The sequence below is a fragment of the Aplidium turbinatum genome, chromosome 2 (genome assembly GCF_918807975.1).
Source record: "Aplidium turbinatum chromosome 2, kaAplTurb1.1, whole genome shotgun sequence".
NCBI classification, from domain to species: domain Eukaryota; kingdom Metazoa; phylum Chordata; class Ascidiacea; order Aplousobranchia; family Polyclinidae; genus Aplidium; species Aplidium turbinatum.
Window position 1 is genome coordinate 20,000,001 of NC_137473.1, and position 62,868 is coordinate 20,062,868.

General features: G+C 36.9%; 1 protein-coding gene and 1 pseudogene across 1 annotated transcript; both read right to left on the reverse strand.

The window, feature by feature from the left end:
* Positions 1-17,128: 17,128 nt before the first annotated feature.
* On the reverse strand, positions 17,129-22,658 carry LOC145786416 (uncharacterized). Its single transcript, XM_082598072.1, has 2 exons — positions 22,249-22,658; positions 17,129-18,392 (listed from the first exon to the last, which is right to left on the reverse strand). The coding sequence occupies exons 1-2, from the start codon at positions 22,602-22,604 to the stop codon at positions 17,603-17,605; spliced, it is 1,146 nt and encodes a 381-aa protein (XP_082454198.1). The 5' UTR covers positions 22,605-22,658; the 3' UTR covers positions 17,129-17,602.
* A 1,027-nt stretch (positions 22,659-23,685) lies between these two features.
* On the reverse strand, positions 23,686-34,998 carry LOC145786410 (uncharacterized; annotated as a pseudogene).
* Positions 34,999-62,868: the final 27,870 nt, after the last annotated feature.

A 62,868-nucleotide genomic window follows, 5' to 3' on the forward strand; every position in this document is an offset into this window, starting at 1 on the left:
ATTTCATACCATATTGATAATAATTATTATTACTATTTATTTGCATCAGACCAATAAGTCCATATTAAAAAACAAAAAATACAAGAATAATCATAATAACCCAGCTAACTGATAATGCTGTTGTGGAGAATTGTTAATGAGTAAGCTGCAAATGGCACATTTGAATTTAGTTCAACATACCTTATGAAAACATATTGCAAGTTCTTGTTCACTCCTATCTTGAAGAGACTCCAAACATTGTGACAACATTTTAATGATTTTTTAAAACAATATAATAAAAAACCTTTCTGTACCCTATTGCTGCATTCTAAAATATATATATAACATGCTTTGTTTGTATTATGCATATAAATTGTTTTCTATATCGTGAGTGGCCCATGAGTAACATGCTAAATGTGACATATCTGAAATATAGAAGTGCTGTATTTTCTTTTCTATGAAGCTAGCTGTTTGCATTCCAAAGTAAGTTACGGTACCAATACCTTAGCCCACCCGATGGTGTTTAATCCAAACATAGTTATTTTGCTTATGTATGGGCTTATGAAAATTAGCACAAGTATATTTTTAGTGGAATTGGCTCAAAATCAACCATGGTTACAGTAGTGAATAAAAACTCATAATATATAGGCTACAAATGTGTCATGTCAAATGCAATTCTTCATTTTGGTGCAAAATATCTTAAGTGGAACAAGAAAGGAGATTACATACATAACGTAACTTTATATTTGTATCAGTAGTAAACAAACAAATTTTTTGCATGAAATCGGCTTGAAAAGCATACGATGAAAGTATGCTATGATGTTTATTGTACAAATCAAAAACGCATAACAAAATACAACAGGAATCCTACTTCAATGTTTGCTTTTAGAATTGTTTATGCTTTTCACAGTGCTACAGTGCACTCTTCGGTGTAAGTAAGGGTGAAACAATCCAAGTGTAAGTAAGGGTGAAACATCCATACAAGGGGCACCAGCCGCACCCTAGTATATATTCATTTTTTTGGAAAATTAAACAAACATAATGAATACTGCTGCAACGCCAACATTGTTAGGCCTATGTGTTTCCGGTGGCTCCAGGTCCCCTGCTGCCATGGGCAAGCATATTAACCCTTGAAAGGGGGGTGTCACGACTGCCACGTCGCTCATTGTTGCCTGGTTTCGGAGGATGTTTGAAGTTCCTTGATTGGGGTAGGATCTCTACACAAACATATAAAAAATAATGTAGTGCAGTCGAGCATCTGTAGGAGCAGACAAACCTCTACGATCAGCTAACTCAAACAACTGGGCATATTCCTCTGGTACACAGTCTTGAATTTTATGTACATTTATAATCTCACACATGCAAAAGTACTCTACCACCACTTGAAGCGCTGTCTCAAATGCCAAGACACGGTAAGCACTTTAACAACAAAATCTCAGTACACTGTCGAGAAAACCTGGAGCCAATCAGAAGCTATGTTGTACATTTATATCTTGCACAAGCAGAGCACTTTATAGATACACTATATAGTGTAATGTGCAGATACACTATATAGTGTAAATATAGCCACAGCCTAATTATAAAGTGTAAAGACAGCATAACCTATTTAACCCACCTGTGTAAAATTCCTGTATCCAGTCTGTTAATAGGAACGAGACAAACAACATCCTTATAACTGCCATGTGCAGACTGGGACTGAGATCATGACATTCTGCTCTTTTGGTTGCCTTGCTGAGATGTTTAGACATACTCTTAGCCATGTGCCAAATATCATACTGCGATATCTGTGATATCTGCGGATATTCCTCTTTCATGATTTTGGTTATCTGAGGATGTCTGTCAGTTGCCAAGGTAGTGATGTCTATATTTGATTCTACAAATACACAAGAAGGAACTCATACAATGGTAAATTTTTACATACAAGTGCATAGGCTATACCCTTTTGTTGTCCAAAGCAATAAATAAATTACATTTTAAATTATATAAATTAAAAAAAAAAAAATTGTAAAGTTCAAACATTCCCCAATGGAGATTTTTGAAGTGACCACTCAATGGATATCAAACGTACCAACTTTTTTTGGTTGTTGTTGTTGTGTGGCTGTGGCCTAAATACTGTTTATAACTGTAGAGGGTGGAGGCTGCTAGGAAAACATTTCCCAGTGGGGTTTGATTCAAATTTCCAGTCAATAACATAACCAAAAGATTATATGTCACAAACCAGGTTCTCCAAATATGGAGCAAGTTACGGTATCTGATTCTGCTGTATCTTCCTTCAGCCTAAAAAGCTTTCATAACAGAAGATCTCACTCCACTAAGATCGAAGCTCTTCTGGTATGTTAAAAATCATTGTTGCGATAAATATTCAAAGTTCCATACTATTAATGGCAACATAAAAGCATACCATGAAGAAAATGACAAATGGGTCACTATTTCATGTCCTGATGACTTATTTAAGCATGGTATGGACAATAATATTGAGGTTTTAAAACTGAAGGACGATGCAGGCTGGTTTTAATTTACTAAACCACTGGTGTTTAAATAGTTGTATCCTTCTGGTTAAACAATGGCCAACCATCTTTGTACATTTTGTAATAACTTAATTTCTCCTGATGATCAAGATAGTATCACTTGTGTTATATGCAATAATCATATGCATTTAAAATGTGTATCAGAATTTGTGCACTATAATGAACAACATAGCAACTTGTATTGCCCAACATGCGTCAAAGCAAATCCTCTATTTGGTAATACTGCGAATATGGAAGCAGAATTTAATTCTCTAAATAACCCTGATAGCAGTATGACACAATTAAATGATTCATGGCTTGACAGTGTTGAAGATCTTGACGCTACATGCAAATTCATTGGTGAAGATGAATTGTGTCACCATTTTGGTAATAATAATCAACTGGATATTATACATTTTAATATTCGTAGCCTTAGAAAAAACAAGGAAGAAATTGAGAGAGTACTCGCTCCATTAAAAAGACCTCCAGAAATAATTGCCATCTCTGAAACCAAACTGAAACCTTTTGATCCAATTGGTAATATAACACTACCAGGGTACCAGTTTGTCCACGAGGATTCCATTACAAATGCTGGGGGAGTCTGCCTTTACATTAGGGATAACATCCTGTACCAAGTCAGACATGACCTAAAACTCAACATTGAAGGCTGTGAAAACTTATGGATTGAGAATATTTGTGGCGATCAAGGCAAAGGAAAATTAATCATTGGTGTCATCTACAAACATCCCAGTACATCCATCAAAATGTTTATTGATTCATTTAGTGATACCCTACACAAGTTACAAAATTTTAAAGGACTTTGTGTGATAGCTGGTGACATTAATATAAATATTTTAAATTCTACAACAGAAAATATTTTATCCTACAAAAATCTTTTGCAAAGTTTTGATTTAAATAGCCTAATAGACATACCAACACGGATTACATCTCATTCCAGCTCGCTGCTTGACCATATCTATACAAAATCCACTCTCAATATAAAATCTCAGGCCTTTGTTATTCAAAGCGAAATTACTGACCACTTTCCTGTAGCTGCTAAATTTACTATAGACAACTATTCCAAGTCTGCTGAAGACACTCACATCCGGATACGTAGTATGAAGAATTTTAATGAAAACCAGTTTGTAAATGATGTTGCCAAATCTATTAATAACAGCATGACATTCAATATGACACCACAAGAGAAAGTAATAACCTTGGAACAGATTATTAATGATGAAACCAACAAGCATATGCCATATACTAAACTTAGCAAAAAAGAGAGTCGGTTATATCTGAGGCCATGGTTGTCAAGAGGTATTCTATCCTCCATCAAAACGAGGAATAAAATGTTCAAGCAACTATGTAAAACTAACTTTAAGAGTAATGATTTATACACCAAGTACAAAAAATATAGAAATCTGCTTACTCATGTGAAAGAGAAATCGAAGTCTAATTATTATAAAACCTCAATAAACAAAGAAAGAAACAACTCTAGCAACACATGGAAAATAATAAATGAAATTACTGGCCGTACAAACAAAAAACATAATATACAATACGCAACCAACTTTTCATTAAGTAATGGTCATGAAGTTACAACCGACCCGGTGCAAATAAGTAATACATTTAACACATATTTTACTCAAGTGGGACCTTCACTTGCAGCCAAAGTTCCAAAAACCACTTCTAATCCATTGTCCCTGATGAGAGGCAGACTTCTCAATTCCCTGCACCTAGCAAATACTGATGAAATGGAAATTTTAAGCATTGTCAACAGCTTAGATAACAAAAAAGCAACTGGTCCAGATGGCATCACTATTAAAACAATAAAAAGATTGAAGTATGTCATAAGCCCAATCTTAGCTTCTATAATAAATGAATCTATGACAATTGGTAAATTCCCTGATAGCTATAAAATTGCAAGGGTGATACCCCTTCATAAAGGGGGAGTAAAAAACAAAGTTAATCAATTCAGGCCTATTTCCATCTTAACATGTTTCTCCAAAATCTTTGAAAAAATCATTCATAAAAGGTTAGTAAATTTTTTTGAAAAATTCAATGTTTTGTCCCAACAACAGTTTGGTTTCAGAGGTGGACATTCAACCACATTAGCTGCTACGGATATTTATGAACAATTACTACAAAATTGCGATGATGGTTTTACTACATGTAGTATCTTTATTGACCTTGCCAAAGCATTTGACACTGTTGACCATGAAATCCTTTTAAAGAAACTGGATTACTATGGCATTAGAAGAAATGCCTATAATTTATTAAAGTCTTACTTAAATCACCGTTACCAGTTTGTGCAGATTGGTACTACAAATTCTAAATATGAAGAAATCAAATGTGGTGTACCCCAAGGCTCAGTTCTTGGTCCACTGTTGTTCATTATCTACATTAATGACCTTAATCACGCTTCTGAATTTGAGACTCGTTTGTTTGCTGATGATACACTACTATGTATTAAGGATAAAAGCCCTACTAGATTGCAAGAAAAAGTGAATTCTAACCTCCTAATGATTCAAAACTGGATGCATACAAACAAGTTAACAATTAATGTAAGCAAAACCAAATACATGTTGTTTGGGTCAAAGTTTGTTCGAGAAAATTTAAATCTAGAAATAAATTTTCAAAATACCAGTTTGCAACGCACAAACACCTACAAATACTTAGGAATAACATTTGATGAGTCGTTATCATGGAAACAGCACATCAATATAATCTCAACAAAACTTTCTCAAAGCTGTGGTGCTCTATATCGATTAAGAAAGTGCGTAAATTCCCAGACATTAAAAGCAGTTTACTATGCTCTAGTTCACTCCCACCTAATGTATGGTATCATCTGTTGGGGTCGTGCTTCTAAAACGGAACTGTATCCTTTAAATCTGGTACACAATCGCATAATTCGCTGTTTAAACTTCACCAAGATTAAGGACAGATTTCCCACCAAATCTCTGTTCAATAAAAGCAACTTGCTACAAGTCGAAGACATGTTTTTAATAGAAGTATGTAAGTTTGTTTATAAAAGCAATAAAGGACATCTACCAGCAATTTTTTCTGAGTACTTTCGTCCTTGTAAGGAAACTCATAACTATAATACCAGAGGTGCTAAGAAAGATATACTTTTTAAACCAAGAATGCATACAAAGCTTGGTCAACGCTCAATTAAATTTCTTGGAACAAACACTTGGAACAAATTACCGGAACAGCTAAGAAAAATTCAAACAATTAGTATGTTTTCTAAAAAATTAAAACTGCACTTAATGTCTGGGTATAAATTAAGTAACTGATATAGTGCCATCAAACTGTTTTTACTTATTCTCACCGTATCTCGCTAATTACTGTATATTCGCTTTTTCCTTACCAGTATCCTATGCTGTGTTGTATGTATAGCCTATGCCATTTTGTATTTCTGCATCGCTTCTTGTATTCCTGTTTTATATTATACTGTTAAATTTCGTGTGTGTATTGTTTTTTATTTTGTAATGTATACAATATATATTTGCGTTCAACTCCGACACCGTTCCATGTCAAATAAGCTATGACACCACACGGGTGTGGCAGACTTGATGACCAGTTCGGTCCTTCTGCCACTCCCATCATCGTCAGCAAACATTAAAACAACCTAGTTCACATTGTAATCTTGTATTGTTTTTTGCACATGTGCTGTTGATGCAAATAAAAGAACTTCTCTTCTCTCTAGTTTTAAGTTAAATCTCAGGACTTAACCTTTGTGACATTGTTGCTTTAAATTACTGAACCTACATACTTACCGGTACTCAAATTTGTCTTGCTAATAATTATGCTCTTTGTTTATAAATTATTTTTGGGAGTGGCTATTTTGAGTATCACAGATTGAAACCTATCACCGTTTTGTTGTATCACTAAATAAAACAATTTATTGATGCATATACCGCAATATTAGATCCTTTCACGCACGTCTTAAACCATTAAGGTTTTGCCACCTTTTCCTTTTGTTAGTTTTGTTACTGTATTTCTTTTTCTCAATATCATTTCTTTTGCATTCTGACAAAGAAAAATAAATTGAATTGAATTGAATTAGTCGATCAATCAATGTTTTTGGAAATGATGCTGGCTAAGTAGCATCTGCCAATTACGGTACTAATTTCAAGCCTACTTCAGCTTAAAGCTTCCACAAATATTTAGTAATTAAACCCTTCAATTATTAAGCTGCTGTAGCCTATATACTTGGTACATTGAAACTTATGAACTTTAAAGACCACTACTTCAAACTATAAACTAATCAAATCCTTAGTAATTTGAAAACTCACATCTTCTTTTAACTCCTTGTAGTCATGCTAACCTAAGCCTCAGAAATTTGTAGATCAAACTAACTGTAACTAACATCCTACATTAGTGAAAAACAGTCTGCAACCACAATATCATGCGCAGTTTCACCGTTGATAGTAGACAATATGTCTGTATTTGCATACCTCTCGACAGGGTACTGAAATTTTGTCGTTTTTTACGTTCTTACGTCACAGACAACGTAGCTTCTGATTGGCTCCAGGTTTTCTTGACAATTACTGAAACTTTGCTATTAAAGTGCTTACCTGTAAAGACCACAAAACAACAGCTCAAGCAAACGTTAAACAATTTATTCGCCTGCAAACTACGCCACTAACCCTATCGCACAGCATTGTGAACAGCGGCTAGTCGTTCACGACTCCAACGTCACGCTCTGTTGGTTTGTTATGCAAAAGGTCTATTACGCACTGCGTTTCACAACAGTGTGCTACTTTTTTTCAGCTATTTTAAAAAAATTCTCCAAAGTTTTCTGGTTTAAACTTTTCGACATGCTTTTCAACACTTCCCTCTCAAGCCGAAGTTATTTGTCCACGTCCATTCCTTGGAAGGTCAGTCGCCGACGGATGACATCAAAAGCATTTAAACTTCTTTATTGGGAAGTGTGATTATTCCTTTTGTCTGCTCTTTTGTTTTAATGAAGCCCAGCTGTGCGAAAATTGGTTGTTTGTAGTGCGCTGTCTAGCACATAAGATTATGGCCTGGGATCACAGACACGTCTTTGTCATCGCATGCATCTGTCTCACCTTTGCTTCATTTCGCTTTTAAACATTGCAGACAATTATGCGTAGCAAAAAAGAGACATTCTCTTTTCGCTTACTGGTACAATTGTACAATTAAATGAATGAAGTATGTAAACGAGAAGCAAGTCCTGATGCTTTTATCCGACTTATTCTTTTAAGCGGTATACGTTTAACCGATGTTTTTACTTAACATTAGATTGGATTTGGTTTGAGATTTCAGGTTTTGATTCAAATAAACGATTGATATGTTTAAGCGGTATACTATTAACCGATTTCGTCTGTATAATTATTACTTAAAATTTAAGATTTCACTTTTGTGCGCGTTGTTTGTGTTTTTATGAATGCCTATACAAGTATACAGTTGAACTTGCGATATTTTTGGAGATAAGTATTCCACTATTCCTACTGTTCGCAAATATTGAATTTTTCACAGCTTGTTACCTATGTTTCAGGTTATAGGTTGTTTATCCTGCAATATTTTTCATAAGTTAACTTATTTTCCTTGGTCAACTATGGCTAATGCATCACTAATTCAAAGCAATTATTCACTTCACCTTTAATCATGAATCAAAGTGAAGCAATTCCAGTAAAGCTTGAAGTACCGTACTTGAAGATTATGAACCATAATGGAATCAACAATCAAGAACAAGTGGTGAAATTGAAAATTCATGACAGAAGTGACACTGAAGGAAAACCATATAAATGTGACTTGTGTCAGATGTCATTTGCACTAGGGTGTGGTTGGTGCCTACCAAAAATTAAATATTTTACTAAATCAGCTCTTCTTTTGGTATACGGTACTCTGTGGATGGGTGATACAAACTCACCTGCAAAATTTCAGCTGATTTCGACAACATTTAGGTGTAGCACACGGGATTTAAAGATTGCGCAATCATACGGCCCAAAAATAGATTTCAGGTTTTTAAACTGTCCCCAGAGGAACGTTCCTCGTTCACGCTGGTTAGGAAGAACCTTTCGATCGTTTTCAACAACTTGGAGAATCAAAGAGAAATAAAACAAAGTAACTTCAGCGGGTTTACCATGATGTATTGCATACACAAATATAATTATAATTAAAAATAAACTCTAACGTTTTCGACACATCATGTTAAACTTGCTGAAGTTACTTTGTTTTATTTCTTTATGGTTCAACAAAGCAAACTCTCTACCAAAGCTTTAGCTTGGAGAATGTTCTGATACTTTTCTTCAGTTTTGGAGTGATGTAAGAAATCAGAAGCAAGCTTCACCCCTCTTTCAGCAGTACCATTTGAAACATTCACTATTGATAATAGCTTTATACTTTGTTGATAAGAAGCATCAGACTCCCAACTTTCAACGGGTAGTTCAAGGAATGCTGTATCAATTTTAAAGAAATCAAAAAACATCCATGAATCAGCGCCGACAAATTGATCTAAAGAAGATGACGATGATACCTCCTTCAGAAACTGGGGTTTTCCATGACCTTTTTCAGCAGCGAAACCAATTCGGTTGATGAATTTTATACCTTTGTCAAAGCTCTTAAAGTTTTGTTGCAATTTTTTCCTTTGAAGACAAGTTAACCTTTGAACTAAACAGGGAAAATGGTATCAAATCTTCTGTAAGGTACCAGTGATGCTTTGCAAATGACGCAATTGCGATAGTGGAAATTTCTTCATCAACGTCTTTATATTACATTTTTTTCGGCTCGGGTTCCAAATAGCGACTGTCAGAACAGCGACTGTCAATAGAGCGACCACACGACAGCGATTCATTTAACCCTTTAAGGTACATAACCTTTTTAAACAGATTTTTCTTAAACCAAGGGAGTTTCCTTAACCTATAACTGTTGTAAAACACATATTAATAAAAAAAATTGGAAAAAAATATTATCTTTGGCATTTTTAACGACGGGTCATTTTTGACCCAATCTACCTTAGCGGTAATTTTTGACAATTTTGAGAAAATTTGTATCCAGTGGTCTCTTCAAGCACTGTTGTGCGCATTTTGCATACAATTTTTAGACGGATGCGCAAGGATTGTTGAAGGTTGATTTGGACAGATGTATCTGCTAGATTTCATTTTCATTTGTGCAAAAATGGCCTATAAGTGCGTTATAAGGAAATTTTTCCCCATCATCCAGGAAACTCGGAGACATTTTTAGTCACCAAGGCGCAAAAGGAACATGGTGTTTCACACCTTTTTGAACGGTTTCATATGGGGAAACTTTTAGACAGAATACTACAAGTAGCATATTTGTTTTTGGGGTAGCCTACCTGGTAAGATTAGTAAATAGGCATCTAAACATCCTCAAGTGAACACTAATTGAGCAGTTTTTTTTTTCATTGAAAATTTTGTAAACAACCAAACACACAACTTCCTCTCAAAACGTCCAGACTTGTCGCTCCAACATATTCAGAGCCAGCAATCCATTGCAGCACAACAACATCGACACTGTTACACTAAAACTATCAAAAAACACAAAACTAGGCAAATGTCCCCATGTGTTATTTTCCATGTGTCCATGTCATGTTACTCATGTGTGAATGTGATACATTTGAAAGCAATTTCTTGCTTTAGTATAGCAAAGGTAAACGCCACAAGTGCTGCACATATTGTAGGTTTTACAATCTTTGTTATTTGTGGCACACAATCTACATCTTCGTCTATCACCACTCTTCATCATTGTGTGGTTGGCACCTGCAGAATTGGATACCTGTCGGGCTTGTTTTGATTTTGTCATAATAGGTGTAGTTGAATGAACACGTTTCCTGCTGCTGAAATTTCCAATCATACTTTGGGCAACTTGTCTTCTAAACATTAGGGAAGTAATGCTGGTTACACCATCATTGTTCTCAGACATTTTGCTGTGTATCACATGAGAATTGTTGATACCGATATCTATCACATCAAACACAAGCCGAAGATAATATTTTGACCTGCAACGGTGGTCGAATTGGTAGGTCACCTTCTTTTGGTCCATGATGTCCACACCACCCATAAACTCATTGTACTGCTTCACGACATCAGGACAATCAATAATTTGTTTTTCACTAGACCCTTTCTTTCTTCGTTTTATTTTATGTACTGGGTCGGCAGATAAAAAGTTTGTTAGCATGTGCACAGCTTTGTTGTCCATCCGCTTCAAGAAGTGTATGCCGTTGGCTTCAAACTGCGCAATGTGTCCTCTTTTCATGTCTTTGTCAGAAGGAACTTGTTTCGGCAAAAATTTACGGTTTATACGTACCGTTCCAGCACTTAGTATATTCTTCTCCAGCAGCTTGACTTGAAGTGAAGGCGAGTTGAAAAAATTGTCTATGTAAACTTGACATCCTAGATGATGGATCTTTTCGGTTAGTTGTAGAACTACACCTTCACCCAGTCCATGTTCAACACATCCATCTTTTTGCCAGTAAAAAGTCTAAACTCGAACAAGTATCCCGACTTGGAGTCACACCTACACCACATTTTGAAGCCCCATTTGATTGGCTTACTCTTTACGTACTGCCGAAGAACATTACGTCCTTTAAATTTAACCATGTGTTCATCGATAGCTTGGCATTCCGTGGCATTCATTGCATTTTGAAAAGAAATATTGAAATGGTCAAAAACTGGCCGAACTTTGAATACTCTATCATGTGATGGGTCATCTCGGGGTTTCATAAAGCTATTATCATTGAAATGTAGATAATGGCGAATTTCTTCGAAACGTCTCAGCGGCATTACATTTGCAACAAATGGCACGCTGAGGTCTGGATCAGTGGACCAATAGTCCCTCATGCTTGGAAGAACGTGGTACCCCATAATTATGTGGATACCAAAAAATGCTTCCATCTCTTCAATGGATGTAGTAAAAGTATGACCATTTTGCTGGCTATAAAGAATGGTTTGTGGAACAACTATATCAGCCAAGAAAGTCTTAAAATTTGAAGTATTGTTGAATATTTCATACGGTGTCGGATTTTCTGATACGCTCAGAAGCAACCTTCCAAAATTGTAACCAGTGGCAGCCTGAGTAGAGTTGCTTGTTGTTGATTTTCCATGTGGCTTTCTTTTCCAATTTAGTTTTGGACTGATATTTGAAGTTGTAGCTGAGGTTGTGGCGTCAAGTTCCAATTGAGCAGCCGGTAGAGGTGATTGAGAAGGTGGGTCTATGACTATTTCTACAGGGTTTTGTACATTTTGACTCGCAATGTGCTGAACATCCTCTTCAAGAAAGTTTATATCCTCTTCATCCAGAGGCAAGTTATCTTCCGTGTCACTAAAATCACAGCTTAGAATAGCTTCAATGTTACCATCATTCACAATAAAATGCTTGCTACGATTGTTTGCCATAATGTACCTAAATCCAAAATATAACAACAAAAAGTCACTCTGCAATTATTATTGTTACAAGTTTATCTACATAACTTTCAGTGCTGAGTAGCCTAGCCCATGCAAAAACTAAAAGCTGGTCAACATGTATAGGTCCAGGCCTACTTACCAGCTTACTGTAGCCCACTTTTACAAATGTTAAGATAGGCCCACAGGACAAGAGAGGGCATAAACAATGTTGAAATTCTTTCAGTTTTATAGATGTCCAAGTAGACCTAAACTTACCATATAGGCTAAACTTACCAACATAAAAGTATTCTGCCTTTCTGTCTCTGCCTAAAATTTCAAATGTGAAAGATTTCGCCTACAGCTTCACAAAACAAGAAGCAAGAGGTTGGTCACAAAGTGTTTAGCCTATTTAATACATTCACAAAATGACATTTATTACAGACTATAAGTTATAAACACTATCAAACCATTTATTTTTACATCAATTCAGCCACTACTCTTTGCTGTAGACTCACTCAACCATCTTGGAATATTTACCTCTAGCGCACACTGGGTCAAAAATGACCCAAGAAAAAAGATAGGCTATAATTCACTTTTACAATAAATTTTAACATCACCATTTGCTGAAATATAGTAGAACATAGCCTCTACTCTACATAAGGACCGAAAAAAAAAAATAATAATAATTTCTGAATCTGACACATGGACGCACAGAATAGCACTTTCAACCAGCTCTAGCCCACGCCAGGCAATGCCGATTTAAGCGCGAAAGAACTTTAGTGTTGCCGAAATAATATATACAAATTTGAAGCTGAAGGGTTTTGGCACGAGGTGGAACAGGAAAAATTTTCAAAAAACTATTTCTATTGGGTGTAAAATTGCCCGAAAGTTGTGGGTCATTTTTGACCCACTGTACCTCAAAGGGTTAAAACAGCGACTGTCAATAGAGCGACTACACGACAGCGATTCATCAAAAACAGCGACTGCCACAACAGCGACCTCACTTCTTTTATTAAATCCAAGGCTTACGCGCACATGCACTCTTTCACCCCCTCCACACATACCTTCCATCCCCCACACCTCTCTACACACGTATGCACGCACAAATAGGCAAACACTGCGTAGTGAAAGATTGAAACCAAAAGGGACTTTAAAACAACATTTTATTTGGACTATCCATAGAAGTCACATGATTTAAAAAGAAATAGGCTAGTCAAGCCAAACAACAGAAAGTCGTCAAGCCTTGCAATAAAATTCAGGGTCTAAAAAAAGATTGAAACCAAAAGGGACTTTAAAACAACCAAAAGTCTTGCAATAAAAATCAAGCCACGTTTATTTCTAAATTGTGAGCAAGGGCTCGAAGGAACTGCCGCAGATCATACTGGCCTCGATTTTGCTGTACAACAGTGATTCGTGTGTTCATTGTCACGTATCTTTTCATTCGCTGAGTCAGGTCTCTGCCTTGTAGTAGCTGGGTTCGGTTTGCCCGTTGAAGGGCTTCCTCCCGTCTTAAAGCTTCGATGAATCGAAAGATGGATGGATGATGAGTTTCCGTTGATCCCTGAAACGCATTGTGCCAACTCTCTAGCTGGTTGTTGGTTCGTGGCAGTCCCGCATCTTGTCTGGCTTTCACACTCCACATATGTAGATCAACTAGACTACACAGATCAACTAGACTAGGCAATCATTGTCAAGCTGGTGCCATACAGAACCACCCAATTTGGCCTCCAAGTCAAAACCTGCTGACTGGCATGATATAAATCCAAAAACTTCTCGCTATAGCTAAATTGAAAACTAGTTGTGTTCAAATTTGGCGCCTACAATAAATAAAATTCAAAAATATGCCACATAGGTGCCAGATGGGGCATTTTTATGGCACTTAAAGTGTTAAGTCGCTATCATAACAGTCGCTGTTTTAATGCAGTCGGCATTTATACAATCGCTGTTTGGAATGTCGCTCACTTCATTACGTCGCTATTATGAAGTCGCCATTATGACAGTCGCTGTTTTGACAGTCGCTATCCGGCCTGGATGCCATTTTTTTCAATTCAGTTCTAATCTTGTTTTCAAAAAGAACAATCTTAATAGTATACAAAACTCGTGCCCCATCCACCATGCCTGATAAAGTGCACCAGGCTTCAGCATCGTGTAATTATCAAGTTCCACTAAGTTTGAGCCAGCGTTTATCAATGAAGATGCAACATCTCTCTGTAGTCATCCCTGCACCAAAATCTCGTATTCGCAGCCATCATAGAGGTAGCTGTTTCAATTGGTTGTGCTTTACAGTCGTATAAAAACTCTGCATTATTAACATCTTTCCAATTGAAAACATTCAATTCTGCAAAATCCTGATTTGTAATACTGTCCCAGTTTGTTCTAAAGCGATTAAATAAAGTTTAATTTGGTCCTCTGGATGCTTCTGATTGCTGCTTTAGCCTTTTCTGAACCCATGGGGACTTCGTCAGCTCCTGATGTTCTCTTGTTCAAGCGCTTCAAAACAAGATGGCAGTTTATTGACCAGACTGCATTTGAAGACTTGTCAACTGATGATTATACAGCCAATGCTGTGGTTGACATCAATAATGAGATGGTGAAGGTCTTGGAGACGGCTGTGAAAGTCACTCAGCCAAGAGATGACTACATTGAACTACTGGAGCTGGTAATTATTTTTCTTTGAGCTGTCCCTCCTCAAGGCATCCACTTTGTAGCTCCCGGAGCCATGCACCAATGGATGGCAAAAGTGATCTACACTTTCAAAGTCTGGATTATTCTTTCACAGTTTAAATTGACAGCATGCCAGCGTCGAGGATTGCAGAAACTCTGCATATTTTCCCATATCTACATTGAAGCATGGGCAACAGCGAGCATTGCTGTAAGGTGACCGACATATGAAAACGATTTCTTACACACGTCACATTTATATGGCCTTTCGCCAGTGTGAAATCGCATATGACCTTTCACGTGACTGACCTGTGCAAACGATTTCTTACACACATCACATTCATATGGCTTTACACCAGTGTGAATTCGCATATGACGCTGCAGGTTACCGAGGAGTGCGAACGATTTCTCACACACGTCACATTTATATGGCCTTTCACCAGTGTGAATTCGCATATGACGTTTCAGGCTACCGACGAGTGCAAACGATTTCTCACACATGTTACATTTATATGTCTTTTCACCAGTGTGAATCTTCTCATGCCAATTTAATCCACTACGTTGTGGAAACGATTTTTTACATAAATCACCCTTGTATGGTTTTTCACCAGTGTGACATTTCTCATGAATTTTCAATTGCACCACTTGTTCTTGGTTACTGATTCCATATGGTTCACAATCTTCAAGTACTTCAAGCTTTATCGGAATTGCTTCACTTTGATTCATGCTAAAAGGTGAAATAAATAAATGATTTGAATTAGTAATGCATTAGTTGACCAAACAAAATCAGTTAACTTACAAAGTATAAACAATATTGCAGGTAAAACAGCCTATAATCTGAAACATAGGAAACAAAAAGTGAAAAATTCAACATTGCTGAACAGTATGAATAGTCGAATAATGATCTCCAAAATATCACAAGTGAAATTCTATATTCATGAAAGCACAAACAATGAGCAAAAAATGACATGTATGACAACTGTGACATGCATCAGATGTTTTGTAATGGCACGCTGTTTTGTAATCGCATGTTTTGTAATCGCACGAGGCACGCTGCGAAACCTTGTGTTAAGTGATGAGAAGAAATTTGATGTCCGGGGTGGTTACTTGGAGACAAGGGCCGGCATCAGTGATGGTGTGGGCCGCAGTCAACGAATCAGGAAGTAATCGCATTGTCAGTGTTTCTAATGTGTCAGTGTTTCTAAAGAGCTTACAACACACGAAAGGAATACTTCTGTTTCAACATTTATAAAGCTTATACATCGTTGCTAAGCTATCAGTAGCTTGCATTAGTGAATTACCACAAACAAGGTAATGTGTGTTCTGAATACTGCCATCTAGCAGCGTAGCCAAGGGGGGTTTTTGGGGGTTTCAACCTCCCCTTTGGCACGTGTGTGATCTCACGATATTGAGAATGATGCTTTTAGTCTCTTTATGTCTCTAAAACAAAGTTTGTCTAATTTTAAACGAAACTGCATTAATAGAGCGAGTTTTGCCAATACCAAACATTCAAATATCAGAAGAAAACATAGAGACTTAGCTTTATTTCCGAAAAATGCCAAAGAAAACACGATCTTATCCTTTTGCTATGCCACCGGACAGCACTATTTTACAGGAATATTCATACCCACATTTTTGTTGAAAATGCTCTCAGAATGCACCAAATTCAAAGTAATTTTTCAAAATTTTCTGGGGGAGGCCCCCCACCGCTGGGTGTGATCTTAGGCGAACACGCCGACGAGCTTAGCCCACCAGCCGTCAAAAAAACTCCTTTCAAAATTCCTGACTACGCCACTGCAATGCCATCTTGTTTTTGCCAAATTTTTGTCAACCCATTAAAGTGTGTACAACTTATAACAAGTACCGGTATAGCCTACTAACACCGTAGGCTACCTTCCATAAAGGGCACTTCCATAAAAGGAAAAAGAAATTAACTCATGTGCATTATGTCATGTATCAAATTGCATTAATTCAATGTTTGTCAGGTCTACTGCCACAGCTCACAACACATGCCTGAGAATGAAGAAGAAAGTGAAACAACAAAGGGCTATGCAGAAAATATATGCTGCTGACAAGCACAAACACTTAGGAATTTCAGCACACCAATAAAACCATTTTTACTAGTTTAGTGTTTTTCAAGAGCACTATAATGAAACTAAGCTGCAAATTGTAAAAAAGTTGCAACTTTTCCAGAAAAATATGAAAAAAAACAAAAAAACGCGTGTTTTTTTTGGCCCAATTTTTTTTTTGCATTTACAACTCTAATCGTGCGGCATTCGTGACAATGCCTTCAGAACCACAGAAACTACAGTTGATTGAACAACGTTTCCATATGCTGTGCAGCAAATGCTTGCATATGAGGCTGTGTGTGTGCAAGGGTTGGTGGTTGGGTTTAGATGTTAAGCCTCCTTGGAACAAATCATTGTGTAATTACTAGCTTATATTAGGCTATTTATCAGATTTTCCTAGATAGTTGCAGTAATAACTTAAGCATATTTGTCTGATTTGAGATAAGATTTTCCATTACAATGCGCTGGAATTTCCTGCAACTGTTTATTGGTTGTTCTTTGCAAACAATTTGATTCAATATATTTGAACACAAACTAATATTAGCATCTGGTTCTTTTATTATGATGCAAATATGTATCAGATTTATTGAAATCTGAATAACAAATTAAATAATCCACCAAATAATAATCTTGGTTATTGATTTTATCAGTTGAACCATAGGCATACGAAGCCAAGCAACGAAGCCGATTATTACGAAGCCGATTATTATATTTACAAAAAACACAAAACTACGCAACAGTTAAATATCGAACGTTTTCGACATCACAAGATGTCCTCTTCAGGAATAATATACATACAACTTAACTACATCTGAATAAAATACAATGGTTAACTAAACCTATAAACAGGAAAAAACAAAAACTGCACAGTACTTCTGACTTCTATGACTTCTAAAAACTGCACAATACTTCTATTTTATCAGCTTCACCAACTTCCAGCTTCACAGGAATTGATTTCTGTTGATTCATAATAAATGTTTTGATAGCATATAGCTTGAATTTCAATCAAAGATTAATTATTGTGAAGTAAAAACGTGTGAATTCGCATATGATCTTTCAGGTTACCGACCCGTGCAAACGATTTTTCACACACATCACATTTATATGGCTTTTCACCAGTGTGAATTCGCATATGACGTTTCAGGTTACTGACAAGTGCAAACGATTTCTTACACACGTCACATTTATATGGCTTTTCACCAGTGTGAATTCGCATATGATCTTTCAGGTTACTGACCAGTGTAAACGATTTTTCACACACGTCACATTTATACGGCTTTTCACCAGTGTGAATTCGCATATGATCTTTCAGGTGACCGACAAATGAAAACGATTTCTTACACACGTCACATTTGTATGGCTTTTCGCCAGTGTGAATTTGCATATGATCTTTCAGGCTATCGACCCGTGCAAACGATTTCTTACACACGTCACATTTATATGGCTTTTCACCAGTGTGAATTCGCATATGACATTTCAAGTGACTGACCTGTGCAAACGATTTCTTACACACATCACATTCATATGGCTTTACACCAGTGTGAATTCGCATATGGCGCTGCAGGTTACCGAGGAGTGCAAACGATTTCTCACACACATCACATTTATATGGCTTTTCACCAGTGTGAATTCGCATATGACCTTTCAGGTAACTGACACGTGCAAACGATTTCTCACATACGTCACATTTGTATGGCTTTTCGCCACTGTGAATTCGTATATGATCTTTCAGGCTACCGACCTGTGCAAATGATTTCTCACATATGTCACATTGGTATGGCTTTACACCAGTGTGAATTCGCCTATGACGTTTCAGGTGATCGACCCGTGCAAACGATTTCTCACACAAGTTACATTTATATGGCTTTTCATCAGTGTCACTTCTCTCATGAATTTTCAATTTCACGACTTGTTTTTGATTGTTGATTCCATATGGTTCACAATCTTCAAGTACTTCAAGCTTTAGTGGAATTGTCTCACTTTGATTCATGTTAAAGGTGAAGTAAATAATTGATTTGAATTAGTGATGCATTAGCCATAGTTGATCAAATAAAATCAATTAACTTACAAAGTAACAAAAATATTGCAGGATAAATAGCCTATAACCTAAAACATAGGTAACAAACTGTGAAAAATTCAATATTGGCAAACAGTATAAATAGTCGAATACTTATCTCCAAAAATACAGCAAATTAAATTGTATATTCATAAAAGCACAAAAAATGCGCACAAAAGTGAAATCTTGAAAAGTAATAACTATATTATGCAAACTTTTAACAAAACCACAGTCTTTTAATTCCATGTTACACAAACTAATATGAAACATAATTGAATTAGCTTATGGCGCTTCAAATAATTAACTTAAGAAAAGGTTTTACACACATTGCAGACAAAAGTTTTTTCACAAGAAAACCTCAACTTAAATGATGTGGAGATGATTTACAACATATACTGTACATCACACAGAACAAAGCACAAAGAACACACACAAAAATATAATCCTAACAAACATTATTTCACAAATTTTCAAAAGCGAAAGCACGATTTTTCATTTCCATAATGCACCAACTAATATACCGTAATATGATAAAGCTTTGGTAGAGAGTTTGCTTTGTTGAACCATAGAGAAATAAAACATAGTAACTTTAGCGGATTTAACATACTTTATTTCACACAAAATATAACATAATTAAAAAAAAATAAACTCAAACTCTAACGTTTTCGACACGTGCGTGTGTCCTCATCAGGAATTAAATCTGCAATACATATAATGAAAAATCATAAGATAAATTTGACTATGCACTGTAACTGTAACGACACTCTGGACTCAAAGCACAAACTGAACAAATGATATGAGAATGATTGTGAGTAAATTATGTGGTGGGAAACAGATCACGTCAGGTGTAGACTACAGGCATTGAACAAAACAATTAGAACACACACAAAAGGAACGATGAGCCACAGGCGAATAACTGCCAGTTGAGAGATGGATTGTTATGTTTGATTCTTAAGGCGTCCATGATCTTAGTCTGAAAATCAGATCTGCCTCGAGAGATGATTTTAAATTGGTCGACCGAGAGATTGTCAGTGCACGTTTCACAAGAGGCGATGTGATCTTTAATTGCACTTTTTTACTTAAACCCAAACCTACTTTAGCACTTAAACCCAAACCTAACAACTAAAAGTGCAATTAAAGTATTGAAAAGTGCAATTAAAGTATTATTACTAATACTATTAACAAAAAGTGCTCAATGCCAAGCAAAAAGCCATGCAGAGCGAATTACATCAAATATAGTTATTACTCTGCAAAATTATTTACTTTATTTGAATAAGGATCTTCTGATGATCTCCATATCAGGGTGAAACAGGCTGTAAAGGTTTTAGAGAGTAATAACTATATTAGAGAGAAATAACTTTTCTTGCAAGGTTTAATAAATTACGGGGCAAGTGGTATTAAATTTAATCACGTGAAAAAGCAGTTGTATACAGCGATCAAAACACCAGCCCACTCAATCGTGATGTACAAAATGTAAAAAGAGTGAACTGAAATGACAACACACACAACAGTTCATGCCATGTGCATTCGAAACATGGCGCAAACGAACAACCTCAATACAGCAACATATTTAGGGCTACTTTGAACATCACTAAATCACAGTGGTGTAGCCCAAAGAAAATGTGCAGGCTACTTTGAACACTGTGAAACCTAAACTAAACAGGCTATGCTATCTAAAACTTTCGTAATTACGATCGATATCCTCAACTCAAATCCAGTTTTCAATTATCTTCGACATGCTAATGAAATTGCAACCTTTTTCTAAAAAAACTGGTTTAAAAGCTCTTTTACTTTCAAAGATCGGCATAAAAGTTTCAAGCCTACTTAAAACTGTGGAAAAAATTGAAGTTTTCAGAAAATACTCTCAAAGCAGTTTTTACTATCAACAATACAATTATTTTGCCATTTTCGGAAAGGACAATTCATAACGATCATTTGATGAAGTTTTCTGAGAAATGCAATTTAAATTGTGCCTTTTACAGGCCTTAATACAATGGGTTGTCGGATTTTTAAATTAGTGTTCAAAGTTAGACTACCGTTCAAAGTAGCCCTGGTTGACGGTATTTGTTAAATATTTCATAGCTGTGTAGTGTGTATTGGCGGCACTTCCACACGACTTTCTATGCCTTTTCAATGTTTTTTTGCAAACTATCATTCATCAACACGTTTTTGCGACTGCTTTGCAAACAACATATTGACTAGTAAACGCATGGCCCATCAAAGGCTTGGGATGCAGCTCGCCAAGCATATATGGTTTTGTCGGCTAAATCGACCCACAGGAATTACAGTTGGACGCCAAATGAACAAGGTTTCAGTATGCTGTGCAGCTAATGCTTGCATATGAGGCTGTGTGTGTGCAAGGGTTGGTTGTTGGGTTTGGATGATAAGCCTCCATGGAAACAAAACATTGTGTAATTAGTAGCTTATGATCGACTATTTATCAGATTTTTCTTGAGAGTTTTAGTAATAACTTAAACATTTTGTCTAATTTGAGACAAGATACTCCAGTACATGGCTCTGGCATTTCCTGCAAGTGTTTATTGGTTGTTCGCTGCAGACAATTTGTTTCAATATCCTTGGAACACAAACTGATATTAGCATCTGGTTCTTCTTGATCTGGTAATTATATATCAGATATATTGATATCACCATTTAAATAATTGGGTCTGCAACTATTCAGTGAGTCCGATTCGGTGAGTCCGATTCGGTGAGTCTGATTCGGTGAGTTCCTAACCTCTAACCCCTAACCCTAACTCCAAACCCCTAACCCTAAAAGGGCAATGATAATTAGGCTACGGTACCCGATAATTTAAAAAAAAAATTAAAAAATCCCCCGTTAAGGGATCGGACTCACCGAATTGGACTCACCGAATCGGACTCACCGAATCGGACTCACCGAAACGGGCCATTCCGTAAATAATTAACCAAATAATTATCTTGGTTATTGATTTTATAAGCTTCACAAGAATTCACATTGAAGTCAAACTATATCAAAGGATTTGATATAGTTTGAATTTCAATCAAAGATTAATTATTATGAGGTTAAAACGTGTTCTCAACTCAACATTCATATAGCCTTTCACCAGAATGAATTATCATATGCAATTAAGTAACAAACAAGTATCAATAGGTGATCACATCAAATTGAAAATTGCTTACTACACTATCATAGTATCGTATATGCTGTATAATTTGAATTTCAATCAAAGATTAATTATTGTGAGATTAAAACATGTTTTCAACTTCAGAAAATACCGCAACTATGAACAACCCCTGCCTGAACAACAAAAGACAAATGATTAAGAGTTATTAAACGGTATTAAAAACAAAAAAAGGAACATTCAAATGAAAAAAACTAACAAATGAACAGTCGAAATTTCATAATAAAAAAATTGATGCAGAGTTGCATACAAAGTAATCAAGATCAAACAAAAACATCTCTTAATATTTATTCACCAAAAACAGTGGAAAACACAACAAATTAATCGCAATTTATCAGTTTACATTTAAGTGAATTATTGTATGGCGTTTCAAATGGGCAACACGCGAAAACGCTTTTTCTAATACATTACATTTATAGCTATTCACCAGAATTTCTTCACATATGGCGTTTCAGGCTACCGTCGAGAGCAAACGATTTCTCACACACGACCCATTTATATGGCTTTGTACCAGAATGAATAAGCACATGCTTTTTCAGGTGACTGACCTGTAAAAACGATTTCTCACACACGTCACAATGATATGGCTTTTCACCAGTGTGAATCATCTTATGCCGATTTAAAATACTGCATTGTGGAAATGATTCTTCACATAAATCACACTTGTATGGCTTTTCACCAGTGTGACTTCTCTCATAATACTTCAATTTCACCACTTGTTCTTGGTTATTGATGTCATATTGTTCACAATCTTCAAGTACTTCAAGCTTCAATGGAATCCCTTGATTTCGATTCATGTTAAAAGGTGAAGTGAATAAGTGATTTGAATTAATAATGCATTAGTTGACCAAACAAAATCAGTTGTTAAAATACGGAATATATATATTACAGTGTAAACGTATAAACTGAAACACATTAGCTGCAAAAATTTATAAACTGTGAAAAGTTGAATAATGGTAAAGAGTAGGAACAGTCATATTCAAAAACAACACAGCTTAATATTCTATCTTAATGAAACCATAAAGAACGCACACAAAAATATAATCCCAATATATATTATTTCACAAATTATCAAAAGAGAAAGCACGATCTTTCATTTCCAAGACGCACCAACTAGTACAATATAAAAGAAATGCAGTATAATCTTCCAGTGGCTTATCACAACAACACAGGTTATGTGCGACTACAAAGGCTTTCTTTTGTAAATTAAGTTGTTTAATCATTCACACTGATGCGTTCTCTTCATGTTGGGGCGAATTAACAGCATCTCAAATGAGAAATAACAAAAACACATCTTTCACAAACTTCACACTTGCATGACGTTTAATTAGAATGATTCATCAATGGTTTCCTCGAACAACAAAAATGTGAAAATAGTATTTTATAATCAGAGGTGGCCATCCGCTACTTCAACCCGTTAAGTGGGTAATTATGTTTTTGCAACTTGTGTTGCAAACCTTGGATATTTCATTTGGCGACTCTAGCATTTTTGTCACATAATTTTTTCATTATTTGTTACATTTACCAAAAACAAAGGAAAGTATATATCATAATAATAAACAAATAACAACAAATAAATCACTTCGTATGACTTTTCTCCAGAGTTAATTATCTGATCACGATTTAAATTGCTAACATACGGACACATTTTTTTCCATATGATGTTTCAGCCTTCCGATCTGTGCAAACTATTCCTCACACAAGTCATATTTATATGGCCTTTCACCAGTGTAAATTCGCATGACGTTTCAGCCTTCCGATCTGTGCAAACCATTCCTCACACAAGTCATATTTATATGGCCTTTCACCAGTGTAAATTCGCATACGACGTTTCAGGCTACCGATGAGCAAACGATTTCTCACACAAAAGTTACATTTCTATGGCTGTTCACCAGTGTGAATTCGCATATGACCTTTCAAGTTACTGAACCGTGCAAACGATTTCTCAAATAAGTCACATTTATACAACTTTTCACCAGTGTGAATTCGCAAATGATCTTTCAGGAGATCGATCTGTGAAAATGATTTCATACACATGTCACATTCATACAGCTTTGACCAGTGTGAATTCGCATATGACGTTTCAGGTTACTAACCTGTGAAAACGAGTTCTTACAAACATCACATTTATATGGCTTTTCACTAGTGTGAATTCGCATATGACGTTTCAGGTGACTGACCTGTGAAAACGATTTCTCACACACGTCACATTAATATGGTTTATCACCAGTGTGATTTCGCATATGACGTTTCAAGTTACAGACCAGTGCAAACGATTTTTCGCATACGTTACATTTATATGGCTTTTCACCAGTGTGAATTCGAATATGACCTTTCAGGTCACCGACCCGTGCAAACAAGTTTTTACACACGTCACATTTATATGGCTTTTCACCATTGTGAATAATCTTATGCCGATTTAAACTACTACGTTGTGGAAATGACTTTTCACATAAATCACACTTGTGTGGTTTTTCACCAGTGTGACTTCTCTCATGAATTTTCAATTTCACCACTTGTTCTTGATTATTGATTCCATATGGTTAACAATCTTCAAGTACTTCAAGCTTTACTGGAATTACTTCACTTTGATTCATGTTAAAAGGTGAAGTGAATAATTGATTTAAATTAGTAATGCATTAGTTGACCAAACAAAATCAGCTGTTACAAATATGGAATATATTACAGGGTAAACATATAACCTGAAACACATTAGTTGCAAAAATTAATGCAATAAACTGAGAAAAGTTTAATAATTGTTAAGAGTAGGAACACTCATATTCAACAATAACACAGCTTAACATCCTATATTCATGAAAGCACAAGGAATGCACACAAAAATATAATCCCAACATATCTTATTTCACAAATTTTCAAAGGCAAAAGCACGATCTTTCATTTCCATGACGCACCAACTAGTGCAATATAAAGGAAATACAGTATAATCTTCCAGTGGCTTATCACACCAACACAAGTTATGTGAAGCTACAAAGGCTTTCATTTGTAAATTAAGTTGTTTCATCATTTACATTGATGCGTTCTCTTCACGTAAGTGAAATAACAGTATCTCAAAAGAGAAATTACAAAAACATATCAATCTTTCACACACTTCACACTTGGGGTCTGCTACTATTCGGTGAGTCCGATTCGTAGAGTCCGATTCGGAGAGTTCCCTATTCGGAGACAGCCTTTTTCGGAGAGTTCCCTACTCGGAGATTTTTTGAAATTTTTTTTTGAAAATTATCAGGAACCGTAGCCTAATTATCATTGCCGCTTTTACATCGAGAATTTCAACTATAAAAGAAACGATATTGTGGAATAAAATACAAAATTCTCTACTGTAAATAAACAGAAGGCGTCGTTGGATTTAGAATTTTGTAATAGTTGAGGATTCGTTAGTTGAAGAAACGTTTGTCTGTTCTAACTTTTCTCAAATATAACATAACAACGTTTCTCAGCGAAACTTCATGTTGTAGCTAGTCAGGAAGTACAAATTTTTGTTTGTATCAGCAACTTGAAAGGAAATATTTTCATCAGAAAAAATGACCAAAATAAATAAAAAATGACCGAATTTTTTCAAGTCATTTCGGACAAATGACCGAAAAGTCTCAGTGAAAAAAAAACAGTACCGTACTGTTTAGTTAATTAACTGCTATCGCAAATAAAGATTTTTATTAGAAATAAGGGTATCTGCTTGACTCGAAGACTCATAGTCTCTTTGCAGATCCATGTTGCTGGGAATTCTTACTATTATTGCTGTATTGTTGTTTACTGTTTGTACCTACAACGAGATAATCCAATCAACAATGAGGTAACGTGATTAAACTTCTGTGTTAAAGAAACGTATTTTTTGTGCAAAACTAGAGTATGAATTGTCAAATCTAGAGTTAAAACACGTGTGGCAATAAGTGGCAGATTTATTCGCTGTTGTTTAAAAACGTAATTCACTAGTTTTATCACGGCCCGCGCATTAAGCCCACGCACGACGGGCATTAATCAAAAGTGCGTGAATGTGCGAGTAATAGCGATAATTACCGTGACGCGAAACCACAAGTCGCAGGTTTGCAATTTTTGCATGATTATAAAGCAGTACTAGACGAACATAACTGAACAAAAACAAGACGAATTTTCCGCGTATTAAATGATCTGGAACAGTGGTTCTTAAACTGCGGGGCACGCTCCCCTTGGGGGGCGTGTGAGACTCACAAGGGGGGCGCAAGAAATTGAAAAACTCTGCATGAATTATGACTAAACATGTCTTCACAACTACGCTGGATAGTGGATTGTTGAAGATGAAATTTTGTGTTACAGTGTTCGTAGAGCATGTTGTTGTCACATCTCGCATTCTTTGTAATGTTTTAGACGTTGCTAAATGTTTGCGCGACACCTTAACTCTCGTAACACAACGGCTTTCTGACACAGCAGCCTCGAGCTTTAGTTGTAATACTAATGGCAACGACTGACCATTGACCAACAAGTGACAGAGCTAAAGTACAACAACTATATAACTATAACAACTATATAAGTACAACAGTATTCCCAACTACAAAAGTACCATGCGTAAACTATTTCATTAATTTTAGCATTGATTTAACTGTTTGAAGGTTGGGGGGGGGCTGTCAATTCAACTTTTTTGCATCAACAGTTGTATCTCTAAAACCACTGAGGCTGCGACTATGAGATTTCTTGACTTTTCCTAACTTTCATTCACCTCTATTGAGCTGAAATTTTGAGCGAATAAAGGTTATAAATTGAGAGATATAAGGCATTTCTCAGCACATCCTCTGAAATATTTCATATTCTATTGTTCAAAATTTTCCCACCAGCTGGATGAAAGTAATTAATTTGGCCCATGTCTCGTTAATCCTAACTGCTTCACAGCGTGAAGGAAATTGACAGTATGCGTGGACCTTTTGTTCTCACCACGGCTTATAAGCGACGTCGATACAAGAAAAGCTTCAACTTTGATACGATGAGTTACCGTCGCTTGCGGTTGAAATTGCGTAAAATTAAACATAAGACTTGGTGCCAATGCATCTAGAGCGAGAATAGTTTTTCGCAGACAATTATGTCCTTTCAATCAAACAAAGCATAGGCTACAACGTTATTGCCTACTATAGAAGCTGCTCTGTAACATATTATGATTTTGGTTTCAAATCTTTCCTTTTGTCCGACACACTATCAAAAGCAGAAAAGGCGTAAATGTAGTAAAAACGAAGAATTCTGGCATGCGGAATGTGTTGATGTTGACGACCATGCAACCTCTATTGGGGATTACCAAGGATGACGGCAAAAAGAAGCCAGGCTTGTATAAGCTTTACGACTTCACAAAGGGTGGCACCGATATCATCGACCAAAGGATGGGTTGGTTCATTCACGTGCAAAGCGAAGTCCCCACGGTGGACAACTACTGCGTTTGCTTATTGAGAAGGTGCCAAAGCCACAAAAAATAAACTACCAAAAAACCGTGGCCAATGTCAATGCTGTGAAAAGCCTTTATGCCCTGCACATTCCATACGAGTATGTCAAGTTTGCTTTTGCGCAGAATAAACTATTTGAATGATTGCGGTTTTATAAACTTTGGCTTCAACCACAGCCTAAATAAAACGCGGAGCTCAATGAGAGATTTTCCTTTTTTCCTTTTATTAGACAGATAGCTATTTTTACGTTGATTCAACATATCAAGACGTTGAATACTTGTAAACATGTGCGGTTTTGCAATTAGATTGCTTATCAAAATCATCTATCCTTTTTTGTATAAAAAGTGGGTCATAAAACTAATCGTAATACTCGATGTAAAATTCAGCATTTTTATATGCTGAAACAGTATTGTATTCATATTTTATAAATCCATTTTCTATTTAGAAAATATCAATATAATGCGGTTTGAGCATAGCTGAATTTTAGCATGGATACAACGACTGATTTTATGACTTTTATACAAACAAGGACAGAAGAGAAGTAATCTAATTGCAAACCCGCGCATGTTTACATCGTCTTGCAATGTTAAATCCACGTCGAAATGATTGTATTAGCGTTGTATTCAATTTCTCGTATTATCGAACTGTAAATGTGCAGCCACTTGTAATTTCAATGTGCCTCATTGCATATTCTTAAATATTTCTGAATTTGTGTGTACATAACCTGACAGAACACAGGTTGCTTTACCATTGAATCAAGTTGAAAAACGTTGCTGCAAGAGCCTTGTGCCAATTGCTGCAGTCCGGCATTGCTGTAACCAAATCAAAATACTTATCAATATTTTGCTGCCAAACTGACATTTTTATCGCATAAACGCCCATTAGGCAAAAAAAAAAAGGCAGCTAATTCTTTGTAAAGTATTTCTCCAGGTTCACAATGATTTGACGCATAATAAATACTACTTTGAATAAATCTAAATATTGTTTGGATTTTAGTGTGTGGCATATGAATCTTAGAGAGCTTATTGAATCCACAAGAAAATGACCCGAGGCATTACAGATTTTCCTTTTGATGAAAAGCGTTGTGACGTTCTGTTAATTAATGAACCGTAACTGTTTTATTTTGAATTTCTTTCTGACTTCTGTTTACGTAAAGCATCATCGACTTTATCGGGTAATCTTACTCCTAGTACTAGCCTTGTATGTAGCCGAGTTCACATTGAACTTACATTGAGAGACGCTGTTGCAACTACAATACATTGCATTTAAACCGCTTTTTTTGTTGCATGATCTTCCATTCGTTTCGTGGATTACATAATAGTATTTGATAAACGCCACCCTGCTTCTTCAGCTGGTCTACATTTGTTAATAAAGCGTAGGAGTTGCTGTTCTTGGAACCGAGGTCACAAGATCATAATCCAAATTGGTGTGACACGCGTTCAGAAATCTCATTACTGCATGTAATTGATGAAGCATTGTTCTTTTAGTCAAGAAGCGAGCTTTATTTTGAGCGTGGGAAAAGTTATTATTTTGCATGAAAAATATAGATTCAAATTGAGATTATGTAAAAAAAATTTAATCACAACATGGCAATGCATGCTCTTCATTACTCTACCAAAAAATAATGTGTAAACTCACGCTACAATTGCTTTAATCGCAAAATAATCCAAAAGTCATAAGTCACCTCAACATTTCAACGTCTATGAGCAGTTCTAAAATTCACATAGGTTTAATTTTCGGATATGCTCAGCGTGAATAATTTTACAAAGTGAATCCCAAAGTTTGAAGCCGTACCTTAAAAAATAACAGAGATATCACTCCTAAAGCATAAGAAGAATCGACAGCCCCCCCCCAAACTGAGCAAGACTCCAGGGAGCCCAACCTCGTAAGGGTTAATTAGGTTTATTTTTAATTAATCAGTTCTATTGACATAAAAAGAGTGGCGAAAAAGAGAAAGTATTACAAAAATTATCTGAAATTTGGCTTTATAGATGCCATAGTAAATGACCAAATTATATCACAATGCATCATAATGTTTCTAAAATCTGAGAAACGATGGTTTGAGACCAACTCGTTCGCAGCTTCATCTTGAAAAAAACACCTTGACCACCAAAGTAAACCTTTAGCTTTTTTTCAATGCAAGAAAGACTCTTTTTAAAAAATGAAAATTGGAAGTACAGACAAAATCGGTTAATCGAATCACCTATTTGCCAGACGTTTTGACACGATTATACGATTGATTCGTTTAACCAATTTACTAAAAAAGGTTTATTGTGAATGGGCGTAATTGTTGAGAAGATGTCTGTGCTGACTAGGCTGGCAACGCACATTACAACTGATGCTTCCTACAACTGTTTACAATTCTGGTTAAACTTTAAAGAGTTTACTAGTTCTATGTTACATAACACTATGTTGTATGTTCCAGCCAGCAAAACTGGTCCTTTTTACATTGATTTATCGTCTGCAGACGTTGAAACAATGTAAAAAAGATCAGCTTTGCTGACTGGGAGAGCATGTACGATCAAAGCATTTTTCTGCAAACTGCAGCAATCGGACTGCAAATCGGCAATCTTTCATATCACCGATCTCTGTGACGTCACAACGCGAACTTCGACGTTGAAGTTTTTGATTCAAGCGGGTTATTTTTAGCTCCGTACCGGCTGTGTAGTTTTGAGTATGGAACGTGGCCTACGAAAATTGTGGTATGGTAGAAAAACACGGCTCACACTCATTGTTTGTTTTGGAATCGCAAAGGTTTTTTTGTCAAGTCCTTTGCGCTGTCTGGTAAAATAATTAATTTGCAATGTTCTTCAACTGAACGAAACTGCACAAATGAAATTACGCACTGCATTTAACAACAGTAGGCTACTTGAACGGTTGCTGTTAAATTATATGACCCTTCAGGTGACTGTCCTGTGAAAACGATTTCTTACACATGCCACATTTACAAGGCTTTTCACCAGTGTGAATTCGCATATGCCCTTTCAGGGTACCGAATTGAGAAAACGATTTGTCACACATGTCACATGGCTTTTCACCAGTGTGAATTCGCATATGACACTTCATGTTACTGACCTGAGCAAACGATTTATCAAAATGAAGGCAAGAAATGGCTTCCTTGATCAACAAAAAGTGAAAATATAATGTTTCAATCAGAGGTGGGCGTCCACTATTTCAACCATATGACCTTTCAAGCATAGGCACCAACTCCGGGGGGGGGCGGTGCAACGCTGCGAATTTAGCTCGGGGTGGCGGCCCCCAGCAAATTATTTAAAAAAAAATCTAAAATTAAATGTTTCTAAGTTCAAATTTGCGTTGGTTTGACATTCACTGCAGATCGATCTCAATTAAAAGATCTACTTGTTGCAACAAGAGCGCTGCTCCTAAGATAACAATAAAAACAGAAGTACGGTAGCTGATAAACGCCAGCATGGTGCCGTTGAAGCATAGTAACAATGATTGAAAACGTTTTTCTTGATTTCTTCTGCTTTGTATTTTCTTGGTGTCAATAACGAGGTGTGGTTTGCTGTTCGTTCAGTTTAGTATCTATGCGTATTAAGAGCTAAAGCTTAAAGTGACCAGCATATAATTCGAAGTAGCCTACATTATAAAACTTGGCGACATACAATGGCAGATAGATGCAAACAAACATCAATGCTTTCATTTTTTTCTAAACAAAGTAGCGGCAGTAGTGAATATCAACCAAGTGAAGATGTGTGTGAAGAAAGACGGGAAAGTGTGAAAGTTACCACTTCGTACGAAGTGGGAGAGAGTGGTTTGAATGTTCAGTCTAAAGGTCGAAAGCACCAGTGTTCATGGGAAAAGGAACATCCTTGGATAACCTTCAACTCCGTGAAAGGAATAGCTTATTGCACATCGTACAAATGGGTTGTGGATAAAGATAAGTCTCGCCACGGACAAAATCTGTTTTGTCTTCAGGACAACAGAAGGTTTGGATCGAAGGTTTCAGCAAATTGAAAAAAGGGAAAGATGCATTAAAAAGCATGATATTAGTACCGCACACAGGGAATGCAGTGAAGGTAGACTGGTAGACGCAGTCGCAGAGGCCACAGAAACATCAAAAATTGTATCTCATTCGACTTTGAGAAACATGAAACGGAATTGCTCTGTCATTGAGTGGATTTTTAAAGTGATAATTTTTCTTGCTCGACATGGGCTGGCATTGCGTGGTCACGATGACGAAAATTCAAATATAATACAAACACTTCATCTTCTTGCCTCAAACAACGACAACTTAAAACAGTGGCTTGAGGGTCTTGGTTGCTGATTCCATATGGTTCACAATCTTCAAGTATTTCAAGCTGAACTGGAATTACTTCACTTTGATTCATGTTAAAAACTGAAGTGAATAATTGATTTGAATTAGTGATGCATTAGCGATGGTTGATCAAACAAAATCAGTTAACTTACAAAGTAAGAAATACATTGCAGGATAAACAGCTTATAACCTGAAACATACGGAACATACAAAAATATCGCAAGTTAAATTGTATATTCATAAAAGCATAAACAATACGCACAAAAGTAAAATCTTGAAAAGTAATAATCGGTAGGCACTTTAACGTATTTCACTTTCCACAAACAGTAATGCAAGATTTCATGCGTGACATAGAGTACGATTCCTCGCAAATCAACTCAATGTAGTCATGTGACTTAGCATGTGATATTGTCAGCGTTCTTCTCGAAACTTTTTTGATACAAACTACATTGAGTGAACGAATTGCCGTCACCAGCGTAGCCTAGTGGATTAGAGTTTGGGCAAGAAATATAGTCGTTTCGATTGCTTGGGTTCGAGTCGCATCTCCTTCCTTTATTCTTTTTTCTTCTGTTACTGAACTGAGTACAAAACAATTCTTTTCCTGCGATGAGGTGATTTCAAACATCAATGATGTCATGTGTCCCGCTGATTGCATTACTGCTTTTACTGCCAAAAAAACATGAAACAAATCACATAAAGTTATGCAACGATTGGCAATACAAAAGGAACATAAAAACATCACAAAATCACAATCTACTGTATAATCATACTAACAACGTCAGATACATTTTTTCTATAGACCAAGATCATATTTTGGTATTTCACCAGTGTGAATTCGCATATGTCAAGTTACACAGCCCTGCATACGATTTCTCAGACACGTCACATTTATATGGCCTATCACCAGTGTGAATTCGCATATGACATTTCAGCTGACTGCCCCGTGCAAACGATTTCTTACACACGTCACATTTATATGGCTTTTCACCAGTGTGAATTTGCATATGATCTTTTAGGTTACCAACTTGTGCAAACGATTTCTCACACATGTCACATTTATATGGCCTTTCACCAGTGTGAATTCGCATATGACATTTCAGGTGACTGCCCCGTGCAAACGATTGCTTACACACGTCACATTTATATGGCTTTTCACCAGTGTGAATTTGCATATGATCCTTCAGGTGACCGACCAGTGAAAACGATTTCTCACACACGTCACATTTATATGGCTTTTCACCAGTGTGAATTTGCATATGACGTTTCAGGTTACTGACCTGTGAAAACGATTTCTCACACACGTCACATTTATATGGCTTTTCACCAGTATGGTTTCGCATATGACATTTCAGGTCACTGACTCGTGCAAACGATTTCTTACACACGTCACATTTATATGGCTTTTCACCAGTGTGAATTGGCATATGACGTTTCAGGTTACTGACCCGTGCAAACGATTTCTTACATACGTCACAATTGTATGGTTTTTCACCAGTGTGAATCATGTTATGCCGATTTAAACTACTATGTTGTTGAAATGATTTTTCACATAAATCACACTTGTATGGCTTTTCACCAGTGTGACTTCTCTCATGAATTTTCAATTTCACCACTTGTTCTTGGTTACTGATTCCATGTGGTTCACAATCTTCAAGTACTTCAAGCTTTACTGGAATTGCTTCACTTTCATTCATGTTAAAAGGTGAAGTGAGTAATTGATTTTAATTACAGATGCATTAGTTGACTGAACAAATTCAGTTGTTACAAATAGGAAATATATTACAGTGTAAACAACGTATAATCTGAAACACATTAGCTGCAAAAATTAAGGGAATAAACTGTGAAAAGTTTATTAATGGTTAAGAGTAGGAACACACACATTCAAAAACAACACAGCATAACATTCTATATTCATGAAAGCATGAAAGAACGCACACAAAAATATAATTCCAACAAACATTATTTCACAAATTTGCAAATGCGAAAGCACGATCTTTCATTTCCATGACGCACCAACTAGCACAATATAAAAGAAATGCAGTATAATCGTTCAGTGGCTTATCAAACCAGTACAACTGGCTACAAAGGCTTTCATTTGTAAATTAAGCTGTTTCATCATTCACATTGATGCATTCTCTTCAGGTAAGTGAATTAACAGCATCTCAAATGAGTTATAACAAAAACATATCTTTTACACATTTCACACTTGCATGACGTTTAACTAGAATGATTCATCAATGGCTTCCTCGAATAATAAAAATGTGAAAATAATATTTTATAGTTAGATGTTGGCATCCGCTACTTTAACGGGTTAAAGTAGCGGATGCCAACATCTAACTATAAAATATTATTATTACATTATTATTATTATTATTATAATAATAATATTATTATTATTATTATTATTAATAATATTACACTTAAGGGGTCCCTTAAGTGGGTGATTGTGTTTTTACAACTTGCGTTACAAAACTTATGTACTTCACTTAGCGACTCCAGCATTTTGTGTCGCATTATCACTTCGTAAACAATTGGGAAGTCCCTAGTATCGTATTTTGCTTAATTGTTGTCATGATTATTCCGGAGAAGACAATATTGGATTATTGTTTTCTAATGTCATCACATTATCACTGCAGTATTTCCATCAAATGTCATTGGAATAGACAGATCCATCGCCTAGCAACATTCAGCCAATCAGAGCGCATGAGAGCAAGCTATCTTTGCTGGCTAAAAACTGCACAATACTTCTATTTTATCAGCTTCACAGGAATTGATTTATGTTGATTCATAATAAAAGTTTTGATAGCATATAGCTTGAATTTCAATCAAAGATTAATTATTATGAAGTAAAAACGTGTGAATTCGCATATGATCTTTCAGGTTAAAGACCCGTGCAAACGATTTTTCACACACATCACATTTATATGGCTTTTCACCAGTGTGAATTCGCATATGACGTTTCAGGTTACTGACAAGTGCAAACGATTTCTTACACACGTCACATTTATATGGCTTTTCACCAGTGTGAATTCGCATATGATCTTTCAGGTTACTGACCAGTGTAAACGATTTCTCACACACATCACATATATATGGCTTTTCACCAGTGTGAATTCGCATATGACGTTTCAGGCTACCGACCAGTGCAAACGATTTCTCACACATGTCACATTTATACGGCTTTTCACCAGTGTGAATTCGCATATGACCTTTCAGGTTACTGACCAGTGCAAACGATTTCTCACACACATCACATTTATATGGCTTTTCACCAGTGTGAATTCGCATATGACGTTTCAGATTATCAACCCGTGCAAATGATTTCTCACATAAATCACACTTGTATGGCTTTTCACCAGTGTGACTTCTCTCATGAATTTTCAATTTCACCACTTGTTCTTGGTTACTGATTCCATGTGGTTCACAATCTTCAAGTACTTCAAGCTTTACTGGAATTGTTTCACTTTGATTCAGGTTAAAAGGTGAAGTAAACAATTGATTTGAATTAGTGATGCATTAGCAATGGTTGATCAAACAAAATCAGTTAACTTACAAAGTATGAAAAATATTGCAGGGTAAACCAGGGTTGAGAAAAACCCGGGTTTTTTTAAAAAAGCCCAACCCGCCTGGTTTTTTTTTTAAAAAAACCCGGGTTTTTTTGGGTTTTATTCAGGGTTGTCGGTATTTTACTCGACCCAAAAAAACCCGGGTGGGTTTTTTTTGAAAAACCCACTTAAAAAAACCCAAAAAAACCCATAAAAAACCCATAGCATCATATTTGTCCAATTTTTATTAGAAAATCGAAAAAATGAGCGAAAACACTACAAGGCACTTAAAACAAACTTTAAATTAGGACTTAAAGATGTGATTTTGAAGTAAATTTCCAAGGATAAAGTGAAAACGCAGTGGATATTTCTGTACAGTACACAAAAATCAAGTAATGCCACTTTACAGTACACTAAAACTCATTATGCAAGAAGGCCTCATAGCTGAACAGCCCTAGTGCATTATTTTATTGAGTTATGCCAGCATGTACTGTGAGTGAGCAGTCTGAGCACTTCATTGATAAAAAGCAGTTTTGAGGTGAAATAAGCATGAATCTACCTTTTTTGCATGTTTTTTTTTAAAAAACCCAATAAAACCCAAAAAAACCCGGGTTTTTTCAAATAAACCCGGGCGGGTTGGGCTTTTTTAAAAAAACCCGGGTTTTTCTCAACCCTGGTTTTATTGGGTTTTTTTAAAAAAGATGCAAGAAAAGGTAGATTCGTGCTTATTTCACCTCAAAACTACTTTTTACGAGTGAAGTGCCTTTCACTCACAGTATAATACATGCTTGCATAACTCAATAAAATAATGCACTAGGGCTGTTGTTGCTTGAATGTTGCATCATCCACTGATTTCTATACCAAGTTGATGCTACTGTGGTAAAAATCACATTATTGCATCATTTGTTTAAATTTGAAGGCAAGGAGCATTTATGCCATCATGTTTAAATATTTTTTATCATTTATTATTTTATCATTTATATTAGGGTGGCTCTTAAAATTGAGTTTTTGAATTTTGCTTGGGACACCCTTTCAAATGGTGAGGTTGTCAGAAAAAATAACTCTTGTAAATTTTTTTTAAATTTGAAGTTGATTTAGAGGTGGCCCTCTCCCCCTAAAGTTCTGTGCCCTCCCTCGAAATACCAAATCTGCGTATCTCGAAAACCACTTGAACTAGAGATACGGTTTTTGTGTTAAAAGATGCAGAAAACATGGTTTTTTATCTGCTTTCTGAACATTGAATGCATCTATCTTGAGTAGAAAAGCAGTTATTTAGAAAAAACGCATTTGACCAAATCTTGATTTTTACAACCTTTTTTGTGACCACGAAACCGTCTACAAAATTTCGTTTTTTTGTCTTAATTTTTGCACCTTAGAGGGAACACTGGTAACGATATTCATTTCAAAATGTAATTCTGGTCAGTACTGCAAGAAGCGATATTATCGACAATATTTTACATATATTGTCTTGCGTATCGTGACAGGATGTCTGCGACCTACACCATCGGACAATTTCCCTGTCCTTGCAGGCAACCAACCAGCTGAGTTTCGTCGCGAAGAAGCCATCCTGTCTCTTTCTCGCCGCACTACGAACCCCAACCACTTGCTCCACTCAAGTCTCTACGAGTCTGTGAGCGAGCAATCGAGCATCCTCGGCAACTGAAATCGAGACACCCATTTGTATGTGACGCACAACTCCTGATGAGAACCGCTGAAGACCAATCCATCAGCACGGCTACCTGGGAGGACAACAAGTGGAGCTCAGAGTAGAAAAAGAACTCCTCAAGACTCTAAAGTTGTATCTCCGACACCAGCCCCCATCCAACCGGAATGAATAATTTGCCAAGGAAGGCCTGGTGCGGCTCAACCGCCTGAGTACTGGGCTACTGGAGTAAGACTATTCCGCTCCAACATGCACAAATGGGGGATGGCTCCATCCGCAATCTGTGAGTGTGGCAAAGAGGAACAAACTACAGACCACACCATCTGTAACTGCGCCAAATGGTGTGCGTGGTCTGCTTGAACTGGATGATGAATCAATGGACGAATCAAAGGATTGCTGCTCGACACCTGCTCAAGCATCTAAACCGCATCGCCACTGCCGAAGAGTGGTAAAAGACAGAGCCCTTGACCCCTGGAGTAACAAAGAAGGTTTAAACGAAGAAGAATCGACAATATTGTTCTTGTTGGAATTTAGAAACAGTTTCATGTGTTCAGTAACAACTTGCAAAAGAAACTGAAGTTGATACTCATCTTCAGTTAAGATTTTGTTAAAATTCTGGATTAGACTTAGAGCAACTCCTCTCTCTGCTCTGTTATTGACTACTGAATAACTGAAAGTCCCTTCACCATGTGTAAAGCTTGAATAAATGCACCATCTTCAGTCCAATGAGCAAGATCCTTTGAAAGTATAATTATTGCTTCATCTTCAGCCAACAGCTGAAGAAGCCATTTTGAATTAGAGGTGCAATACTGTTCTAGACCCTTATTGCTAAGAAACGCATCTACTTTGATGCTTGGTCTCCTTGGTGGACGTTCTCCTGTTTCATCTAACATGGTTGCCACCATTAGCTTTTTACTTTCCACAGACAATCGAGAGTCAAACAAGGCTTGTCCAACCATTTCTTCGGATATATACCATAAATGCAGACCAAGCATTTTGCATAAATCACCTTCGCCATCCAACAAGTGCGATGCATAGCACCTCAGAAGCTTGAAAGCGGATTCCACGCTCAGGAGTTTCTCCGAGGAATATAACAAAAAAACGGGCATTTTAGCTATCCATGAATGCATAAAAGTTTAGGAATACTTATTTCGTTTATTGCTTTACCAGTTTTACAGGTTAGCTTATGAACTTTGTTTATTGAATAGCTTGGGCCACAATACTTGTTTAGCACTGTTTTGTGCTAGAATACCGAAAACAGGTTTTTTCTAAATAACTGCTTTTCTATTCAAGATAGACGCAATCACTGTTCAGAAAGCAGATAGGAAATCATGCTTTCTGCATCTTTTGACACAAAAACCGTATCTCTAGCTCAACCAGTTTTTGAGATATGCAGATTTGATATTTTGGAGAAGGGCGCAAAACTTTTGGGGGGGAGGGCCACCTCTAAATCAATTTCAAATTCAAAAATTTTTTGCAGGAGTTATTTTTTCTGACAACCTCACTTTTTAAACGGGTGTCCCGCACAAAATTCAAATTTTTTTCATTTTTTGCCAAATAAGAGCCATCCTAATTTATATATATATTATATATAGTAATGGATGAGCAATTGAGCGATTGCGTGGCCAATTAGGCAAATGCTCTGAAACAGCCATGCGTTAGAATTCGGAATCTGTAATTGGTAAATAGCCTCCTAAATTGCATTTCACATCATATATACAGACTACAGTAGAGTAGTACTTTCACCAATTTAACTATAAGGCCTTCTTGCATAAATGAGTTTTAGTGTAGTATACACAAAGTGACATTACTTGATTTTTGTGTACTGTGCAATATCCACTGCGTTTTCAGTTTATCAGGGTTCCCACACATTTTTTATAAACAAATTCCCTACTTTTTCAATACTAAATTCTAAAAATTCCCTACTTTTTCAACACTAAATTAAAAAAATTCCCAACCTGATTTTGATCTAAATTGCGCATTAACAGTGTTTAATCAATGAAAATTTCTGTGCTGTATTATTTCCAAACACGAACATGCACAGGTTTAAAATTGTATATCCGGACTCTACATTCGAATCAGTATGAAAAATAATAATAATGTACAGTAGAAGATTCCTGTTTGAAGAAAAAACTCTTTTTTTTTCAAAAGACCCGAACTGAAATCAGTTTGAATAAACTGTCACATTTATAATACTAAAATTGCAATTCAAAGCCTCATTCCATCGGACATGGCAACCTGCCATAAGCCAAACCAAAACAATTAAAAACCACACTACGGACAAAATGAAGTAAGTGAAAAGAACACTGAACACTGTCTTTGTGATTCTGAACACTGAATCACAAAGACATCGTACAGTAAATAGGATTTATGAATGATATTGTCTTTTTTGTTGTGTCATGATAGTAGGTTTTAGTAATGAATGGCCACCGTGATTGAGGACTGAGGTATTGTGGTCTTGGTCGCAGATATTGCCTGCATTAACGATGTCTCTTACCGCTATTATCACCTAGCCAACCTGACATCATTGTTTTATGCGGCCGCTAATCGACTTCAACGATCATGGAATGTTACGTAATAAGAACAATTATACACGCAAAAATAAAAAAATCGATTGCTTAAATCAGCTCTTTTGTCTCGTGAGCTTTGCGTATTGCTCAACAAGTGTATAAAGTTTAGAATTAACAAGAAATCGTTAAAATTTGAAGTTGAAACTGAAGTTTGAATCACGGCAAATAAACGTTTTCAAAACTTTTACTTCAGCCGACGCTGTTTCACACTCAGTGTCTGGTCGGCAATAATTTTGCCGCAGCAAATATGCGTTAATTTTGAAGGCTGCCGAGTGCCGAGTTGGAAACAGCTTGTCCCGTGTATAAGTCGAACCTGGCTTTTTGAGGTGAAAACTACTTGAGAAAATCTCAAACTGCACTCGAGTATATAGGGTAATAAGTAAAATTTTGAATGTTAGGCTACAGAACAAAAATCGCCCGAGGCTAAATTTTCATGTCAAGTTAAATATTTCTGCTTCTGGAGTGCTCCACAATTAAATAAGTCACGCCATGGTTACGCTACACCACTGTCTGTACAGTAGAATGACCGGTATTTAAAGCGCAGATGAACAAGAAAAAAACAGTTCCCGAACTTTATTGAAAAGCTGCATGTTGCGCCACAACATTGTTCTTTGTTATACCGCATTGAAGGAGGATTACGAGTATGAACAAAAGAATAAATTTTAAACTTCATTTTGAATTGAAAAGAAATGACGTAATGTCTTCCATCCTTAATTATCATATATTTTTTCATTACGTAGTCGTAATGTCTTGTAGGAATAAATTGAAAATCAGTATGATCACTCAAAATGAAAGTAATGGAACTACGAATCCTCACTAAACCAATCAATCAATGGTCTTGTTGTATCTAAGATGACAACCTAATATTTTACTGATCTCCGGAGCTGACGTAAACCTTAAAAGTCATGTCGACTTATTCTTGATGCCCCCCTTATCGAAAGTTGTTCTTTGTAATACCGCATTGAAGGAGGATTACGACTATGAACAAAAGAATAAATTTTAAACTTCAATTTGTATTGAAAATACACGACGTAATGTCTTCCATCCTTATCACATATTTTTTCATCACGTAATGTCTTATAAGATTGAATTGAAAACGAGTCTATTCACTAAATATGAAAGCAACGGGACCACAAATCCTCACTGAACCAATCAGTAAAAGACCTGTCTTGTTGTGCCTACTGATCTCTGGAGCATACATAAACCTGAAAAAATATGGACTTATTCTTGATATGGAATTTGACTACATATATTACATATCGATTAATGGATATTTTGTTCCACTGAACTTCAAAGTCAAAACGTATTTGTTTACCACATCCAAACCACTTGTGACGATCGAATTTGTTAATTTATTATTACATAAAATGTTTAGATGATGTCACGTCATTACGCCGATTTGAGATGTTTCATTCATGACGTTGTATGGATGAAAAACTTTTACAAGTTTTATACTCTGCTAAGAGTAAAAAAGAAACACAAATGATAAATATTGGAGAAATTGAGTCTCCTTTACAACTTAAGAATCGAACAAGGCAAAACTGCTGAAACAAAACGTTTTGTTTGAGTGAAAGAATCACTGCAAGCAACCAATGCCAAAATGCGCGCGCAAGAAGTCACGGGAGTGTGAGATATCAAAAATTTAACAGGTTGTTATTTTTCTATATCAATCTGACGTTAGTTACTACTTTAAAAAATCTATATCTTTGCTTCTGTAGAAAATCCGCAGCAAGCGCCTTTTTTACATGTTTAGTATCGGCCAAATTTTGCTGATACCGATACTCAAACAATGGCCGATATCACCGATACCTATACATCGGATTTTTTATCTACAATTTAGTCATCAAGATTTTCCATACTTTTTCAATACCACGAGGGAGGTTTCACAAAATTCCCGACCTTTTCCCGGTCTGGAAAACGGGTTTTCAAATTCCCTACTTTTTCCCTACTTTCCCGACTGCGTGGGAACCCTGGTTTATTCTTGGAAATTACTTCACAATCACATCCTTAAGTCCTAACTTAAAGTTTGTTGTAAGTGCCTTATAGTGTTTTTGTGAATTTTTTTAATTTTCCAATGAAAACTGGACAAATATGATGCTCTGGGTTTTTTTATGTTTTTTTTTGGGTTTTTTTAAGTGGGTTTTATTAAAAAAACCCACCCGGGTTTTTTTGGGTCGGGTAAAATACCAACAACCCTGGTTTATATACTAGTATACACTTTCTCACAACGTGTTGCCTGATGAATTCTCCAATTATTTTAAAAACCTAATTGAAGTACATCATTACAACACTCGACAGAAAATTATACAGAAACTTTATCTACCAAATTGTAAATCTAACACTGTATGAGATTAGCCGAGAAGTTTTTGCAAGAAGATGGCAACGCAAATGTTGCTACTAAACCTTACCTTACCTTATGGCTTACCTTGACAATAACATTGACTCTCTGAATTCTCTAAATTTATCTATGTAAGGCAATGATTTTACAGTGATTGATCACACCGCGAAAGCTTCTGTCTACCACAAAAAACTAATACGGTACCGGTACTCTGGAAAAGTTACCGTATGTCACCAAACATGAGTACGATATGTTTTCTCAGCTAACGCAATATATTTGTGGCAAGGAAGTTGATATCAAGCAAACCAAAGTTTGACACCTGGAACAGTTTGCCAAAAAGTTTGTGCGCTACTATAAAGAATCTCTAACACTTAATAGCCAAAATGATTGGATACGCAGGCCTCGAAATTCACGGCGAACATGTCCGCCATCACAGCATGTGATGTCCGCTGGAAGTACCCTCTAGATCGGTCATATTTGTCCGCCAGAAATAACACAAGAACTAGCGATACAAATCGTCATTGCATAGCACGAACCATTGTTGCGATAACATAATTTCCCGTGCATTCTAGCACGCATCTAAAAAATGTCAATACTGTATCCCTTAGCTTTTATTCAAGCAGGAAAACTTTTGATTTTTACGTTGCTTCAACGATTGATGACATTGAATCATTGTAACAAAGGTGAATTCTTCGCTAAGAATCGATGGGAGTACCGGTAGGCCTACTCAGGGCTGCGATTTTTTCTTTCTTGTCGAACGACCAAAAATTCTGCGTTTGTTTGTCGAATAGTAATATGACGTCACAAGAGTCAGATTATAAGCGTTTGGCCGCGAGTTACCGCACAAGTTGTGTGGTATCAGAGTCACTTAAGTTTTTAATTGCACGCTGGTTGAGTGATTGCAAAGGAGTATCAAGCGCTAAGTTATGTACCTACCGGACATGTATACAGCCCTCGAAATTAGCTTGTATGCAAAATCATTGCCGTCGCCAAATCAACAAACCTTGGATTACGGCGGCAATTGCCGTATGCTTTAATGTTTAATCAAACGAAATTTTATGCGTTTCTTCATCGCGTGTCACACGGTGGTAGCCCACTAGCCCAGAGCATCACGCAAGCTATTTTATGCTCTGACAATGCTCTTGTGAACTGTAAAAAGTTTGCAACCTTATAAATACCAGCTTATTGTTACGCAAAAGTTATTTTTTCATCGAATGCTTATTGTTTACCGGTGTCGTTGCGAATATAAATCATGGCGAAAGAAGATATATATATACAGTTAAAAAGTAGAATTTACCTGCTACATATAGATTACACAGGTCTACACGATTTTTGCTCTATGAACTTTGAAAACTGATTTAGAGTAATTTTGGGGTGCTGAATCCGAATCTGACCTCGGATTTATGCTATCACGTCAGGTTTGTGAGATATGATAACAGCATATTGTTACTTTTGTCAAAAGTGGAAGATTTGACGTTGCGTTTATTGCACATACACATTGTGCAAGATCCAGAAAATCCAGGCCATGTGGTGCATAAGTAGCTGAAATACACCTACCAATTATAATTTTGATACCAATTTGTTTTCTAAGCAACATTATTAACAAGGCAATAATAACAAGCTAAAAGGGAGGCTATAAGTGTAACTGACCCACTCCCCCGGTCAATGTTTTGCATGAAACCACAAAGATTTAAGCAAGCCTATGACAATGCTTGTTCACTGTTCAGTAACCATATTTAGGCTGTTTTGGCCTGTCTAACACTAACCTTTCGTTACAGCACTGCATATGTTGGTGGTAAAGGCAACGCCAAATCTTCCACTTTTGACGAAAGTAACAATTTGTTGTTATCATATTTCACAAACCTTACGTGATAGGATAAATCTGAGGTCAGACGTCAGATTCGGATTCAGCTCCCCAAAATTACTCTAAATCAGTCTTCAAAGTTCATGGAGCAAAAAAAATTCTTTTTTTGTAGACCAGTGTTATCAAACAGAAGGAAAAGTTAGTGTGGTATTTTGCAAAATTTGTAAAGAATTTTATGACGGAAACAAATTGGAATTAGTAAAGCTACGGGGTCAAGTTAAAAAAGTAGTACGAAATTCGATAAATGGTTCTTTGGCACTAAAGTAATGCTTCCGATCATATGGCATCCCGCGTTCATGATTGGGCAGTTTTGCGTCTTCAAGTATTCTAGTGAGGACGCGACAACCTCATCCTCCGATAGAGCATCTGATAATTTCAATTCTGACAGCTAGTTCTTTATCAAACAGACTCGTGTTTGCTCGCAGTATCCCAATTGTGCCGAAATTATGCTAGTGTAAACGTAAATCGAGGCAATCATCTCGCAGTGAGCTATTAATTTGTTACCGGTACCTGGTTGAACAATTAACGTTATTTTATGATAATTCAACGTCGCTAGATGTCGAATTAATGTAAAACAAACGTAAATTTCTTCTTGGGCATTGATACGCAGGCATCAAAATTCGTTGTTTTTGCATTGACTTCACGTCTGTAGACGTTGAATCAATGTAAAATGATGATTTTTGCTGTCTGGGCTAGCCTACGCAATATAACCCTCCAGGAAATTTAAATCGATTTGTGCTGTTAACTTACTTTAAAGTTAACTTACTTTAAAGTTAACCCAAAATTAACTTACTTTTCCCCCCTGAGTTATTTAAGGTGAATTAACGTGACAGCGTGCGTATCGCTACTATTGGTATTATTACATCACAACAAATCAAACAGTGCGGTCGTGATAGACTACTCTAGTATATATATTTTTCGCTTCTCGTTTTTTCGATTCAACGTCTGCAGACGTTGAATCAATGTAAAAACGACGGGTTTTGCTAGCTAGGTTGTGTGCTTTTGTAAATGCAAGTGCAAAATCGCCCATTACGTAACCACAGAAACCCTTTTAGTGGAAGGAAGTCGAATTGCAACCGTGTTGATCTGTCTACTACTCTTTATTCACATTGCAAAAAATTCTCCATTCTTGGAACAACAAGTGCACTGCATAAGTCAGACATAAATACAAACTTGCATAGACGTTGACAATGAAAGTAGCCTACTTCAACGAAAGTTAGAAACCCGTTGTGTCAAATAGCACGAAACGTGTGTGGCGAAATATTTGATGCCAGGTGTTAGAACTGCGATCAAAGCATTTTCCCGCAGTGTTCAAAATGTTCCTTTCCATAAAAATAGCGGCTTTTTTCATCTGTATTTCTGAACGTCTGGTCGGAAACTAGGCTGTTTTCTACATGTGAAAAACTTTCATAGCAAGTATCCAACAGTCATTTTACCAGAGCAATATTGTTAATTAGCTCAAACGGCAAAATACAAACTGGCATAGACGTTGACAACTCAACGTAGCCTAGGTTATTTCATCTATAAAAGAAACCCGTTGTGTCGAATAGCACGAAACGTGTGTTGCGAAATGTTTGATGCCAGGCGTTGAAACTTCGATCAAAGCATTCTCCTGCAGTGTTCAAAATGGCGGCGCTGACGCCTTGGAAGTTTCTCGTGTGAAGCGTCGCTTTTAGACCTTGCTTTGAAGTACCTGGCGAAGGAAAGTTTACGTAAGTCAGCACTCTTATGATTGCACCACGTGATGCCGCCCGCCCCCCCCCCCCCCCGATTGTTCCTCGACCTGACGATGTTTAGTGCTCTCCCTTTTATTTTCCTTTTTCTTTTCGTCTTTTTTTTTTTCTGTAAGCAGCGTTTGTCGAATAGTGATGGCGCGTGTCGAGTGACCTCGTCACCGAAAAAGGCAAAAATCGCAGCCCTGGGCCTACTTCTACACTAATCACGCACAACTTAGTTCAAGTCTTATGTCACAATGTCTGGCTTTGATCTCCGAGTAATATTGATAAGACAAGGTTGGCTACAAAATTAGAAATACGAGTAGGCTATTACAGCACGATGCAGCAAAATTTGTTAAGTTTTGATATTACAGTAAGAAAAAGCCCAAGGAAAATTCACTTTCGCTCACATGACACGCAAAAATAAACCTAAAAAAGCCTAGTAATACTTTGCACAGCAGAAAATAGTAGCGTTAGTGTAAGTTTTCCGACTCGTGCCCAGAGCATTGTGACGCAAGAAGCCACACGACCTCGTTCGATGGAAGTTAATCAGTTATGCGGCGTATTAAGCAGCTACACGGCGCTTTGACTCTTCAAGCGCACGTCGTTGGTCTGATGAAAGCCTTTCAAAGTGACTTCGTTGAAATTTTAGTAAGCTTTCTAAACCGTAGCTATAGTTCTCAAATGGCGAAGAAATATCAAGATAAAGTGATTAAGCATGACGATCGACGCTAAAATTGGAGTGTCCGCCGTGAGGCTTAATTTGTCCGCCGAGATAGCTGCTCAGACCGGACACGTTTGTCTGCTGTCAACAAAAACGAATTTCGAGGCCTGATACGGTAGTTGATCCATTTGTTGAAAAAGATCTGCCTCAACATCCCATCCATGTTGCAGAAAAGTTTATGGACATAACGACAGAAGCAGCAAATCGTATTTCTTTTGCGTCCTTCAAAGACAAATACCTCAAAAATTGTGCAAACATCAACTTTTGGGTTTCCATGTATAAAGTGTATCCCACAGTTTCAAAATTTGTGATTCAAAAACGGATTCCACTGCAACAACTTGGCTTTGTGAGACAGGATTAGCGCCATGTGTGCATTGAAAAGTAAACAGCGAAACCAGCTGGAAGTTGAAGCCGACATGCGGCTATGCCTAAGCAAAATATGACAGCAAGGGAGCTTATTTTCAGAAAAAAGTTACTGCTTTTGTAGTGCTGTTTGTTTGCAATGCAATCTTGCATGGCTTTTAAAATACTACGACATCTTGCTTGGGTCGCAAGATTTTACCGAACAGAATTTTTTTTAATGGGTCACCAGTAGAGATGTAAAAAAACGGTTTTTTTTGTTTTTAAAAAAAACGAGCTCGTTTTTTTTGTTTTTTATCGTTTTTTTTGTTTTTTATTCGTTTTTTTTGTTTTTTTTGTTTTTTTTTACCTATTTTTTTATTAAATGTCACAATATGCAGCAATTAGGGTAAACTCATTGCAATAGCGTCTCTTTCAACAAAAAAATAGTCTCATAACTCGTATAACATCTTTCAAATGAGACAATATGTCTCTCAAGTCTCAACACACGAGCCATAAAGGTTTCTCATCGTCTCAAATAGCAACACAGTGTCCTATGGTTGGCACATCTCCAGTATTGTCTGTAATTTGGTTCAGCCAGTTGTTAAATGCAGTACCACACTCGTGTACAGTTTCGAAGCCACCTGGGATTTTGGTTAATGGGCATGTTACGTTAAGACCAGGTGGTCAGGGTCCTGTTTCTCTACTTCACAAAGGCACTTTTCACCAGCACACCACACCATTACCAGTACAACGTCAAGAGATTGTTCCAGTTGATGTGCATTTGGTGCAAACGTGATGAAAATCACACAAGCGGTTCTCGAGTTATAAGTGAAATAACCTTAGCCACTAAGTGGCTTTATAGATAAGGAGCAATAGAAAAACGGCCATATCTCAAGAACCGCTCAACATATTTACATAAGTTTTAGCTCTACCCCCATGTTTTATGGGGTGGGCTATCTGTTTATGAATATTAAAACAAGTTTTGGATACTACTTTTTGAGCTAAAAAGAAATTAACCTCTTGTCGTTACGCACCAATAAAACCATGGTGCGTAAATTAAAAAAAATAATAATTGGGTAGAAGAAAGATTGATGACAAGTTTGGCAAAAGCAGTGTAGTGCTAAAGTCCCAACTTTTAGCCCAAATCACATTTAAATGTAGTGAAAGATGGAAACGTTTTGATGTTTTTTTATTTTCCCTGAAGAGATTCAATAATCCTTTGTGACGTCATAGTCATGTTTGTTTTCCCTTAATCACACCATTGTGCTGTCATAGACTTGTTTAAAAGAAGTATGGTTATTGGTTGCACTTAATCCATCCAATTTGAACTAGTTTGCAGAACTTTGAGACTTTAGCACTTTGTTTGTTTTTGCCTAACTTTTCGTCAATCTTTCCTCTGCCCAATAAAAAAAATTAAAATTTGCATCATGGTTTTATTGGTGCGTAACGACAAGAGGTCAATTTCTTTTTATCTCAAAAAACAGTAGGCCTAGTTCTCAAATAAAATAAGTTTTCATCTTTGATGTTTGTTTTGTATCTTTATCCTGCATTGTGGGAATATGGGTAAAACTTTATTCTTGTCAGGAAAAGCATTATAAAGCATTTATTCACTATGTGAACACTGAGCACTGAGCAGTGCTGAAAAACTCCACTTTAAAGGAAAAACTTCTTCATTCAAGGTTGGTAGAATGGTAGTTACTAGCAATAGTCAACATGGGTGGTGGGCATTTGAAAGGAACATTAACCTAAACCTTTTCTGACAAATGCACTAACTTTTGACAGCTAAAAATATCAGTGATAAGGTCTCTTGCATTATATGTCCCGAATAATCTGCAAGAAGCATCAATGACGAAGTGTCCAATCCAAGATCTTACAACACACGAAAAGAATACTTCTGTTTCAACATTTATAAAGCATATACATCGTTGGCAAGCTATCAGTTACAAAACATGTTTAAACAAGCTATTGGCAATAGCTTGCATTAGTAAATTATCACGTCCACAAACAAGGTAAATGTGTGTACTGAATACTGCCACCTTGTTTTGTCAAAATTTCGTCAACCCATTGAGTGTGTACAAGAATAACCAGTACCACAGTATACTAACATCATAGGCTAACTTCCATAAAAGGAAAAAGAAATTAACTCATCTACATTATGTCATGTATCAAATTTCATTAATTCAATGTTTGTCAGGTCTACTGCCACAAACATGCCAGAGAATGAAGAAGAAGGCGAAACAACATAGGTCCTCATAGGACTATGCAAGAACATATGCTGCCAAACACAAACACTTAGGAATTTCAGCACACCAATAAAACTATTTTTAGTAATTTAATGTTTTTCAAAAGCACTATAATGAAACTAAGCTGTAAATTGCAAAAAAATTGCAACTTTTCCAGAAAAACATGAAAAAAAACAAAAAAAACCAAAAAACGAGTGTTTTTTTTGGCTCAAGTTTTTTTTGAAAAAAAACACGTTTTTTTTTAAAAAAAACGGTTTGTTTTTTTTGCATTTACATCTCTAGTCACCAGTCACCTTAAAAACGAGTTGGGAACCAGTAGAGCATCATTGCCATTTTCCAGAGTACACACAGGACAGACTACCAGTGCTTCCACTTCTGACAATTGATAAATCCTTTTTAATTTCCTTTTTTGTCCTGAAAAATCCCTTTTTTCTCAGTCGGAAACCTTTCAAAATTTCCTTCATAGGCGAGGTTATTTTTGATGTTATTTAGGTTAAACAAGTTGCTAATACAACTTTAAAGTTATTATAATCTCAGTTAAAGCTATTTTAATCTCGATTTTATGCAGTAGGTAGCACCGGTATGTCGAAGCAACGTTGTTTTATTAGAACAGTAGGCTGCACAAAAACAGCCCATATTTTACAATAACATGGTTTACTTCCTTTGTTCACTGTCCAGTCAAAAACTGCTTGTCAGTTAGTCGGTTCTGAGACATTTACCACCTGGAGTCCTGAACATCATTTACCACTCTCATCTTTCCAACACGGACTCCTAACCTATCCCTAACAGCGAAAATTTACAGGTGGTAAATGTCCAGTTTCAACGAATTATCCATCCATTAACAATTAATTTATTTTTGTGTTTAGTTTAGTTTTCCTTGATGCGCTAAGCCGCTAACTTAACACTATTGGCTAGGCTATCTCTTTTTTCTCCTTGTCAGTAACGTCTTCACAATCATATGAGACTGATGAAAAACTCCAGTAGGCCCTATACTAGGCCTATTCATGATACTCAGTCTGACTGTGTACACTATACATGTTGTATACATACTCAGTCTGTGGAAAGATAGTAAGAGGGGTTCCGGATGTCCAGTGACGACGGAAACCAGCTGATCATCCTTATTCCAAGCGTTGTTAGAATTTTTGAAGGGGAATATTAATAAAATTTTCTTTAAAATTGCTAAAAACAACAATTCCTTTTTTAAAACAAAATTTCCTTGTAAAATTGTTAAAAATCCTTCCTATCTTCATTTCCTTTTGTTATCCTTCAAAGCGTTGAAAAATCCCGATTTCGGGATAAAATCCTTCAAAGTGGAAGCACTGCAGACTACAGACCTTTAAGGTAGGCACTTTAACATTACCCACTCCGCCACTCGTCGAAAAGCGTACTCGCGATTCAGCTGATTTCAGTCATGTGACTCGACACGTGATATTCTGATCGAAAAATTTTGATAACAAAGAAATTTAACTGAATGCTTCGCTACAACCAGCGTTGCCTAATGGTTAGGGCAGAGGAGTAGTAATTTCGATTTCGAGGTTCGATTCCCACCCTCTGCTAATACTATTTTTTCTTCTGCAACTGAACTGAGTGCAAGAAGGATCTTAATGACTGCAATCAATGGAGTTTATAAGGAAAATTGTGACTAAAACATAAAGCAATTTCACATTGAAAAGCAGGCACTCTTCGACGAGTGGGTGATGTAAAAGTGCCTACCGACCTTAAACTAATTAGTGTTGCCACGCAAAAAATTACTAAATCTTTACATTCGTCATTCAAAAATCCATGTCCCTATATGCATACTTTAGCACTGATTAGTATCAAAAATATCATTTTTTGATCTGATGTTCCTATTTTTTTGTCGTATCCAGGCTTACGCCCGGTGACTTAGATTAAGATTAAGTGATCTTAATCTAAGTTTTTAGATTTAGATTAATTTAGATTAGGAGATTTAGGAGATTTAAATTAAGTGGACGGGAAGGCAAGGAAGCCAATCTTCTTGACCACTTTCAAACATGCCTTTAAGTGTCTTACTAAAGACACAGCCGCATGCTCTTGCGCGATGCCGAACCGGCGCCCTTTTGAACGCCGTTCCAGAGCTCTCACCACTAAACTGATTGTCCTACATTAGTATTATGCACCTTATAATGTCCGCGGTTAGTCGCTTCTAACTTTCTCCAGACCTCTGCTATGTTTGGCATATATTGTTTCTCCTTGTGGTGGTCAAAAATCTTGGTGCAAGTCGAAATTTTCTTACTATCTTGTTTAGCCTACCACCATCTAGCTGTATGTTTGTTTGTTTGTTTGTTTGTTTGTTTATCTTTATCCTGCATTGCGGGAAAGCGGACTTGAGCGCTATGCATCGGTGTACGCCTTCCGACATACACCTGACCCACGCTGCAGCCGACGGCAATGTCAGTTTCCGGTTGTCTAGTCTACTTATGACTTAAATTTGGTACTACCCATTACTCGAAATCGATCACTAGGTAGAGGCAATTATCGTTAAGTTTCTTGCCCAGAGAAACAACAGCAAGTGCGGGTGGCTGGAGTCGAACATGCAGGCTCTCGACTGCGAGCCCAACGCGCTAACCACTTGGCCACGGCTGCCGACACGGCTGCCGACTTATAATTATTACTAATTTGTTGGTTTATTTGCTTATTTTTGTTTTATTATTGTACTTTTCTTGTTATTGCCTCTTCTTTATGTTTAAAGATTTTTCGTTACCGAGATGGTATTTTGCAAACTCTGGTGCGTGTAGTCCGGATGATGTTGTTCCATATCAATTGCATGGATTTAGTGATGCTTCTAACCATAGTTAATAAATATACTTAATAATATATAGGCCTACTTAATAATATATATATATTTATTAACTATGTTCTAACCAAGGCTTTCTCTTCTGTTGGTTACTTATGTAAACTAAAGCTTTGGTAGAGAGTTAGTTGTTTGCGTGACGCAAACCAGACATACATTGATATGTCAACCAGACATTTGTTGACAAGGGCCGGGGAGCACTTAAACCCAAACCTAACAACTAAAAGTGCAATTAAAGAGCACATCGCCTCTTGTGAAACGTGCACTGACAATGTCTCGATCGACCAATTTAAAATCATCTCTCGAGGCAGATCTGATTTTCAGACTAAGATCATGGAAGCCTTAAGAATCAAACGTAACAATCCATCTCTCAACCGGCAGTTATTCGCCTGTGGCTCATCGTTCCTTTTGTGTGTGTTCTAACTGTTTTGTCCAATGCCTGTAGTCTACACCTCACGTGATCTGTTTCCCACCGTATAATTTACTCGCAATCATTCTCGTATCATTTGTTCAGTTTGTGCTTTCAGTCCAGAGTGTCGTTACAGTTACAGTGCATAGTCAAATTTACCTTACGATTTTTCATTTTATGTATTGCAGATTTAATTCGTGATGAGGACACACGTACGTGTCGAAAACGTTTGAGTTTATTTTAGTTAATTATGTTATATTTTGTGTGAAATAAAGTATGCTAAACCCGCTAAAGTTATGTAAACTAGTTAACGGAGTTCCTAGTGTGTCGTTCTGGGTAAATCTACCATTGTTGTCAGTGGTGGATTTCCAGAAGATTAGCTTCCGGAGCGCTAGTTTTTTACTTTCCAAATGCGCTAGGTGCAGTAGAAGAAATTCAGAAATATGTCTTTATAAAACTTTGAAACAACACACTTGATGTACCTAAAACGTTGCTAAAGTAAGTATCATGGCCTATACATGGTACAGCGTTGTTCAATACAAATATTCATATATAATACAAAAAAAAATACAAGTTATAGCCTAGAAAAAAAAGAAAAAATTTGTTTTTAGTTTTTTCCACTTTTGATTTTTCAAGTTATAGCCTACAATTTTTAAGACACTTATCGTATTCAAAATCATAAAACCTCTGGCGACTTCGGGTCTCAATTGCGGGGTTACGTCCATGGCGTAATCAGGATCCAACGTACTTCGCTGGTAAATTTCTCAGTGGAAGACGGATCATTCGTATAAAAAATAAACTTGAAACAGTTACAGTGTGTAGAGAAGCACGGTGAGATGTCAGTATGAGGTTCATTTGTGAAAATTCGCACTCGCTCGATGAAATTGGAAGGGATTATAGTGACGTTATCAAATTTTGAAGACTCTGGGATCTTCTTTTCGTATTTGTATATTCACGAAGTCCTCTCACAGCAGCTTCGCGTTCATCTAAGCGCAATCTCTTTGCCACTTCAATGATTTCGTTTTCTCCGTGTGTCATTACTGTGTCCTCTGGTCAAATAGTTGGATCAAGTAGGCTACTTTTCAGCTGTTAATTAATGACAAGTCTGTTGAATTCAACAAGCGATCTTGGATGGAATTTCCTAAATGATTATACACCCTTCTCTGTTGAGTGGAAAATACCACCCTTTGGTAGGGTGGAAATGACCATCTTTCCCAATAGGCTATGCGGTGGGAATGAAAAAGTAGAAGTGGAGTTTTTAGACCACCCCAAAAAGTGGTTAAAACTAGACTTACCATAATTTCTTGGGCATAATCCGGGACAAACTCAAAACTATGAATGAAATAACTGGACGAAAGGCCGAAGGCCTGAGCTTGGCAAATTTTTATTCCATATTTATAAGCTTTAATATTGCATAATAAAGTATTCTACTTAGATTGAATAAAAAATATTTTATTACTTCATGTAAAGGAAAATACATGTTAATTTAAGCAACACTAAGTCACAAATCAGACATTTATAAGAAAAAAAGAAAGAACAAACACTGAGAACAAAGAAAGAACACCAACTCACAAATCAAACATTTATAGGGGGATGCATTCAGAAACCATTGGCTTCATCTTTTCATTGAAGTCAATAGAATAATGACGCAATAAACGTCACTCATTATTCCCTAACTAAATGATTTCTCAACCTATGCGCGATATTTTACTCAACCTAATAAGCTAAAAAAATTAAGATATTAAAATACGCCTCGAGTTAAAGCGCCTTTTGGGACGGAGTTATTTCATAATTTTGCATCAGGTTAGAGTTAATTTTGAAAATTTCACTAAAGTAAAATTCCGGGACATTTTGCTAACCGGGACGGGACACCGGGACAGACGTTTAAACCGGGACTGTCCCGGCCAAACCGAGACGTATGGTAGGTCTAGTTAAAACTACAATTTTTGACTTACAGCGTGGAAGATGCGGGGATTGATTAGCGGGCTATTTCTGCAATTGTTTACATGTAATTCTACACCTTTGAACTCTAAGTTTTCTTCAGCATCCTTATAGCAATGCCGTAATGTCGTCCGGGTTCGTTCCTTCGTATTTCAAATAATTTTGCAAGATTATTAATTTTGTTATCTGCATCTCAAATAGTAGCCTACATGCTCTGTTTTACAGTTCAAGGCTTAGGCTATTTCGGATAATTCTTGCGAGTATTCGTACATCAAAGCCAAGTCCAACAAAAAAATCCGTGGATGTTATCTTCGACAAGAGTCCTTGATATTTCGCTCGTTCCCAAGAATCTCTTGTGTCGCTAATAGCCCCCTTTTTGAAAAATTTGAAAAGTGCTGGGAAATCATTCCAGACGGCACTAACTGTGCGGAAACTCGAGGCTACCCAACGTGTGTCCAGTACCCTTCCGATTTTCAACAACTGCACTTCAACAGCCGCTGTACATTCACCCAATTCCCTGCTATTGTTAGGAGAAGCGTGGTAAAGGCTATAGCGTTTGTCCATAAAAGATCGAAATCAATCAAATTACCTACCGATTTTACAGCATGACGAACCGAGAGTTCCAATCTATGGTTGCACAATACCACACCACAATGTCTGGAAATTCATCACGAAGCAATTTTGCTACACCATTTTTGCGACCTAACATCACAGCCGCGCCATCACATACAACACCAATCAAACAAAAAGATAAATATGTTGTTGACATGCCATATGATTTTAGGCAGCTCTTCAGGGAATCAAAGATGCCTCTCGCAGTAAGACTAGCGAGCTCAACAAGATCTGCAAATACATTCACATGTTCGCTTCCGTCAAGACTGGTACGAAGATATATTATCAGAGTGAATACCCGATTTAACGTGGTCGACTCATCAAGAATTATGGATATACTTTTACTGAACAGGGCAAAGCATAATAAGAGTATAAAATATTTGAGCTTCCGGAACGCCGTTCCGGATAAGTCAATTTTTTGATCGAGCTTCCGGAGCGGCGCTCCGGACCGCTCCGGCTGAAATCCAGCCCTGATTGTTGTAAAGAATCAGTTTTCTTGGCCGATAGCTAGGAAAGAGCTTGTTGCTACTTTGAATACCGCAAGACTCGTGAAGCAGGCCTACGAGGCATTGAAGATGCTCGACTGCGTTGAGTAGTTTTGGTGTGATTCTCGGACTGTGTTGCAGTGGATTAAAAACCCTGATTTATGTTTGAATAAATTTATCAAGCGTCGAGTTGAGCATATTTTATTGTTGTCTGGAGCCAGGATTGGCGTTTTCGCCCTACCGATATGAACCCAGCTGATGTTGGCATAAAGCCAAATCTTATTAAAAAGAATGAATCACGAGAGTTGTGGTTCTTTCTTAAACGGTTCTATAGTCTTCTCTACCAGTGTGAGGAAATTCCCTTTGTAGAGAATGCCACTTCAGTAGGCTACCTGTTCATAGCCTATATCTTCGTGGCGAAGAAGAGTCGCTTGACGTCGGACAGGGTGGCCTTCACAGATTGATTGAAGCCGCACCTTCTTTGTATGTTATGAAAAAGAGAATCGCTTATTTGGTTGCTTTTGTTGAATTTTTGTACTGTAAAACGAGAAAGCGTAGCTTTGTGAAGCCAAAACTGGACGCGTCTTATTTTAATAGTGCTTTAAAGTTGACTGTGAAGTTTGTTCAGAAGAGCGTGTATGGCGATGTGGTACATTTAATGACCAAACGATCGCCGGATGCCCTTGAGGAAGTGATAAATCGGGGTAGTGTTGTCGCTTCGCAACGTGAGAAGGAACGCTTGAAAGAATTGCTTTCACTTAAAAAGTACAGACCTCGTGTAGATGACTCTGGTGTAATCCGCATGGATGTATCGTGTGTTTTTATTTACTGGCTCACGATTGTCGTCAACTCTTTTGAGTTATTATGCCATGTCAGACTGTCATAACTAGGGTGGCTATGTTACGGACAATCGTTTGCCAAATCAAACGTCACATAAAACCGTTAAGGTTTATACTTAACCTGGCGTCTTACGTCATGGAATATTTTTAAAAAATCAGCAGAGATTTCATCATCCCTTCGTAACACCTGTAAAACATTGCACAATCCTTTTGAACACCTGCGAAATTGCTGTGGACTATTACGTTACAGAAGATGGTTACGTGCATTTGAAATATCGCAATCAATTCTCTCATTTTAGAAGTGTCGCTGGAAAGGTTGGTCGAATATTAAAATTGTTTTGCTTGTGCTTACCAATTAAACGAATTTTCCGTCTTTTATCTCAGTAATCTGTATTGTGGTGACAAGTTTTAGTGCTTACTGTGTTGCTTCCCCTTTTCGACAGCCTGTTGCTATTTTTTTCTTGAAATACAATTCGTGAAAAGACTTTTTCAGAAGAGTATTTTTTCGGTGTTATCGCATACAGACGAAAGGATTTTATGTTACAACTTTTCCACGAAGATAGGCTAGGCTATTATGGTTTTCCGCTGTGACCACAGATGTTGTAGAACCAATGAACTTTTGTAGAGTGGCAATTGACTAATAGACCAGAGCTGAGTAGACGGCACGGTTGTTTTGTCTCCATGACAAAAGCTCTGTGAGAACTTGGGCAAATTTTGCAGTGTAGCATACACAACTTGCATATTTAACATGTAGCCTACTGTTCTTGTTGTGGACAAATAAACCATTGATTGATTTTATCAGCAGCGTTTGGGTTGATTGCTGTCGTCTCTATTTAATGAAAGACACAATCAGGGATTTATTGGGTTTGATGCGGGCTAATACAACGTTCACCTGACGAGATAAATAGCAACTGGATTGACAGAACGAAAGATAACACAGATTGCGCAACAAGGACAACTTGAAGTAACGTGATAATACACACACCAGTTCGTGTGTTGCAGATGCAAAGGGTAACGTCCAATATATCAACATCCCTTCTTGTTTGCATGAGATAAAACAACAGTTATAAAACATAAATAATATAACACCACTAACAAAATATTCACCAAAAATAATCACATAATTTTGCTGGAGGCAGGCGCGGATCTATGGGGAGGCCCAAGGGGCCCGGGCTCCCCCGAAATTTTGTGAGAAGTTGTTGAATGGTTTGATATGCTTCTAAACAGCTGATATTAGTCCCACAGTGGACTTACAACCCCCCTTTTGGCACGCGTGTGACGTCACGATATTGAGAATCTTCTTCTCTCGTATTGTCGCTATATGTCAGGGCATCCGTTGGTTAGCCACTGCCTGGTGTCGTCATCGATGGATAATTAGGCGACAGTGGACTTACAACCCCCCCTTTGGCACGCGTGTGACGTCACGATATTGAGAATCTTCTTCTCTCGTATTGTCGCTATATGTCAGGGCATCCGTTGGTTAGCCACTGCCTGGTGTCGTTGTACGACTGCTGTCTTATATTCGTCACCAGCCGGTATTCTGCGGTGCAGTCTAACGTTCTCATAATTCTGTACTGTTTAGCCTACTTTCAAGTTTTAATATTTTTAGCATTGCGTCGGGCAGCACTCGCCAAGGGTGACTGATTTCGCCTATAAAACAGACTGGTGTGGTAATCTTCTTCCCTTTTCAAACAACACACTTCTGATGGAATGACGTGACGTTTCTGAATCCGCCTTGATCGCTTCAACACGTGGCGTAATACAAGATGTAATTCCTGATCTCAACAATCTAGTGTCGTTGTCACTTGTCAGCCACCCTTAGTCAAAAGCATTCAACCAGCAATCTCAGTAAATGTTACATCGTCATCGATGGAAATTAGGCCTTCCATACCATGGGGTGGTCTATATAGCAGGCAATCCTTGATAATGTGGGCTGCCGTCTGCATTTCGCCACACATATTGAGAATGATGCTTTCAGTCTCCATGTCTCTAAAACAAAGTTTGCCTAATTTTAAACGAAACTCCATTAAAAGATCGAGTTTTGCCAATAGGCTACCAAACATTCAAACATCTCAGCTAGGAATTAGCAACAAGAAAAATAGAGACTTAGCTTTTGGCTATTACCGAAAAAATGCCGAAAAAAAATGATCTTATCCTTTTGCTATGCCACCGGACAGCACCATTTTACAGGAATATTTATACCCATATTTTTGTTGAAAATGCTCTCAGAATGCATCAAATTCAATGTAATTTTTCAAAATTTTCTGGGAGAGGCCCCCCCCAGACCCCCTAAATTCCTGGCTACGCCACTGATTGTTCATATCTGTTTCTTCTTTTTCTTACGTTTTAATTCATTTTCAAATTTTCTGCCCCCCCAAAAAAAAACTTCTAGACCCGCGCCTGGCTGGAGGTCTACTATTTCTTTGTGGTCTGGCATCAGAAGTAGATGTATCAGCATTGGGTAATACATTGTTACAATAAAGGAGGTACATAATTATTGTTGTTGGCGCTTGAATTGAAATACGGTGCATTTGATTCATTATCACTTTGACTTTGATTTTCACTGCGATCAATACGAATATGAACACGGTTTCGTTTGTATGTGACACCATTCATAACTTAGATTTAACGATGTAAGTGCGTGACGATAGTTTTCTCACAATTGTACCACTGTGCCATTTTTTCTTTTCTGCGTTTTGATCAGTTTTGATAAAATACTTTTTGATTAACAAACAATGCAGGCAAACGTTTGGCAGTTTTGTCATAGTAGCCTATTTCTTAATGCTATTTTTCCGTTTTTGCCGTTTACAGTTTTCCACAGATTTGCAGTGCTTGGTAATCATAGGTAGAACAGAGCTAGTTTGTCGTCCAAATACAATTTCAATAGGACTAACACCAACATCCTGACGCAGTAGCGTAGCCAGGATTCTTGAAAGAGGGGGGTTTTGAAGACCCAGCGGCGGGGGGTCTGGGGGCCTCCCCCAGAAGATTTTGAAAAATTAGTTTAGTTTGAATTTGGTGCAATCTGAGACCATTTTCAACAAGAATGTGAGTATAAATATTCTTGTAAAATGGTGCTGTCCGATGGAATAGCAAAAGGATAAGATCATGTTTTCTTCGGCATTTTTCGAAAATAAAGCTAAGTCTCTATGTTTTCTTGTTGCTAATTCCTGGCTGAGATGTTTGGTAATGGCAAAACTCGCTCTTTTAATGCAGTTTTGTTTAAAATTAGGCAATTTTTTTCAGACTGAAAGCATCATTCTCAAGTATAAAGAGGCTGAAAGCATCATTCTCAATATCGTGACGTCACACGTCTGCCAAACGCAGGGTTGTAACCCCCAAACCTCCCCTCCCCTTGGCTACACCACTGTCCTGACGAGGAGTGTTACGGATTTCAAGTAAAGCTAAATACTGATCGTCATGGTTTTTAGAAGTAGCCTACGTTTGAACATGAAGTTTTACTGCGGATTCCGCTTTACCATTTTCTCGTTGATGACCAGGACTGGAGACAGCGTGCGTAATATTCCAGTTAGCACAAAAGTTTTTAAATGCAATAGACATAAAAATAGCAGCAAAATCAGAATTCAAACAGTTTGGATTATCATATCGCGCAAAATGTTTTTTCAAACAGTGTACAACAGACATTGCGGTTGTTGATGTCAACAAATCGGCTTCCATAAAATTAGAGTAATAGTCAACAGTGACTAAATAAGATTTAGCCTACCGTTGAATTCACACAAATCAACACCTCATTTTTCGAAAGGAAAAGTTTCTTCGTTGTGTTGTTTTAATGGTTCTTTTGTGTTGCAAGGTTTATCAAGATCAGTTTTCACTTGCTCTTTAAAAGCAATTGGCACTTTTCTACAGGGCAAAATTTTCGACGAAACATTAGAATTAATCTGCGAAGAAACAGTGCCCAAATCACCTAGTTCAACACCACAGTTAACATTAGCAATGAAAACGTCATAATTAACAGAAATAAGATTCATTTCTTGGATAGTCCTTAAGCCTAGCAGATAATTGTATTTATTATCTACTACGATAAATTTAACAGCATAAACATTGTTAGTTTTCAGGTTACAAACGATTAACCGTATTAAGACTGGGGTTGGGCATAATCTGCCCACCCTAATTTCAAACGATTGTATTTTCATGGGCATACGTGTTAATAAGCTGAAATTTCTTGACTTTTCCTAAATATTACTTGGCTAAACGTATTTAAAGTTTCGTGGCTATACCTGATTCGGTTTGGGAGATATTCTACTGTTTTTATCATGTACCTTGAAATATTTCATTGATTTGCTCCTGGAGTGAGAGCAGATTGCGCTTGGTTGGTTTCTTTTATAAAAAGAGTGACAGATCATCGATCGTTTATTAAAGGCGCCAAGCCGAGTCGCCTAATGAGCTTCGCGCGTGTAATTTGATTAGTTGTGAAGAAGACACTGCATGATGATTTGCGTCTGGCGGAAATTGCATACAGTTACTTCTGTCTGTGACTGAAACAAAAGCATTTATTTTACGCAACGGATATATTCTTCTTGGAATAACCTACTTCAAAGTTTGGTTGCTTTGCCTTCATCAGTTTTTAGTCTTTAGATGTCCCTCTAATGTGAAATTGACGAAATGAAGCAGATATCGACAGAAGAAAAGAACAATATGTTGATGAAATGTATTTTCAAAATGAATTCGCATATGTATATGAAGGAATTTCTAACTAGATAAGTTGTCTAATACAAGTCAAATGCATCACTTTACTAATTGGGGAATCGTATATAATGCTATGAATGATATATCTCTAACCTCGTACAAGCCTGATGGCAGCAAGTGCCATGTTTTCATTGATTCAATATCATCAGCTGTTGAATCGATTTAATAATCGACACGTTTGCGATGAGAGAATGCTTGCACACGATCGCCTATACTATAGGATTCTTACATCGAAGCAACGTTAGACGAGTTCGATTTATCGTAAAATTGACTGCCTGCCTGTCTCCAATGACTGCACAAGTGGACAACGCTTATTGTTATGTTTCAAAACATAAGTCTTAGAACAGCATATTGCTGTTTTACCTTTGATTTATTATCATCATGATTGAACCCATGAAAAATGACGTAACTCGTGGGTATATGTAGAATGCGAAAAGTCTGTAATTTTATATTTTCGCACTACGTTTTTGTTTTGCATCTGTTTCTGCAGAAACGTGGTAAATAAACAATTCCTGATTTCGCTAATGGGATTGTTCTAAGCATCGGCAAACCGTTGCAATTGATACCCAGCTCGAAAACTCGATAAGTTTGACATTAGTTGTACGTTGCTAGACGTTGAATCAACATAAATATGACAGATTGTACGACCTGTGTGTCAGCGTGTAAATTGAGTAACAGCGTGATGTGTTTCGTTTTTCACTCTGAAATGCATATACAGTATATTGGTAATGGAGCCTTCTTATTTGAAGCAACATTGTAATAATGTAACAGTGGCGCATTTTTTTCTGAAGCCTCAAAGAAGTTCACCCTCAGCCGGTACGGCTACGGTACACAACCCAGTCAGCAAAGCTGGTCCTTTTTACATTGATTCAACGTCTGCAAACGATGAATCAATGTAAAAAGGACCAGTTTTGCCGCTTGGAAGCCATGCATAAGGATAAGCTGGTTTAGCCTACACTGGCGCGCAAGAACAACCAGCAAAATTAATTTAGTCGGGTGTCGTGATGCCACGTAAAAGATTTCACAGCACGGGCGGCGCTACGCATCATCGTAAACCGACTCTATTAGCTTGTATCATGCCACTAGCAAACATACAAGACAAACCGTGGTTTTTGTTCAATGATTTTGATGTAACGCAGATGTTGAATCGATATAACTCGCTCGCTCTAATACAGTATTGAATAGAATCAACGTCTTCTGATTTCAGTTGCATTTGATCGTGTTTTCCTGTTTTCAAATCCCACCATTGTTCAACGTCAAACGACGTAAAAACGTTGCTGCGATTGAAACAAACAGAAATAAAACCATTTCCATGTGCTTGTTTTCCACTGACAAATCGGCCATTTTTACGTTGATTCAACAACTAAAGACGTTGAGTCGACGTACAAATGGTCAATTTTTCTCTGAAGGTTGGTTGACGTATTTCGACAGCTCTTCTTCCTATTTGTTCTTACATCTTGTTGTTTACGTTATAATCAGGCAGTAAGTTAACGATAATGGCATAATTTATTAACCCATCATTCAGTTCTACGAATGATATTTGTCGTTGTAAAACACCAAAGATAGAAATGTTTGCTTTGAAATTACTTCGATTTTCGAAACTGTGCCCATTCAACGTTGCAAATCAACAAAATAGTAAATAAAGCACAGTACGCCATAATTCTAACCTTGCATACAAGATGTAGGCTACACGCATAGCCTACTACTTCAGCCATCATCACGCATATTCAAATGTGCTAATACTTGTTTACAACAAGGTAGTCCAGTAAATACAAACAAAATAACTTTTACATGTGAGTCCTCACTAAAATATTATTGAAGCAGAAACACTATTTACTTCGCAATACGCGTATTGCAATGAGTAAACACTTAGGCACATGACGATATTTTATAATGTAATTAACTGCATTGAATCCACGTTTATTGACGGTTATTTACATTCACCGTTGCTTTTCAGCTAGAAAATTGCCCATTTTACGCCCAATCGATGTAAATGTGAATTATTTCCAGCTTGGCAATAAGAGTGGAATTGTTAGCTGTGTAAGAATATATTTTTTGCGGCTTGTAGCCAAATCTGCCTATATCTCTAGCAACACTTGTTTCCGATCTTCGCATCTTTCCAAACAAACTGAAGTCAAATAAACAATTTTCACGTCTAAGCACTGTGGTCAAACGTTGAGTCGATATAATAATGTCGCACTTTTGCCGGTTGGATACTTACAGAATAAATAGATTGTCGGCAGTTGATGAGCCGTTGTGGTTGTTAGTGTGAGAGACAGAGCGCAAAGTGTGATTACCGTGGGAATACCGTGACGTCATTATCTCAAGCAGAGCAAGTTAAAACCTTGTTTCTTTATTATAATTTACATCTAACTTTGGCGATTTGATGCCTGTCTAATAAATCTATTATAGCTATAGATATACACATGATTCGAAGACACGTTTGAATTTTTTGGAAAGTCAGATAAATTTTCTTTCACTTGGTAAAATATCTAACTGACAGTATGCATATCAAAGGCGTAATAAACGTTCAAAAACCGTGGGCATTTTATG

Coding starts and splice junctions, on each gene's coding strand:
- LOC145786416 (XM_082598072.1), bottom strand. CDS start 22,604: ATGAATCGAAATCAAGGGATTCCATTGAAGCTTGAAGTACTTGAAGAT. Junction 18,393..22,248: donor GGTAGCCTGAAACGCCATAT/GTGAAGAAATTC, acceptor GAAACGTCATAG/GCGAATTCACACTGGTGTAA.